Source organism: Eschscholzia californica, unplaced genomic scaffold (genome assembly GCF_041429995.1).
Source record: "Eschscholzia californica isolate CP2 unplaced genomic scaffold, dmEscCali1.0.p SCAF_5, whole genome shotgun sequence".
NCBI lineage: Eukaryota > Viridiplantae > Streptophyta > Magnoliopsida > Ranunculales > Papaveraceae > Eschscholzia > Eschscholzia californica.
This window is the reverse complement of record NW_028238472.1, coordinates 41215799-41287685: the sequence shown is the minus strand read 5'-3', so window position 1 is coordinate 41287685 and position 71887 is coordinate 41215799. Positions and strand designations below refer to the sequence as shown.

At 35.4% G+C, this 71887-nt stretch overlaps 5 protein-coding genes across 7 annotated transcripts; 4 read left to right on the top strand and 1 right to left on the bottom strand.

The window, feature by feature from the left end:
• Positions 1–14727: 14727 nt before the first annotated feature.
• On the top strand, positions 14728–17493 carry LOC147539270 (uncharacterized). 2 transcript variants are annotated; one of them, XM_086644896.1, is made up of 5 exons: positions 14728–15228; positions 15738–16148; positions 16801–16896; positions 17056–17123; positions 17212–17493. In XM_086644896.1, the coding sequence occupies exons 1-5, from the start codon at positions 14920–14922 to the stop codon at positions 17315–17317; spliced, it is 990 nt and encodes a 329-aa protein (XP_086501022.1). In that variant the 5' UTR covers positions 14728–14919; the 3' UTR covers positions 17318–17493. The 2 variants fall into 2 exon arrangements, with proteins under 2 accessions (XP_086501022.1, XP_086501021.1); XM_086644895.1 differs by having other exon boundaries at positions 16783–16896.
• Positions 17494–20658: 3165 nt separating this feature from the next.
• On the top strand, positions 20659–29755 carry LOC147539269 (guanine nucleotide-binding protein alpha-1 subunit). Of its 2 annotated transcripts, none has more exons than XM_086642622.1 (14): positions 20659–20993; positions 22774–22923; positions 23038–23110; positions 23532–23569; positions 23680–23769; positions 23890–23967; positions 24171–24278; positions 24435–24536; positions 25210–25265; positions 27808–27942; positions 28433–28526; positions 28612–28671; positions 28757–28836; positions 29258–29755. In XM_086642622.1, the coding sequence occupies exons 2-14, from the start codon at positions 22837–22839 to the stop codon at positions 29433–29435; spliced, it is 1179 nt and encodes a 392-aa protein (XP_086498748.1). In that variant the 5' UTR covers positions 20659–20993; positions 22774–22836; the 3' UTR covers positions 29436–29755. The 2 variants fall into 2 exon arrangements, with proteins under 2 accessions (XP_086498748.1, XP_086498749.1); XM_086642623.1 differs by having other exon boundaries at positions 20663–20993; positions 22777–22923.
• Positions 29756–33144: 3389 nt separating this feature from the next.
• LOC147539268 (uncharacterized) lies at positions 33145–34383 on the top strand. Its single transcript, XM_086643095.1, has one exon. The coding sequence runs from the start codon at positions 33145–33147 to the stop codon at positions 34381–34383; it is 1239 nt and encodes a 412-aa protein (XP_086499221.1).
• A 3361-nt stretch (positions 34384–37744) lies between these two features.
• LOC147539267 (protein OXIDATIVE STRESS 3 LIKE 1-like) lies at positions 37745–39938 on the top strand. Its single transcript, XM_086642386.1, has 2 exons — positions 37745–38411; positions 39263–39938. Exons 1-2 carry the CDS (start codon positions 38023–38025, stop codon positions 39771–39773), a joined length of 900 nt encoding a protein of 299 aa, XP_086498512.1. The 5' UTR covers positions 37745–38022; the 3' UTR covers positions 39774–39938.
• Positions 39939–40694: 756 nt separating this feature from the next.
• LOC147539266 (myosin-15-like) lies at positions 40695–64279 on the bottom strand. Its single transcript, XM_086642385.1, has 39 exons — positions 63973–64279; positions 63691–63822; positions 63418–63561; positions 56784–56929; positions 56543–56699; positions 56232–56290; positions 54695–54851; positions 54280–54429; positions 54033–54169; positions 53567–53713; positions 53372–53473; positions 52797–52854; positions 52611–52712; positions 52349–52386; positions 52133–52259; positions 51651–51824; positions 51136–51267; positions 50567–50676; positions 50114–50174; positions 49761–49938; positions 49413–49618; positions 49064–49183; positions 48360–48458; positions 45796–46017; positions 45131–45270; positions 44793–44901; positions 44502–44552; positions 44336–44425; positions 43941–44111; positions 43664–43816; positions 42638–42811; positions 42397–42534; positions 42219–42289; positions 42043–42142; positions 41893–41949; positions 41745–41801; positions 41577–41657; positions 41396–41478; positions 40695–41291 (listed from the first exon to the last, which is right to left on the bottom strand). The coding sequence occupies exons 1-39, from the start codon at positions 63976–63978 to the stop codon at positions 41168–41170; spliced, it is 4563 nt and encodes a 1520-aa protein (XP_086498511.1). The 5' UTR covers positions 63979–64279; the 3' UTR covers positions 40695–41167.
• Positions 64280–71887: the final 7608 nt, after the last annotated feature.

Below are 71887 nucleotides of genomic sequence, written 5' to 3'. Positions count from 1 at the left end.
AAAATATTTTTCTCGATGTCATGCTTATGCCTTCTTTTTATTTCATTTTCTTATACATACATACATACATACATATATATACATACATACATACATATATATATATATATATATATATATGTGTGTGTGTGTGTGTGTGTGTGTGTGTGTGTTATTTTATGACTACTTTTATAAAATGAGTTTGTACGCCCTCTTTCTTTAACTTCTTTATATATAATTCGAATGTGTATAAGACTACTTACTTATATTGATTTCAATCAAAGTAACTCAGAAGACGATAGTGGTTGAATTGGATTCGAATGTAACGATAATGTACGGAAATTACTCCTTTTCACATCACATTAAAAAATTTGGATGATTTTCTTTCTAACTTAAAGTGCCCCCACAAAGAAAACTTCCTGAGTCCGCCACTGGTGTAATAGTAGGTAGGGTATGAAATAGTAGTGATAATTATCAATAAGGTCATTTTTTTTTTCATTCCCAAATAACTTACCCACTAAAACTCGTTATTATCTCTCTCAAGAAACTATACTTAACATAATAACTAATAATAAAATAAATATGTCATATATCACATATCACATACGAATACGAATAAGGAACTCATGTATTTGTGAGCAAATTATATAAAGTAATTGTGTGAAGAATCTAAATGAAAAGACAAATGATTTAGCTTAAAAAGAACAGAAGTACTATGCACAGGAACGGAACCAAGACTAAAGGCCAAAAACTTTTTGGGTTGAAAAAATTATCATAATAACTAAAAAGGTCTAGGTTTTTTCCTATTAGGTAGAAGTTACCAAAATTTTTTGTGTAATAGTAGGTAAATTTGAAATGATATTGGTAATTATCAATAAGGTCATTTTCTTTTTTTCTCATTCCCAAAATAACTTACCCACTAAAACTCATTATTATCTCTCTGAAGAAACTATACTTAACATAATAACTAATAATAAAATAAATATGTCACATATCACATACGAATACGCATAACGAACTCATGTATTTGTGAGCAAATTATATAAAGTAATTGTGTGAAGATAAATCTAAATAGAAAGACAAATGATTTAGCTTAAAAAGAACAAAAGTACTATGTACAGGAACGGAACCAAGACTAAAGGCCAAAAACTTTTTGGGTTGAAAAAATTATCATAATAACTAAAAAGGTCTAGGTCTTTCTCTATTAGGTAGAAGTAGGGGTGGGATTTTGGTCCGGAAACTCGGAATCCGCCCACGACCGCCCGAGTCTGAAGCGTCCGTGACCGTCCGTTGCCCGAATCGGTCCGTACCCGCCTGACCGAAAGAGCTTAAGTGGACGGACGCGGGCATAGGTCCTTACCCGGTGGTCCGACCAAATCCACCCGCTTATATTGTCCGCCCGACCGAATCCGTCCATACCCGTTCGTTTATCCTACCCGTTATACCCGCCCACCTATATGATTGATTTTAAGCCTTTAGATTTGTAGGGTTAGCTACAACCGTTAGATTTCAAGAGTAAAAATATATAACCCTAGAAATCACTTTTCTTAATCTTATCTTCACCTCTCTACTTCTCTAGTCTCACTCTCTTCCAAAATCTCAATATCTCATCAGCAACCCTTGAACCCACAATTCACCGTAGAACCCACAATGCACCGATCGTAATCCATGTGAAAAAGAGTAGAACCGATCGTAATCCATGAGAAATTTCAATGATTATCTTTTAATTTTGTATTCATGTATTTTTTGGAATTGTAAAGTAGGAGTTTAAAAAGTTATATTTAGTTACTAAATAGTTTTAGTTTCGAATAATTTTTTATTTATTTGTTCATTAGTAACCGGTGCTCGAACGACCGATACCCGGTTTGTCCGACTATCAAAACGGTCACGGACGGGCACTTTGTTAGAGAAAAATCCGAAATGCCGCCCGTTTTGTCCGGATGTCCGAATGGACACTTAAGACTTATGCTCGTTCAGCCCGGACCGGTTGACTTAGTGTCCGTTTCCCGCCCGTCCGAACCGATTCCCACCCCTAGGTAGAAGTTACCAAAACTTTTTCTGTAATAGTAAGTAAAATTTGAAATAATATTAATAGTTATCAATAAGGTTTTATTCATTCCCAGATAACTTACCCACTAAAAGTCTAAAACTCATTATTATCTCTCTCAAGAAACTATACTTAACACAATAACTAATAATAAAATAAATATGTCACATATCACATATCACTTACGAATACGAATAAGGAACTCATGTATTTGTGAGCAAATTATATAAAGTAATTGTGTGAAGATAAATCTAAATAGAAAGACAAATGATTTAGCTTAAAAAGAACAGAAGTACTATGCACAGGAACGAAACCAAGACTAAAGGCCAAAAACTTTTTGGGTTGAAAAATTTATCATAATAACTAAAAAGGTCTAGGTCCTTCTCTATTAGGTAGAAGTTACCAAAACTTTCTGTGTAATAGTAGGTAAAATTTGGAATATTATTGATAATTATCAATAAGGTCGTTTACTTTTTTTCTCATTCCCAAAATAACTTACCCACTAAAACTCATTATTATCTCTCTCAAAAAACTATACTTAATAACTGATTCTCAACAAAAAAAAAACATAACAACTAATAATAAAATAATATGTCATACATAGGACATACGAATACGAATAGCCAACAGTTTGGGAAAATCAAAATAGTTTCCGGGGTGTGAAGACTTTGTCAAAAACTGTCCAACTTTAGTTGACCAGTATATTTTCTAATTGTTAGGGGGGAACAAATTTGTTCACCATTTCTTTTCTATTCTAGCAAGGGTCGCCGGAACCCGGCCACCACCATCATCACCAAAATCCGGCCACCACCATCATCATTTACATCTTTCTCTCTTTCTCCCTCTCTATCTTTATTTATCTCACGTATTCTCTCTCTCTCACTATATCTTGTTCTCTCACTCATTGTATCTCGGTTTCTCCAATCACCAAACCCTAATACTCGATCTCACCCTCCCTGAACTCTCTCTCTCACAGTTTCAAAATTCGTGGTCGGTCGGCCCACGAAGTCTCGAGGGTCTGTCGACCACGAACCAGTTCGTGTGTTGATTGTCCACGAAAAATTTGTGGTCGGTCGACCACGAAACGTTTCGTGGTCGACTGACCCACCAAATGTTTTGTGGTCGACTGACCCACGAAATTCTCGAGGAGGGTTAGGTGAAACCCTCATCGAGGTCTTGTTTCGGCAAAGAAAAAACTTTCCTTCGTCGGAACTATGTATGAGAGAGAGATTGTAAGAAAGAGGGAGAGTCTGTGAGATTGAGAGAGACAAACTATAAGAGAGAGAGTGAGTAGAGGAGGAAGAAACAAAAAGAGAAAATGGTGGTGGTGGTTGTGGTGGCCGAAGTTGAAGATAAATCTGAATTACTATGCACAAGACGAAACCGAGACTAAAGGCTAATGGGGGCCAATGTAATACAAACTCAGTTGTGTTATTATTATATTTTATTCTGAAAGAGTTGTTTTATATAATTTGACAATTAATTTAATTTTTATATTTATACTCCTCCTATAAGAAACAATCTTTATATATGTTATATACATGTATATATATTTGTTTTTTTTTTTAAATAAGAGTAGTACCACCATTAAAATTATGATTTTGTTTAACTTCATTTTACTTTCTTCACTTAAGAACGTCTTCTAAATAAAGGTTTTTAAGACTAAATTTTTGTTAAATGAGTCACAAATTTGTTTTTATTATCGATATATACAATTTAAAATTTATGCCGTAATCTCAAAGGATTGAACTCGGGTCACTCCCGTCATTGCTACACATTCTCACCGTAAAGGCTATTACACTTCACTGGTATGTTTATACGTATTGTTTGACTAATACTGCGATCTTACTAAATTAAGATTATGGCACATGCAATTACGACTAGGTAAAGGGGGCCATGGCCCCCTCTGACCTAGCTGTATTTTCGTCTCTGACTATGCACATACATATACTTACTTAATCAAAGGACGCAGAGTAAGAGGTCAATGAATTTTTGAAAAAATAATTGGTACAAAATCATCTTGTCCTTCACATTCTAAAGTAACAACGAAAATATGTTATTATACAAAACGGACTTGGCTTTAAACTATTATGTAGCATTCATAGTTGTGGCTTTAGACTATCCACGGTTAGGTGGGCCTCATGACGAAGGTTAATGGGCCACACAGTCAAATCGCCTAGGTCTAAGTTAGGTGCATTATTTATTTTCAAGTTTAGGTCGAAGTTGCAATCAAGCAAACTAAAGGTTAGTAATTATTTCCTTCCTAGTTTTTGTTTATCTAGAAGTGTCTAAAACTCTATAAAAGGAGTCAAGTCTGTCCTTGTGAGATACATCTTCGAATATTGAAAGTTATCTTGATTGCAACTTCATTTCTAGTTAATTTAGCTTAAATTAGTTTAGTTTATCGTAAGTCTAACACTGGATTCCATTACTTTATCGTTTCTGCAACAATCTACATTACAGACTATTATGTAGATATAGTACTCGTTACGACTTTTTTTGAAAATTTTCACTATATCTGAAATTTTTGAGGTTTCAGTCCCAAATCTTTTGATATCCGAAACTGAGCAAAAAGGAAATCACTAACACGAATCAACTGAAATGACCCACACTTTTGTAAACATCTACGAGCATATCAAAGAAAAAAGTAAGACTAAACCTAAATCAATTACGATTCAAAAATGGCCCGTGTCTCTCTCTCTCTCTCCAAAAAATTGTTCTATCTACTCTCTCTAGTTTCTCTTTCTAACTCTCTCTTCTAAAAGGAAACCGTTTCAGATCTTGAAGATTTCTCCGGCGAAGGTAGGACCTTCGCCGGAACCTTTTTATAGTTTCTTTATAGCCTCTCTCTCTCTCCTCTCTCTCTTTTACAGTAAAATCATTCGTTCATCAACTACTTCACCAACTTCATCTCCTTCATTTTCATGTTCATCTACTACTACCACACAATCTGGATTCGATCTGGATCAGACACACAATTCTATATAATCAGATTGATCTTTATTTCCTACTGATCTAAGAATTTCTGATTCTTTTGGGTAATCATTTTGAAAACCTAAGATTTGATACTTTTCAGTGAGAGATCAGTAATTTTCCTTGCCTTATACGAGATCTGGTTAAGTGATATTGAACAGGATTATCAGTATAATCTCTGATTATGTTTCCGGGGTAGTAGCAATTGTTTTTTTGGGCGATTTTCGGCAATTACTAGCAGTTCGTATTCGGTTTCTGCAGTCTATTTCTTCTATTCAAGTGATTTTAGTGAGATTAAGTTTCTTTTCATCTACAACACAAGGAGATAGGAATAGTCGAATAGAAGACGGATTCGTGCAAAGAAAGGGAGTTGAAAACATCTTGTTTTGTTTTTATTAGTATTACTGTAATAATTTTGTCGACCTTTAGGGTCTTTTAATCCGTGATCTTTAGGATCCTTTCATCTTTCTTCTTTCTTTTTCGTCACAGTCTAGTCAATTTCTCTCACCTCATGAGGTACTTTACATTCGAAGTTCTGAGAATTTACTTATGTAACTCTCATGTCGCCGAACCGAGAGGAATAATCAATTTATCCATGTAAATCAGTGATTTAATTACTTTATGAATGAAATATGGTTTCAAAAAAAAAAAATTTACGATTCAAAAATGATTAAAAATAACCAAACAAAAAATTTGAGAAAATTGATTGGAAACTCATATTTAGATTATAACCTATTATTGTTTTCTATATATATTTAAATTACTAGCTAAGAGGATATAATGATTCATATCAATCCAAAATCGAGAATCAACCAAAATGTGCCACACTTTTGTAAAGGCCGCTGTTTTGGGGAAAGCATTAAAGTTTCCAGGGAAGACGGTGGAAAACAAAAAAAAGTTAAACCAAACACTCCTTTAATGTCGCCGGAAAAAAGTCGCCGGCCGGATGTTGCCGGCGACTTCATCATCTTCTCTCCCTTCTCTTTCTCTTTCTCTTTCTTCTCTCTCTTCTCCCTCTCTTTCTTCTCAATGTCTCCGGCGAAGGGGAGGAGCCCCTTCGCCGGAGCTCGTCTGGTTGAAGAACAAACCAGATCTCGTCTGGTTTGTTTCTTCAAACCAGACGGATCTGGTTTGAAGAAACAAACCAGATCTCGTCTGGTTTGTTCTTCAAACCAGACGGGATCTGGTTTGAAGAACAAACCAGACGAGATCTGGTTTGTTCTTCAAACCAGACTCCCGGCGAAGGGGCTCCTCCCCTTCGCCGGAGATGGAGAAAAAAAAAAAAAAAAAAAGTTCGCCGGAAATGGTGTAGTCGTCGGAGATGGTGGAGTTGCCGGAGAAAGGAAGAAGAAGATGAAAAGGGTTTGGTTGTTTGGGGGAAATAAAAAAATATAATTTTTTTTTGTTTCCACCCAAAACTTCACACCCCGGAAACTATTTAGCTTTTCCCAAAGCGCTGGCCTTTTGTAAAATTATACTTATATATTTCAGGTTATCAAAGAAAAAAATTGGATACCTAAATCAATTGGCGATTTATAAGGAAATACGATACAAAAAATATTATCAATCCAGGATCGAGAATCAACTGAAATGTCAAACACTTATATTAAATATATGAACATATTTTCGTAATCTATCAGAGAAAAAACTAGAAAAAAAACTGGAGCATACCTAAATCAATTGGATTCAAAAAATTGCAAACAATAACTAAACAAAATATGGGAGGAAATTCATTGGGAACCATTTGGAAACTCATATTTAAATTACAGGGCAAAGAGGATTTAGATATAAAACTTTCAAAGAACAAATAACCTTAGCTCTAAACATCATAACCATACCTGCCGTAATCTTGATTCCATGAACCTTGGAATCAAATCAAAGATAGAGAGATCGGGAAATCAAAGTTAAATTATGAACAAATAGGATTGATAAATCAGAATCGTACACTTCCCTGAAATTATCGAAATGTTCTCATTTTCAACCTAACCAAAATGAAATCGTATAGGTTTTTTATTCACTATTACTACCGAAATGACCGATATATTTCTAATGTATTGCTTTTGTACTTACTCATTTTCTCCAAATTTTGGGCAAAATGTATCGTTTTTAGAAATATGTTTGTTTTTTTTGTCATTAGTGGAAACAAGTCAAGATTTCATTTCAGTTGCCTTGAAAATTGAAATATTTCGATTATTTCAGCGGAAATTTAATACCGTGTTTTCGAGTATGAGAGAGAGAGAGATTGAGAGAGATGGGGGAGAGAATGAATTTTAGTCACGATAAAAGAAACACGCCTACCGTGTCAAACTCCTCAACATCCAATATGAATTATGAAGCAAAGAAAAAACCTCCGTCCGCAACGGTCGCAAACTATGCTCATAAGAGAGCAAGTAAATAGCCACAGTTTTCTTACCCCCCAAACTTTTAGAAATAAATGAAGACAAATTAAAACTAAAACTTTCCATTAATAACATAATATCCTGCATCCTTATTATTCATCTAAACTCCAAATTTATTAATAAGAACATCAAAGAAACTATAGAGAGAAACTAAGAACATATCTCTTTATCTCCACAAGAACTCTTGAACAGAACCTTGCCAAGAAAGAACAAGACATAAAAGTACTAAAATACCAGCAAGTCCCCAAGAAGAACCACCAATTCTTAAAACAAAAGAAGAATCCAAAGATGATAAAACAGGGGAACCCCTTTTTACTCCACCTTCTTGTATTGATGATGAAGAAGAAGATGTTGAAACTGTTTTAATGGCAACAATAAGTCCTACTAAAACCATTGGTAAAACAAAACCAGAACTCCATCTTGTTTCATAACTACGAGTCTCCGACTTTCGAGTAACGTATAATGGTGAAAGAACTAATGAAGAAACTAATGCTAAAACCATTGCTATTGATCTGTTAAAAGAATTTTCCACGAAATAAGTTTGGGTACTTGATTCCATGATCATGATGAATGAAAACTAAATCAGGAGGAGACTGATTTAGCATTCAAATTTATGTTTAACAGAAGGTGGTGGTGTACTTGAAGTTATGATGAAGAAGAAGAGTGGTGAAGAAAGGAATTTTATAGAAGAGTTGAGGGAAGGAAATGAAGAAGGTGTGAAATAGAGAAAAGGGTGGATAATAAAAGTGAAAAGTATAGCCGTCCAAAAAGCTAAAGGAAGGAAGACAGTTAAGGACTTGGAAAGATGAAAAAAGAGATGAGAAAAAAAGTCATGGAGTTACTCTAAGGTGGTGTTTGTTTTTTACCACCCCTTTAGCCTTTAGAGAAACAATAATAACTTTCGAATACAAAATTTTGAATGGAAAATTTTGAATATAATTTTTTGTTTTTATGAAGCACTGAGATCGATATTTGGGATTGTAGTTACCATACGGCAGTATTTTATATGATCCTACTCTTTTATAATAAGTATTCCGTATAATGTATAGATATAAGTAAACTAAATTGAAGTATAATTACCACGGTCTCTAAGATTAATTTGTCACGATGGTAAGGACAAGCTATACAATTTTCATGTAGATGTATTTGAAAGCAGATTAATATTATGGGCTTGTTCTGTTTCTTTGATAGACGAATTGAACATCTAATTAAAAAAACAGAGAAAAATAACAAAGGATAGGATTATAGGAAAAGGTAGAATTAATGCGTGGGGGAAGTAAGGTATCTTTCTTCCTGTCTGGATTAAGCAAAAGAAAGATTAAACAGGATGTGACAAAGTTGTAAACATTATTTTATGCTATTATTATAGGTCCAAAACTCCACCTTTTCAGTCTGAATGCTGATATAAGAAAGATAAAATATAGTTTCAAACTCTTGGTTAAGATGAGCTAATTCCTATTTAGCTCCTACTTTGTGATCAGCTTCCTTCTTGACTTCTTATTTCTTGTAAATTCAAATTTAGTCTCATTTTAATAAATAAATTCTTTAACTATCCTTCCTATAAATTTATATGTTTAAAATAAAATATTAAGAAACATCCCCCCACCTCATCCCTCTCTCTCCACCTCATCCCCTCTCTCTCCAGGGGCGGCCTAGGCCCAAAACAGTCAAAGCGGCTGCTTTGGGCCCCACCTATTTCATGGCCTCTTTTATAAATTCTTATAGGGCAGTAGAGTTTAGAAAAATAAAAAGTTAAGACATTGACAAGATTTGTGTCGTGGCATAGTGGTTTAGAACCTGGTTTATGAAGTGAAGGTCAAGAGTTCGATCCCTCTTTCAAGCAACAATTTGTATTTTATCTTCATTATTTTTTTTGCTTATACACAAGGGGTCCCTATTCTTGCTTTGTCTTTGGGCCTCAAATACGCTTGGGCCGGCCCTGTCTCTCTCTGCCTTCTCCGACAAAGGAAAACCCTTTCACCGGAGTTTTTAGAGAGAGAGAGAAACTTTTTATTTTTTTTAATCTTTCAAGGTCGTCGTCTGAAAAAAATTCGGTCGACGACCTGGTCGGAGAAGACAGAGAGAGAGGGGTGAGGTGGGGAGAGAGAGAGGTGAAGTGGAGGGATATTTTTTATTATTTTTATTTTAAACATATAAATTTACAGGAATGGTAGTTAAGGAATTTATCTTAAAAAAGTGAGCCAAATTTGAATTTATAAGAAATAGGGGTCAAGAAGGAAGTTGGTTACAAAGTAAGAGGGCAAATAGGAATTAACTCAATATTTTATTATGAAAATGAAAAGTTGATAAGGGGCCCTAAAAGCTACCATAAAGAATCCTTAATTACCAGACCATCTAATCTAACTACAATTACATATATTCATGATGCAAATTAAGTTTGCAAGATTTTTAAATTCAGTTTTTTGTTTACATTCTGCAATCTGAGTTAGTAAGATTTGCAGCAGAAAAATGAAAAAGAAAGCGTTATTTTCTGCGTTTCATTTATTTATAAAAATATTGAAAGTTAATCTTACCAAAAACATAATGGAAAATCATTTTTAGGTGTAATTTTTTTATCGAAATCCGACACTTTGAAAACCGGATCATGTATAGAAATCGGTTTGTTTGGCTCCTTTGATGTTTCCCCAAATTTTTTAACTTTCCTCTTCAATGGTAGTTTGCTACAAAAAAAAAGATACCTCTTGTACTTTTTTTTGTTAAGATGGATACCTCTTGTACTTTTTTTTTTGTTGACAGCAAATACATTAACTTAAGAGTCTATTACAATATCCAAATTAAAAAAAACAAACATAACAGGAAACAAAGTAATAAAACAAAAATACAGAATTGAGGAATTGCGTAAAATAGCTTCGAGTAGTGAAGCTTCCTTCATTCTGTAGCTTATACGCCTGACAGCTCTTCAAGAGGATGATGTGAAAGTTGGTCTTGAGATTCCTTCCAATAGATTGAAAGATGAAACTAGTACCTGCTTTCCTGTAACATTGAAGATGGATTAAACAGACACCCGAAGTTCCAGAACGAAACAAGGGTGTCTGTAAGGTGGAACCAAAAGATGGTTCCGAGTTATTCCGTCAGTATTCTCCATATACAGAGACCATATCCGTTCGAGTTCCACAAAGTAGAATCTAATCAGACACCTGATAAATGGGATCACTGTCATAGCCCGAGTATAAATACTCAGCTAATCCGACAAAAGATCGCAAATGAGTCGCGAAAAGGGGAAGTGAGCATGTTAAGGACCTTGGATACGTAGTTAAATCTATTCGAAAATCAAGCACGAAAGAATTCGACAATGATTGAGCTGAAGAGTAAGAAACAAAAAGTGGGCTACTAAGATGGACATAACTATGATAATCGAAATGTCTTCCTGGATCGAAAGGTAAGTTAATACTAATGTTAAATCTCTTATATGACAGATGATATGAGCTCATGAGCTATAAGGTTAAGCGATGGATCCAAATAAACATGAATTGATCCCATATGTTAAAACCTTTCTTGGTGATGAAATGTGAGATGATAGAAGACGGTCTAAGGTTAAAGTAAGTGAAACCTCTTGTACTTAAAAATATAACAAGACAACACGTAAGTGAAATTTTTTATGGTACCAGCCGGTATCAAAGCTTGCTAGGGTCCATGCGTGGAGGTAATTCCGCTAAAAAGATGTTGCTTGGAGACGTGAGTTATTCGAAAATCTAGGATTTGGGTGGAAGAAAATAAAAGTGGGTGAACATAACCTCATGTTTAGGTTATATAGTACCGTCAAACGAGGTGCATTTAAGCATACCTGGTCAACTTGATCTATCCTAGACAAAGAAAGAGAGTGTTGGGAGGCCCAATAACAATTCTCACATACCCCTTTAAAACTTCCCTAGCTTCCAAGGCCTTTAGGGTGTATTTATGTGTTTAAGACACATCCATTGTTCACAGAATCACAGTTGGTAGCTCAAGTGGTTCTGAGGTGTTGACATAAACTCCAGAAAGTTCTCGAGGTTCGAGGTTCGAATCCCAAAAGAAGTGGAATCTTTAGTTATTTGAATTGGGATTATTAAAGTATAAATAATGTAGTTGGGCTATAGGCCGGTCTTGTTTGAGTTTGAGTGGGTGGTTATCGAGCTTATCACATCTATGATGTATCAATGCCAATTGTAACGACTAACATAGATCGTAGTCGACTTCCAAAAAGAAAATAGACACATCCATTGCCGTTATGAACATATTTCACCTTTATAACGCATCCAAACCAACTGATATATGTATAATGTATGTATAATCTGTTCGTTGAAAAAAAATAACGGAATCTTGGGGGAGAGAATACGAGTCGCTCTCATATATTATTCTTTTATAAAAGTGCATACAAATTTGAATTATTATCTACCATACTAATAGATCATTTAATTTTGAGCTTTATAAAAAGTACAAAACTCTATCATTATAGGTAAGATGTCAGTGAAATTTATACATAAGGTTGAAAATAATTTTCCTAATTGATTCTTAAAACTTAGTCCATTTCCAGTAAACTTTCTAGAAAAGTTAAATGGAAAATCACATAGAAACATGAACTCCAATGACAATATATTCAGCTAATTTGGACAACCTTATATCCATCGTAAAAAGTTTGAACACTTAACTTTATTTTAATGATCTATGCTTGTTCGAAACACCCACAATACAACACATATAATAATTTGGGTACCTGCACTATCCGCCTTGTCCGCAATAGGATGGATTTGGAGATTCCGTGTAACAAAAGGATGACAATGGTTTAGATGTTTAAGTCCAACCGATTTTGGATATGAATGAGATTTGATAGTGAAACCATCCTACTCCCCTAATTAATAGTAACATATATCGCCAACAACCGGTAGGCCAGTTGGTTAGTGCATTTATCTGCAATGCTGAAGTTTTGAATTCGATCTACTGGAAGTGTAAACAGAAATATTGAATTTGGGTTATTATTGTCGGACTTTATGCTTCTTTCATCTCTTAGTTTAACATAGGCAGTCATCGAGCTTGTAACGACTAACGTAAAACGTAGTCGATTTCTAAAAAAAAGTAACATATATCAAGTAAATAATTTATAAATAACTAATATATAATAAAAACAAAATAAAAAATAATCACACAAAATTACCATTAATCTCTTAAATAATAAATTACACATCTATTATATAAAACAGAAGGGAAAAGAATGACTGCGACAAACATCCTTTTTAAAGAAAGGATATTGTCTAGAAGCCCTTTCAAAATTTAAATATAGTCCTTCCTAAAAATAAAATAACCTATTTAAAAAAAATAACCGTGTCTTTCTTAGAAATAAGATAACTAATTTAAGAAAAAAAACAGAAGAAAATAAACAATATAGCAATAATAAATATGGAAAGTCGTCAAATTTGATTGATAAAATGTCTCGTGCCCTAGGGCATATGCCCTAGTAATCTCTAAATAAATACTTAAGTTCTTGATATATATAGTAATCAATAATTTCATTTTATTTTTAATATATATATATATATATTTATATACATATAAGTTGATAAATATGGTAGATTTGAAAATAAAATCACACCCAATTATTAATTGAAGGAGAACCACCCCGTCCTATGTATGAAAAATTTGATCAAAACTCCACAAATTTTTTGTTTTACTAACAAAAGATCACTCAATTTTTTTCTAGTCTCCAATTCCCCAAGTCGTAATTTGCAACAGCTTACAAAAGGTTTGCAATAACTTGCAATAGGTTTTCAATAACTTGAAAGAAGGTTGCAACAACCTGCAAGATGGTTGCAACAAATATTGAGTTTTTAACTAACAAAACAAAAATATTTAGATTTTTAACCAAACAAAAAATAAATGTTGGATTTTTAACCAAACAAAATATAAACTTGTATTTAAATAAAAAAAATTGAAATTGAGTCTTCGATCCAATTTCCTATCCATTTATTGTTGTATTGAGATAGGATTGGGGCGGGATGATGTGAGTTACCACTTGAAATAAAGTTTTGTATCGGAATAATAAAAGCTAGTGGTGTTAGAGTCCCTTGTGACAACATAAAGCGTAACATTATCGATATTGTTTTCGTCTATGACATAGCCTTATGTCCAACGTGTGCGAAGTTTTGTCAGTTGTGAAGGCTCCACAGAGCCAATTCGAAAAACTTACACACTTATTTAACATGAGTTTGCACATATAGTCATGGCTTTAGATGCTCTCCCAAACGAATCATGATCATCACATCTCCCTACCCTGTTACGAGTTAGGACCCAAACAAACTTGAACAACTATCGATGTTGTCTAAGGCTTTTGATGCTCAAGACAAGGCCAGTAGTTACGAGATTTAAATTTTGGCGAAGGATTTGCGAGCCCACTCAAAAGACTTCAATACACTCTAAGCTCAAGTGTTTGTGGGTGCAAGACAACGCTCACTTCCATTTGTTGATTTGGTATATTAGCCCCTCTCTCTATCCGTTTGTAGTCCTTATCGTCCCTTTTTCTTGTTGGAAGCTACTCCCGTCTTTTAATAGAATCTCTCTTGGAAATGAACCTTAAAGGGCTTTTCTGGGCGGCAATGAGAACCTACGCATAGAACTTGTCAGGTGAAAAAGAAAGGAATTCTTTCCGTTTGGAGGTTTTGCAGTTCGTTTTACGCGATCTAAATCTTCTGCATTACCACCTAAAGATAGGGGAACTCACCGAAATGGTTCTGTCACATGCGAAAAACATCCACCTATAGCCTAAGTTTGAGATGCTCTCGCAAACAATGTGCCACTATCACCCTCAGGGGAGATGCTAGAGAGCCCAAATTTTTTGGGCATTTTAATGCCCAGCTGATGTGGAATCACTAAAAAACAAGGTTTTTTCAAAGTTTGACTACGGTGGGGACCGCTTTTATTTCTAAATGAGGAAATATGTCACCCTCTAAGTACCAATTTCTAAGTCACTCTATCATTTCCCCACCCTCAGCTCATTTAGGCCAACTCTCCTTTAAATCCGAAGCTTGCAATGAAAGTTTATCTTAAACCTATCTACTTCTCGAACTCTAATACAAAGACAATGTGAATACCACCTGCAATGCTTGGGCTAGAATTAATGGCCACTCTCCCTTCACTAAAGTCGAAGGAGTTAAGGTTAAGAATTTCCGCACTATCTCAAAACCAAACACTCTTATACCATTGATGACCTAACTCTCCTTGAAACCGATGTTCAAGGAGAAGGATTAGCGAAGACGATATTTACTTCACAAAATTCTAATGCTTTGGCCATGTGGAATAATACTAATAAGTGATATGACAAAATTATTTCCCTTCCACTGCACCCTAACATAGCATATCTTTGCTCAAAAGGAACAAACGAAACACCTCCTTTCTTCCGCCATAATAGAATCCTTCTGTTCTATATACACAACAAACACCAAATTTAACTATAAGAATCCCTCAATAACCATTCTGTTTCAATTCCATTTCTCACTACTTTCTCTCTCTCTCTCTCTATAACCTAGTAAAATGTCTTCTATGATCTACCTTCTAACAAAACTCAACTTATTCTTTTACATTTCAATAGTTGCATCAATCTTTCAAAAACCCATTTCTTTTCTACCAAATCCCAATCGATTTCTAAGTTTAGTTACCCTTCATGATTTTATATTGTCTCTTTACTTTTACTACTGTGGGCTTTCACCATATAAACTTGATCTTGATGATGATCAAACCACCATTTTTTCATGGGTTCCTAAAACAAGAAGTTTTGGAAAACCTTCTCTTGTTTTAGTTCATGGATTTGGTGGGAATTCAAAGTGGCAATTCTTTTTGCAGGTATGTTTTTATGGTTTTCTTCTCATGTTTTTTTCTTTCATTTTTGATCAACAAGTTTAGGGAATTGGTAGATCAAATAAAAATATTATGGTTTCTATATGTTTTCAATTGGCAAATGGTTACTCTAATTTGTGTTTTATTTGCATGAAATTGAATTACATAATTTTGATTTGAGTAGCCTTTTCGGCTAGTTTTTTTTTTTGAATTGTTTAGCGTCTGCCTCGAACCCTTGACCTCTAGGTGGAAGATTATACCTCTTACACTCCAACCAAGAATTGTTGGCCTTCCTTTTCGGCTAGTTAAGTGGAGTATATCACTTTAATCGGATATCTCTAACATAAAAATAATTTAGATTGTGAAGTTTATGCTACTGCTAAACGACAAAAATTTAAAAGTAATTTTGTAAACTAACAAAAAAAAAGAATCAATCAAAAACAAAGAAGCAAAAGACAGAAGAAAGTAATTTAGAAAAGATAAAATCTGATTTTGTACTAATTACCAAATTACAGGTGAAGTCATTGAGTAAAAGTTTCAATTTGTACATACCGGATTTGGTGTATTTTGGAAAATCATATTCAAATGCATCCGATAATACAGACATTTTTCAAGCAAAATGTATAGGAGAAGGGATGAAAAAATTGGGTGTAAACAAGTTTTCAGTATTTGGTATCAGTTATGGTGGATATGTAGCATATCATATGGCTGATATTTATAGAGATGAAATAGAGAAATTGGTGATTATGAGTTGTGGAATTTGTGCAACAAAAGAGCAAATTAAACAAGAGTTGAACAAGCATGGAAGAGATATTGCTGAAATTTTAGTACCAGAAAGACCAGAAGATGTGTTGACTTTGGTCAAGCTAGCTATATACAAGCCACCTTTGTGGGTCCCACTCTTCTTTATAGAAGATTTCATTAGTGTGAGTTCATTAACAATTACAACTCTAATTCCATTTTCTTTTCTTTTTTTAATTCCATTCTTTTTTTTACTCTAATTGCATTTTTGTTCTAAGGAATGAAATAGGATTTCTATACCAATCCTATAATGTGGATTTTGAGTAATCTCAATTGTTTATCATATTATTTCCTTTGATCAACAATGTGTTTGGAAGAAACTATTTTTGTCTGCAGATTATTTGATTCACGTTTCTAAAGTACAGAAATTGAAACTCCACCTATCTAATAAATTTAGATATGTCCGAAAGCGATTACATTATTCTTCAAAATGTGATTCATGATTCATTCTCATGTGTCTTCGAATCCTATTCTTATTAATTGCACTCTAATTCTGCACTCCAAACATGACCTTAGATTATCTCATTTATATGCCATTACAAACATTTGTAGTACTTGATAAGTTTGAGCTTCAAATCATCCAAAAATTTAACATGCTAAAGTCACCATGTAAGCTTGGAGATTAATGGCGGATTTTTTAAGAGTATGGGGTTACTCTCATCTCTAGAGAGATTTAACCGTCTTTACATTGGATTAGTGCCAAATACCATGATCTCGGAAAAATTAGTATAAAAATTGTTTGATTTGTACCACGGAAAGTCTTTCCTTTTCTTGCAGGTTATGTACAAGAATTACAGAAAAGAGCGACGGGAGATGATATACCACTTAATGAACAATAAAGAAGATTCTGACCCTCTTCCCATTCTACATCAGGTAATACTTTTTACTAATCAGATTTGATCCTCATAGAGATTCTTGATTTCTGCTAAAACCATGTAAATAAATTTTTTTTTAAAAGCGTAAATCATCAATATCTCACCTTTCTTTATCCCTCTCTATGTTTTTCTCATGGAGAAATCTTTCTAATTGTAGGAAACTCTCATACTTTGGGGTGATAAAGACAATGTATTTCCATTGGTTCTTGCTCATCAATTGGCAAGGTGTGGTTAGGCAAATAAATCAATTTAATTTAATTTAATTTGATTGGATTAAGCAAGTAATTTAATTTGTTAATTACTCCAACTGCAGGCATTTAGGAGATAAATGTAAGGTGGAAATTATCAGAGATGCTGGCCATGCAGCTAATTTGGAATCACCTAACTTAGTTAATAGTTTGATAAAGTCATTCATTTAATTCTTAAGAAAGAATAACTTACTTTATAAGCAAGAGCTAAATTTAGTGATTGTGTATATAGTTCAAAAATTGCTAGAAAAGAAGATTACTAGATTTCAGGTAATTATGAACAATACATCTTAATCATTTGATGATTAATGACTAAGTAATGGTTAATTATCTACTTATTTTGTACATGATTAAGTAACTTATTTTGAGTAGAGCACTGTTTAAAGATAGTCAAAGTGCAAGAAGCTAGAAATTCTAGCTCATCTGCCTATTATCTCCAACTTAGCCACTCCTAGGTGTTTTTTTTTGTCCGAATATGAATCGGCTAAACTCAATTGGTTCAATCTGAATTGATTGAATTATATTACAAATTGGATGCTTGTTATTTTAAATCAGAATTGTAAAATCTGAATTAATACTTTTTATATTTATGCCCCTATTTAATATTTTAGACAAACAAAACCCTAATTTGTCACTCCTCCCTCGGGTGAAATAAAAAAAAATCAAAATCTAAACCTAATTACTATCTTTCTACTCAGTCCCCCTCTCTCTAAGCGATATACGCCGATGGAATCCAGCAATGGAGGTATATATATCTCTCTCTCAGTCCTTCTTACTCCAGATCAGCGAGTGAAGCCCTATATCTCTAACTGATCTTCAGACCCTCTCTCTCTCTCTCTCAATCTCTCTCTCTCTAACTGATCTTCAATAAAGTTAAGGATATGGCGAGGGTTTTAACACGATGCCCCTCGCCATATTTGGTGGTTTGTGCTTCAGTGATAGTATCTTGTGGTGGCGGTAGATTTCTGGTTGTGGTGACGGTCAATTTCTGTTGGTGGTTTGTTCCTGTGGGGGTCGTCTGGTGGGTGGTGGTTTGTTACAATTTAGATGGTTGCCTAGGTGGTGGTGGTGGTGGTGGCTTGTTTTTGCGGTGCTGCTGGTTTGTTCTGGTGGTTGTCTGGGTGGTGGTGGTAAAATGTTTCACTTTTTTCTTTGCTTTAATGTTTTGTAACTTCATGTTTACCAAATTAACTTGAGGTGAGATTAAATGATGGTGTATATATTATGTGATTATGTATGCACGTTTGAATAAATTGTCATAAAACTGATTACTCATTTATTTTGATTATATATCATTCCAATCATATTTTATGTTTTTTCATACCCCCGTATTGTTAATACATGAAACAAGTGATCGATACTAATCGTAGTGTACTTTCATGTGCCTTGTCATGCACCTCGTATAATTAGGCGATACTTTCGATGACTCGGCGTTAATCGTTCAAATATATAGTTCATGTGACTAAATATGATCCCCAGATGTACATAGTGCTCAAGAACATCAACTTTATGAATCGAGCTTAGGTTTAGGATTGTCGATCGAACCATACGTAGTCGTAGGATAGTCACTACGGATTTTGGACCCTCAACACCTCTCCTACCCGACTCTATCACTCGATCCTACTCTCGACTCAATCTCCCGCCCTTACTAAGTTTATTTTATTTCATTGTTTCTTAATTTCTCATTTCTCTCTAATCAATCAACAATCCCCCCCCCCCCCACACATCCCACTTTATGCTTTTGTTATTTGCTTAGGGTTTCGTCTGGGTTTGTCTTGTGATACTTAGGCGTTCATACATTAATGCAATTTGATACCTATATTACCGTCATATCACTGTGGATCAACCTCGATCTTGCCAAGTTTTATTAGTTGATACCTCAGTTTGGGTTCAAGCAGGTATATCAAATGGTAATCATATATAATTTCAGGTAATTGTATATAATATTTGATAACTTATTCATGTTGCATACGAAGTTTCCTTGGTATAAGACTATGTTAACTAAGTCATACTAACTTTTGAAGCTTTAAAACCCAACAAATATCTTATATAAAAATAGTTAGTGGTGTTCAACAAGTCATACAGAGTCTTTATATTATCACATGTTGTGTGTATATATTTATTATTGTGAGGGTAAGAAATCGCGGGTCAAGAAGTCAGCTGGACCGGGTTGTTTACCTGAAGTCGAACCTCCACCTGTTAATAATTTGCGGGCACCGACGATGTCTTTGGGCTTAACCTGTGACAAAAGAGACAAAACACACGTGACCGTAAGGTCTTAGAGGACACCAGGATGGTGCCGGCCCAAGGGGCTCCAACGGTCAAGTCAATAAACTTGGCAAAGAGTAAATAAGAACTGTAAATTAGAGTTTAAGCTATAGAGTTAAATATATTGCTTGAGCGAGTCGGTCGTTGGGAGAAAATGTGATACATCCAAGTGTATGCCTGCCTTAATTTTCTGGTCGTCGAGTGAAGTAATGCGCTTGCACCCCTTAGTCATGTGGAGAGAGAAATGGTCAGTCGCCTTCCTTGAGTAGGTAATCGTTAGGAGATAGAAGGATCACTCGTCTTCCTTGAGTAGGCGATCGTCAGGAGAGAGAATGATCACTCATCTTTCTTGAGCAGGTGATCGTGAGGAGAGTGAATGATCACCCGTCTTCCTTGAGTAGGTGGTTGTTAGGAGAGAGAATGATCACCCGTCTTCCTTGAGCAGGTGTTAGTTGACTGCCACTGGTTTAGATAATCGATGTCAGAGAGAAAATAGGTGCTTAGCTGATTGCAAGTGAATTTGGATATCTTAAGAATCTAGTACCAATAGTAGAGGTGTCTATGGGTTCCCACTTACTCATTGTTTCTATTGGATTCAGATCCACATTCATATTCAATAAGAATTTAGCATCCGACAGATATTACTTGATAGTAACATATAAGATTTCCAACAACCATTGGCTCAAGTGGTAAGAGGTAAGTCTTCCAACTTAAAGATCAAGGGTTCGAGGCACATGCTTACCAATTCAAAAAAAAAAACATATAAGATTTCAAAATCCATTAGGTGATATTTGATAGGTACCCTATGCACACAACTAGCCGACTCCTGTAAGTGGCCTACTGATTCTTTTAGGTAACTTCAAAGAACATTCGAATAAGTAACTCAAGAAGTGTTTTTTTTAGAAGTTACATTGTTTTGTTTCAACCACAAACTTTACAAATCAATGTCAATAAAACAGTTTTCCGTCTTAAGATGGTAAAAGTCGTACATTAACTTAGAATCAACCAAACATTCATAAGCCGGAAACACAGGGGTGTTTTGGTCATATTCTGCGTGTATAGTTCACTTTAATTCATTTTCCATCCAAAGAGAGGGTTTTGGCTCTTTCCATCCAAAGAGGGATCTATATCAATGGTTGGCAGAAAATGAGGGTGGGTTCTTATATATCCATTAACATGGGGGGTTTAATATCAAATTGTCGCCCCAAAAAAGGACAAAGACAGAAAGACTCTACTATTACTTTGACTGAACGAAAAAGCATTCAGCTTTCGGCGCTCTCTCTCTCTCTCTCTCTCTCTCTCTCTCTCTCTCTCTCTCTCTCTCTCTCTCTCTCTCTCTCTCTCCAGATTTAGCAGCTGTGATACCCTCTTTCTCTCTCTAAAACTTTCTCTGCTGTTCCTAACTCTTCAATCGTTCCGGCCAAAATCCAGCAACCTTCTCCCTATTCATTTCATTCTTCTTCTTCCTTCTTCTTCTTCTTCTTGTTGATGATCGTTTATGTGGTTTTCTTCGTGGAGGTTGCTTTAATCTGACCTCTGGTTTTCGACTTGCAGATAACTGAGATTACTCCATTAACAAGTATGATACTCAACCTCTCACTTGTATTTTGCATTTTGTAGATACTTCGTTGTTTAGATTTTTCTGATTTTTGCTTAGTATTGTTGAATCATGGATGTTAGTATTTGATCTGAGATGTTTTAGATCACTAGGTTTTTTTTTGGGGGGTACTATTTCGGTGGATTTGGATTAATTAAGTTCTCTTGATTACTGTTTAGTAGTACTAATTGGTCTATTGATGAGAATTTGAAGTTCAATAGGAATTGTGTTTATTCTCATTGTACATAAAATGCTGTGGATTTTGGTTACTTGATCCCTTTTTGGATGAAACTGTAAAATTTGTTGACTTGAACTATTTGATTTGTGTGAAGGATTTGAATCAATATATGAAGAATAATGTAAGGGTCTTGTGATTCTAAAACCACTGAAAAATGGATAGATTTCATTCTATTGACTAGTACTGCCTCCCAATTTGAATCCAAAATCTGAGAATGAAGCCTGGATTGGCTGCATTTGTATTCTGTTCCCAATGATACAACATCCTCTTGATTACATCTTCTCTAGTCGTCTGTTTCTCTTAGAAGATTTTATCGTTCCTTAAGTTTCAAAGGTTGCAACTGGGATAAATCTCCATGTCTCGATCCCTCCTTTTGGTAATGGAAATGCCTCCCACTGTTCTATGCAGTGTTTTTTACTTCCTTTGGCGAGTTGGTCTGCAATCTGCACCAGGTGATTCCTATGGAATTGGCAAAAAATCCCAAATCTCGGTTGGAATTTGACAAGTGTTGAGACAATGTATTGTTGTTTCCTCACATTTCACATCTATAAATCCTGGTGTCACCTTTCCCCATAAGCTCATCAATGGCTGGCCACATGGTGGAAGCTCACTATGGTTAGAACCAGTTTCTCCAGATTACATAGTACAGGGTAATCTGGTCTCTGTTGGACGCCTGGGGTGGATAATGTTCCACATGGAATGCATTGTTTTGGGCAGACGTATCAACCAGGATTATGTATAGGATGGCTGAAAACTGAATCATTATAATGAATCACTTACAAGCAACTTAAAGTATCCGATATGCACCAGCATTGAATCATGTACTATTCCAAAAACTTGGCCCTCGGGTATACCCCTGGCTAGCCGACGACCAACTTTTTGTTCGCCCTCTCTAAGTTCTTGGATGATTTATAATATTTGCTACTTTTTTGTTTTCCATTCTGGGACTTGGGTGTTACCATAATTGCTAAGGTAAGAGTTACTAGTGATGGTCGTTTAATTAGTAACTTACTATTTTGTTTTGTTTGATAATCTTTTGATTGGTAATTGGTTAGCTATTTCCCAAGGACTTCACTTTTGGTGGATGTAAGCATGGTAAAATGAAATCATCAAAGAAGTTAAGGTAGAGTTTTATATGTGGTACGAGGGATGTGGTGATTGTATAAAATTTCAGGTTGATATGGTCTAGATAAGTCATACCAGTCAAACTACACATAAATATGTCACCATTTGATTGACATGTATCTCACGTTCAAAGCAACCATTTTAGGTGAAGAGTTTGACAGAACAAAAATGTCAGAATCATTGCTTCGAAACATATATTGCACATTGGACTTACGGAAATGATTATATTTCTTTTAGTAGGTATATCGTGTACCCAATTTCATTCTCAAAAATTAAATAGGACTCGTGGCCTTATTCTTTCCCGCTGGCCAAGTTGTTGTCTTCAATGTACTATGCTGTTAAACGGGTATTAGGATTTAGAAGACGTGACTAACTACCTCATCTGGCTACTTTCTGCAGCAGAACTATAAAATATTTGGAGAACCTCTGGAATCATAAAGTATCTTGTTTGGTGCAACTTCTATGCTATCAACTGTATTTCAAGAAATGGGCTCACTCTGCAGCAGACACAATCATCGAAATGAAGGCGACTCGGAAGAAAATGTGCAGGTCGTACTTTGACTTCGAGGAATAATGCTCACATGAGTATTCCGTAAATTTTGACTCTACATTGTATACCCTACATGCAATATTGAACTCCGTCATTGTGGTTTGTGTTTTCAGGCTGCAGAGATTGAGAAGCGGATAGCTCAAGAAACAAAAGCTGAGAAGCACATCCAAAAACTTCTGCTACTTGGTATGTACAATAGACATTATTTTATTATTGGAATACATGGTACTCTTAATGTTAGTTCATATTAGTACTTTGCATTGGGTTCAACGTCCTTCAAACTTCGTAATGTTGCAAAAAATTACTTTTCTGTGTACTAAAATTTTCTCTGTGAATGATGAAAAGCTGAAGGCATAAGCTATTTTCATAAAACCATTTTCGTTAAGCCAAAAAGAAAATTGATACTGCCACTTGCTTTTTAATTTTTTAAGGATTTTATGTGTGCTATCTCCCCTGAAAATAAGTTTTAGATATCTGTATGACTTTATTTAGTTAACTTTGTGAGCTTCATTTTAGAACACCACCCTTTTTATTTTATGTATATGCATTTAATAAGTGTGTCGGTTCTTATAATTTATAACTTGGGTGGTTTATGTTTGTTATTAAGGGGCTGGAGAGTCAGGGAAGTCTACAATTTTCAAGCAGGTTAGTTATTATACTAATTAAATCATTCTCTGTGTCGAAAAGTGGAAATTTTCTTTCTCTTTCCCTGTCTTGAACTCTTTCCTTGTGTTATTTTCATGGTTGCTTTGCAGATAAAGCTTTTGTTTCAAACTGGTTTTGATGATGCCGAACTAAAGAGCTATACCTCAGTTATCTATGCCAATGTGTACCAGACAATTAAAGTACGGAATTCCCGATAGGGTGTGTTAGATTTTGTGATGGATACTTGCATAATTTGTTTGAAAGAATTACAGTTCTTGCTAGTCAATCCTTCTTCTTGAGGTTAATTGTGCTGTCTACAGGTATTACATGATGGAGCAAAGGAATTTTCTGAGACTGAAGAAGATTCATCTAAATATCTTTTATCTCCGGAAAATCGGGTATGTTTTTTTTTGGTTTTCTGGGACATGCAGCGGTCTGGAGTTCCATACAACCAGTTTTAGCATTTTTGTATTGTGTAATTTTTTTTAAAAACCATTTTCCAGATAAGGGGTTATCAAACTTCTCTTATTTATTTAACTCAATCCTGTGTTTGAGGACTTCAAAATCTTAGTGAAGTAATGGATCCATTATTTAATGTCAGGATATTGGAGAGAAGCTATCTGCAATTGGAAGTAGGTTGGATCATCCACGTCTGACTGCAGAGCTCGCACATGAAATAGAAACTTTATGGAAGGATTCTGCAGTTCAGGTAACTTGCTCTCCAAATGGGTGACCTGTGAAGCTAATGTTCTATTCCTTTATATTTATCTGATTTTCTCGGACAACTGAGATTGCCAAATTTTTCTAATTCAAGGAATCTAGATTCCGCAGCCTTCTCTTATTTAATATAAATATGAATATGCAGGAAACTTATACTCGCGGAAATGAACTGCAACTTCCAGACTGTGCACACTATTTCATGGAGAATTTACAAAGATTGTCTGATGTTAATTATGTCCCAACCAAGGTTTGATGTCCTAAACCTCTTATGTCTTTTACCGAGCAATCTCATTCTCCATTTCCTTGTAAATTTAGTCAATTGAACAAGCAGCTTTAGAACATCATTTCATTTAACTCATCCCCTTACAAAAGACATGGACATTTCTGAAGCAATTAATGTGACGTAAGTTATAATCTTGCATCACGGGACGAATCTCAACATCTAAGAGATCTCTAATGTGCGCCACTGTTGATCAATTTACTACGTTTGTCGAGTTTGTAGTCTCTTGGTATCTGTGGCTACAGATACTAGCTTGCCAGTAAGATATGAGTGACCGTAAAATATGGAAGATGTTCAGAACCTATTGATGTATGATATTTTTTCCGTTCTGACAGCTTGGATCTTCCTCAAACACAAGAATGTATTTAGGGTTCCTCTTTACCTTTTAAGGAGAGTACCAGAGTAAGATCAGCTGCTGGTTTTCCTGCCAATGTTAGAGACTTGTTTAATGGATATTTGTTATTTTGGCCACATTTTCTTTTTATCTATGCTGCTAAATGTATCAAGTCCATGACGTCATGGTTATATCTGCTGAAGGAATTAAGCATTTTTATCATGTTAAATCGTGGTGGAAGTTTGTCCTTGCACTTATCGTAGAGATAAAACAGAGTGGTTCTTAATAAACCCTCTCTTATTGCAGGAGGATGTACTTCATGCAAGAGTTCGTACATCTGGCGTCGTGGAAATCCAATTCAGGTGATCTTTCAATCTGTTGCTATTTCATATTTCATAAAAATAAAGACGCCTCATGTTTCACCCTAAGAGGATCAGCTTATGAAGAACATCTCAATCCCAAAACTTCTCTATTACACAATGGGCCTCCAAACTACAAGAGTGTAACGACTTCGTTGGTCGTTTTAGTCCTCAAAGTAGTTCGACAAAGAAAGTGTGTTAAGATAAAATGTTCCAATTAGTGGAATTGAATGGTTTCCCCTAACATTAATGGATTACATGCAGACTATACTTCAAGTCTTTAACTGGGTGCCTTGGATTAATGCAGTTAATTTTGGTGAAAGAAGTCTCTTCTTTGTATCAGCCTAAATCATTTTAGGGCTTTTCAATTAGGAAAGCTGTAAGTTTCCTGTGTGTACTGTGGGAGGAGTTTGCCTTTTTCTTTTCCCATGTTTCCTTACTAACTTATTTGGACAAACTTGTCTGGTGCTATATTTTCTGGCTCCAACGAAGAGATGTATTATAAATTGCGTGAGCAGTGAAAGCACCAAATATGGTTCTGATGATTAGAGCAAATAATTGTTACTCAAAACTTGTATGCAAAAAAATCATCTTCAACATACTGGTTGGGGATGATTATATAATGTAGTATCCTCTTTCCCCCTTGCTGGGGGATCCTCTTTCCCCCTTGCTGTTCCTACTTGTAGCAGAAGTGCTTAGCCAGTGTCTCCAAGAGGCTGGGAGGAGGGGATGGATCAAAGGATTTAGTGCAGCAGCTGGTGGGGATATGATCAATCACCTTCAGTTTGCAGATGATACCCTGTTCTTCATTGAGGAGGATGCAAACCAATTGAGGACATTGAGGGACATACTCATTTGGTATGAATTAGCCTCAGGGCTCAAGGTGAATATGCAGAAGTCTTTTATCTATAGCGCCTCTAAGGTAGGAGAAGATAATATGCATCAGGAAATGATCAAACAGTTTGGTTGCCAAGTGGGCTCTCTTCCAACCACTTACCTAGGTTTACCTTTGGGAGAGAGGTACAAGTCTAAGAAACTTTGGGACCCTGTCTTGGAAAGGGTTAATAAGAGGCTTGCAGCTTGGAAGGGGCACCTGCTATCAAAAGGGGGCAAAATTACTTTGCTTAAGTCAGTTCTTCAGGCCCTACCCACCTATTACCTGTCCCTCTTCTCTATACCCAAAGGTGTCTTGAAGGCTATTGATAGGAAAATGTGCTCTTTCTTATGGAACTCAACAGTGGGTGGCAAAAGATTGCATTGGATGAATTGGAATCAGATTAGAACGAGTAAAAGGAAGGGAGGTATGGGGGTGAAGAATCTGGAGTACATGAATCAAGCCCTTCTCACTAAGTGGCTATGGAGGATGGACCAGGAAAGGAATCAACTACGGCAGAAGGTTATTTCTAGCAAGTATGGAAATAGCAGCAACCTTTGGGTCAAAAAGTGTCAACAAACAACTTTCGGTTGTGGAGTTTGGAAGGGAATCATAGCCAATTTGAAAGACTATCACAACATTACTAAATGGGTCCTGGGAGATGGCCTCAAAATAAATTTTTGGACGGATGGGTGGATTGGCTCGAGCAGTTTAAAAGATAGTTTCCCGGACATCTTCAGGCTGGCTTCAAGACCAAGAGCTACTGTGGCAGAGATGTTTGACCTATCTAGCAATACTTGGGACATAGTAATAAGGAGAAACCTTAATGACTGGGAGATGCAGCAATACTTCCAGTTGTTGCAAGTTCTTCAAGAAGTGAAGCCCTCGGATAATCCGGATACTCGAGTTTGGTCAGTTGCGGGGGATGAACCCTTATCCGTCGCAAACTGCTATAAAAGGTTGGACAAAGATGTCCTTCTCCTTGATCCTTGTATATCCAAATCAGCTTGGATTAAGACCTTGCCCCCGAGGGTAGGCTTCTTTGTATGGGCAGTTCTGGTCTGGAAAGTCCCCACAGTGGATGCACTTAAAAGAAGGGGATTCCAAATCCCAAATAGGTGCATCCTATGTAAGGAAGAGGAAGAATCGGCTGATCACCTATTCCTCCATTGCAGGGTGGCAGCTAGTATTTGGAGGTACTTTGTTAAGGGCCTGGGAATACAGTGGTGCCCCCCTAACTCCATCAGCAGCATGGTAACTCAATGGGATGGCTTGTTAAAGAAAAAACATCGAAGGGAGGTCTGGAAACTAGTCCCGGCTGCGATCATATGGAGCTTATGGCATGATAGGAATAACAAGATCTTCAAGGACAAGAATCCCAATTCGGATGTGGATATTGAGGATATTAAGGGTGTTATTTACTATTGGATTAGGAGAATTGATAAATTCAAAAATGTATCCTACTTAGATGTAGTAGTCAATTGGGAGGCGTGGATGTCGTGAAACATCAACTACACCGCCCCCCCCACCTTGTAAATAGTTTTCTTTATATATTCAATCTAAATTTTCAAAAAAAAATATAATGTAGTATCCTAGTTTAGCATCATTAAATGTTTTTCTCCACTTTTTGGATATGTCTACAACTTACTGGATGAGCATTATTTTCTACAGCCCTGTTGGAGAGAACAAAAAAAGTGGTGAAGTTTATAGACTATTTGATGTTGGAGGTCAGAGAAATGAGAGAAGAAAGTGGATTCATTTATTTGAAGGGGTTAATGCTGTGATCTTTTGTGCTGCAATTAGCGAGTAAGTACCTGTTTTGGATTGTCGATCCAAGCAATTACTAGAAAACGTCCGAAAAGTATCTGCCCATTTTTCAGTAATGGTCCTTTGCCGTTATTGTTTTCCCATTGATTTGGTTCTTTCAGTTTTTGCCACATAACTGTTACAATGCTTGTTTTTGTGCCCATAAAATAAGGGTTATATCTGTAGAAGCAAATAATAAAATTAGCATGATATGTTTGTCCTTTTGCCCGTATACTAAGTTTTGACCGTCTGTCTCATTTACCATGCTTTTTAACTGCAATCCATTTCACACCATACCATTATAACAGCCGTTTTATGTTTTATGTCTATCACCATGAAAAACAAAATCATGTTACTATTCTGCTTTACTGTTATCCAAACATTAACCTAGTATCGTGTACAACATTTATTATTTTTCTATTATTTCCGTCTTAAGGGGAAGCTCAACATGTTAAACCTAATAAGATTTTAAATGATAATAATGATCCAGGTACGACCAAATGCTCTTTGAAGATGAAAACAAGAACCGGATGATGGAAACAAAGGAGCTCTTTGAATGGGTTCTGAAGCAGCCATGTTTTGAGGTCTTAATCTATGATTCCCCTGCTTAATATGAACCTTGTTTTCTTTTATAATTCTGACTTACTAAATGCCCTCTCTGTTATTTAGAAAACATCGTTCATGCTATTTCTCAACAAGTTCGATGTATTTGAGAAGAAAGTCCTACAAGTGAGATTTCTCATCTAGTACTCGACATTCTCTTCATAGAACTAAATCTATCACTTGATTGATCCTTAATATTGTATGTTTCTAGGTACCATTAAATGTGTGCGATTGGTTCAAGGATTACCAGCCTGTGTCGACAGGAAAACAAGAGATTGAGAATGCGTACGAGTAAGTATATAACACTTTTTTCAATCCGAGAAGTTTCCATATCTTGGTTATTATCTGAGAATCTGAGTTACAATGTCAATATTGCCCAAGCTTTTTTTAGTAATGCTCGTCATTACTGAAATGATGGCCTCTTTGGTACTTCAATATTTTCATTTTCTGTCACGTGCAAGTTATAATAATTAGAATAATCATTTTTTTTCTGGTATAACTGTTATATTAATAAAAGTAAAAAAGAAAAATATGCGACAGTCAATCACTTTCTTTTATCGTTGTATCCCAGAATGTCGCCATTTTTCCCACTTTTTCTTACGTCCAACTCCAGTGGAAAAGCCTTACATTTGCCCTTACAACAGTAACAACCAATGATCATTATTATTACATTTCAAGTATGTCTGAGTTGTATGATTCAACCTTGTTACAGGTTTGTAAAGAAGAAATTCGAAGAAATGTACTTCCAGAGTACTGGTCCTGATCGTGTCGACCGAGTATTCAAAGTCTACCGAACGACAGCTCTAGATCAAAAGCTCGTCAAAAAAACATTCAAATTGGTAGACGAGACTTTAAGGAGGAGAAACCTTCTCGAAGCAGGTCTATTATGACTGTAAGTAACTTAAAATGGTGGTAATTCATACTCTGAATGTGTTTATTACAAATTTCTCTTCAAATCGAAAAGAATAATCTCTTTATAGGCGAATTAAGCTCCTCCCCGGAAATCATTATTTTTCTTTTCGAGTGTTCATAAACATTTCGCAGCTTAAAATTCGTCCAGCTTTCTGGGGCGTGGTGTGATGATTCTTTGTTTTTTTAGCTTATTTCTCGATCATGGGGGTATCGTTATGAGTTTATGTACAGAAACTGCAGAGTTTTCTTTGGAAGCTCAACTTGAATTGTTGAATGTTAAAGTGAATAGTTTGTACAAGTGAATGCCCTCTTTCATTGTTTCTCTTGTATAAAAAGTTCCAACTTATTTTTAGGAGTTTGACAATAATCGCCATTAGCTGCTGTTATTTTTCAGTTAATGAAACTGAAGGGACTTGATATTTCAGGCTTCTATACAAAAGGTGGGTTTTTCGGTGTTCCAGCTTCTACATAGAAACTCCATCGCCTAGCTTATTAGAGGCTCTTGAGCTCGCTCTGGGCATAGAAATGCTATTTGGCCCGAAAATGGGAGCCAACCACCGCCGGAAAGCTGATGTGGCGGCTCCCCTTAGTCCGGCCATGTGGAGAGAAAAATGCCCGGACCAATGAGACCAGATGCGTCAGATTTCGGTCTGTGGTCGACCCCTATTCTCGATGACCTAAATACGCCTACTGGCCTGCCAGATAAAGTCATTACCTACATGTGCCCATGCTGGTGAGTTTTCCACCTCTAAACTTGAGGTGATGTCTTGTATATGATCAATGTCTGAGTGATGGAGACTCATCTAAGAAAAATTGAAGGGAAACAGACTCCCTTACGGAAGCAAAAAACACACCAAAACACAAAGAAGTTTGTAGGGTTGGTGTGGTGTATAATAATTATGACAAACAAATAGTGGTGTGTAAACGTGTCAAACTATAATTGATATAAATTGATGGTTGGATAAGAGTCAGGGTCAGCAACCATTTGATAGAGATAGATACAATGACTCTAGACATAGTCTAGACTCTAGAGAGTGAGTGAGAAAGAGAGAGAGAGAATGAGAGAGAGAGAGAGAGAGAGAGAGAGAGAGAGAGAGAGAGAGAGAGAGAGAATGATGATTGGTGGGTGTCTTGGTGGTGACTTTGTTGGAAGTTGCCACATATTTTGTTCTTATTATTGGAAAATATATAATTAATGTGACCATACTAAAAGAAAAGAAATAATTTCAAGTGCTATCTATAGTTGCATGTGTGTGTCTCTGCTGTAAAAACAAAATTATACCCTTAATTGCAAAAAAGTATTACAATCCTCTGTAAAGCTTTGTAATGGTATAAAAGAAGTTACATTGTAAGGTGAAATGTCAAAACCTACAAAATATATATGATACTATGCTTTAAAAAGCGGCGTCTAGGCGCCGCTTACACACTAATCGGCTAGCTGTCGATCGACTAGCACTCGGTCAGCTAGTCGATTTCAGCAGTCGAGTTAGCCGGCGCCCAGGAGCCGACTAAAGCCGACTACCCGGCTGGCTAGGCGCCGACTAACTCGGCTCGGGCAGCAGTTATTTTTTTTTTTTTCAAAACCCCAACTTAAAGTTAGGGTTTTAATGTTCTTTCCTTATGCAGCCGTCCCCCTCTCTCTCTACTACTTCTTGCCCTAATAGGCTATAGCAGCAACCATTGAAGATAAAAGAAGAAACGTTAGAGAGAGAATTAGAGGAGAAGAGTAAGAAGTTCAGCAACAGTCTCCGTCACTTTCGATTTCCTTCTCAATCCTTTCATCTCTTTTCTTCCTTATACACTGATTTGTTTCTCTCTCTATCTTTCTCTCATGTTTAGTGTTTACTACCTGTCTCATCTTTCTCTCTCTATGTCTGTCAAAAGTAGGTGAAAAGATACCACGTGATTATCTCTCCCTTCTTTCTCTCTCTTGGCTGCTGGCACTATATGAAAGAAGTTCTTCCTTCAATCTTTTCTTTTATCAATAATAAAAATAGTTTAGAACTTTAGACTAATGAGGAACCTATGTATTATTGTATCCGAGCTTAGATATGATATGATGTTCTTTTATTGTTCGCAAAAAAAAAAAATAGAAGAAAACTTTTACATTATAACTCCACGTCTTATATGGTTTCTATGGATATTACGAGTCATGTATAATTTACGTTTTAAACAAATTTTGTTTGTTTTCAACATATATACTCATTTTTTTTTACTAAAATCTGAAAATTCTTCTAAATGGACTTGTCGTCCGAGTGGACTGAATAAAGTTCAATTTTTCAGACTTCAAAACATGTTTAAAACGAAAGGCCGTCTTCTAGAATATTGTCAAATAACAAATTTCTCCTCCTTTAAAGTGAAAATTGAGTTGTTCTGATCGAGCTCTTGTATTCTTCTTCTTGTACTCGAAATCTTAGGGTTCGGTAAACCCTAAGTCGACTTCTTATGTAATCGGTCCCTCTGTATCTCCGTCGTCTTCTTCTTCAGTAACCGGTCTCTCTATCTCTGATACGAGATATAGCCCACTCTCTTGTCCTCTGCCATAAACAATTGAAACGAGGTATTTGCTATCTTACCTTTCCCAATTTTTTCTATTTTTGGACTGCGATGCCCGAAATCTTGTTGTTTTGTACTATTTTCCACAAGAGAAATTTAGTCGAAACTCTCTATAAATTTTTTGTTTTGGTGAAAAGTGACCGCTCAACATTTTCTAGTCATCACTTCTTTAGGTGTTTTTGTAATTTGCAATAGCTGCTTGCAAGAAGTTTGTCACAACTTGCAAGAGATGTGCAACAACTTAAAAGAGGGTTGCAATATCTTGGAATACGGTGACAAAAAATGTTAGGTTCTCCACTGAAAAAAATGCAAATATTTAGATTTTTAGCTAAACAAAACACAAATACTGGGTCTTTAACCAAACAAAATATAACTTGCTTTTTTAACATAAAAAAAATTAATTGATTATTTGGTCCAATTTGCTGTTTTCGTAAAACTTAGTTTCTTGTGATATTTAAGAATTACATAATAAATGAAACATAGAAATTAGGCCTTTTGGATTTTTGAGTTAAATTCATTTATGTTATGAGCTAAATAGAACTTCTAACAAGTAGAGGTGTTCCCCAGCATATTGTTGATACTTTTGTTCATCACCTGAATGCTCCTTTAATGCTTGATCAAGAAAAGTATCTAGGAGCACTCATTCTCAAGAAGGAAAACAGAATAGATAGCCACAATTGGTTAGTTGATAAGTTTAAACAGAGTCTATCAGGGTGGAAACAAAAGTTCATAACCCAAGCTGGCAGAACTACATTAATAAAATCAATTCTACCATCATACTGTACTTATGCTACTAGCTTTCAAATTATGCCTGTAGGCATCATTAATATGCTTGAGAAAATTGAGAGATGCTTTTGGTGGGGGCATCAATTGGATGAAAACAAGTTACATTTTGTCAACTGGGACATCATATGTAGCCCTAAACATAAAGGAGGGCTTGGTATTAGGTCGATTAAAGAGGCTAATCTTTCTCTCATTGCTAAACTGGTTTGGAAGTTCCTAACCAAACCAGAGGACATTTGGGTTCAATTATTAAAAGCTAAGTATCTTAAGGATACTAACTTTTGGAGTACCAATTGTAAACAAGGTAGTTCCCATATTTGGCATAGTTTTCATCAAATTAAGAACCTCATGGAAGGTAACTTACTGTGGCAGATAAGTAATGGACATAGGATTGATATTAGGTCTGACCCTTGGATCCCTTCAACTCCTAATCATATGCTTACTTTTATTAATAACTTGCCTAACAATTTCATTACAGTTTCTGACCTAATTGAGCAGGAAACAGGGAGGTGGAATTCAAATGTCATAACAGAGTATTTCAATCAAGAGGATGCCAACACAATTCTAGAAATTCCAATTCATGTCAATAATATTGCAGATAAACTAATTTGGTGTCCTCCTTCTAATGGTAAATTCACTAGTAAATCATTTTATACCCACATCAAGGAAAACCCAACAATAAGAGAGCAAGCATATCACTTTCCATGGAAACATTTTTGGAAGAAGAAGCAAATGATTCCAAAAATTCATAACTTTATTTGGAAATTAGTTCATGAAGGATTACCTCTATTATCCAACATAGGTAAGAGAGTCCCTCATATAGATCAGGAGTGTATGCTCTGTTCAACAGGAGAGATGGAATCAACTAATCACTTATTTGCAGAATGTGGTGTGTTCCACCGACTGATAAACTATGCAGGTCTAGAGGAGCTGCCATTTATAAAAGAAGACCCAATTAAAACTATGTCTCATATTCTAACTAATACAGATATTTCGGAAGAGAGTTGGTATAAAGTAACTTATCTCTACTGGGAATGGTGGAAAGAGCGAAACAAACTCCATTTTCAGAATCAAAACCCTAATCTGGAACGATGTTGGTGGAGCGTGAAAGAATCCCTCAGGTATATATCATTATCCCCTTCTGATTTGAATAATAACCCCTCATCGCAGGTTAACTGGATACCCCCTCAAGAAGGTAAGATTAAGATCAACTTTGATGGATCATTTAAAGAGACAGAGGCATCTTGTGCAGCAATAGCCAGAAACGATAAAGGAGAAATATTAGGTTTAAGGAAGAAGCAGATTGAACCGGAGTCTCCATTGCATAGCGAGATCGCCGCTCTGGAAGAGGCGATAACCCTAGCTGAAGAGTTGAGAAATGCACCTCTTATAATTGAGGGAGACGCTAGGGTTTTGTTGGAATGGATGAGAGTTGTTGATCCCGATATACCGTGGCGATTATCACACCGAATCAACGGTCTCTGTAAGAAGGCGCATGACGGACAGCTGGATCTTCTCTACTGCCCACGTGACTCTAATAGGGCAGCACATGAGCTGGCTCAGTCGGTCCTTCCTTCAAGAAACTAAGAAATTAATGATTTAGCCCCTGGATGTTAATCAGATTACTAGTTAGTCCCCTGGTTTGTATTGTATTTGGTTTCGGCCTAACTTTGTAACCTTATATTATTTATGTTATTGTCTTTCAAAAAAAAAAAAAACAAGTATTTGACTCGTGAAATGTGCCTCTGGAAGTTAGGGATTACCGTTTACTTGAAATCAGAATTGTCCAAATTTTTTGAATTTGTCTTAATATATAAGCTATGTGGATAGAATATCATTTCCATATCGAGACCTCGTGAACAAAGGTGGTTCTCTAAGTCTATTCATTCAATAGACTGACGTATGAAGACTTATCAAGTGTTAGAGCATCTCCAATGCAAAATTCAAAAAAAATTCGAATTGTGTGTCAAGTCTCAATCGATATTCTCTTTTTTAGATGACAACACTATTGAGATCACTGGTTCAAAAGACTTCTCCTATGCAATACTCCATAAACTAAAACAATGATGATAGGGGGACTCCCTGGACATACTCCCCCTTACAGGGACAAGGCCATTTTGGTCTCTGAAAAGACCAAAATGGCCTTGTCCTGTGAGGGGGAGTACAGTTGGGAGTATGTCAAAGGGAGTCTCCAATTCATGTTACAAACTAAAATTATGTAGATGTCATTTCCTAGATGAGTTGTTTTGCTGAAAAAAAAATGATGAGTTGTTTTGCTTTTAATATTGGACAATGAGATCTTCAAAAAAATCTCAAAGTATTGAGTTTATTGTTGAAACATTTTAGAAATAAATGTTGGCAGATCATCTTAAGACCGAAATTAAGTTTCACATTGAAGATAGTTTTTTTTTAAATCAATAAATCCCAAGTGTCAGTTGGAATTTTTCAATTTCAGTCTTGCATTGGAGATGCTCTTTTAACAGGTTTATGTTACTTGTCAACTTTGGGACAGTCATACTAAACCTCATGACAAAAGGAGCTTTCATCTTGACCTCATGCATAACTTTCCTCACATTGGGCCGACAGATTCATCAGACAGAAGGTTTCCATCTCTACCACTATTGGTACCATTTGGGACACTCATACTAGACCTTATGAACAAAGGAGTTTTTCCTTCAACTTGTTACTATCTACGTTGCTCGTCGTCAAGTAGATTTATTGACACTCTTTACATAGTGTTTCGAAAGTTGTGTTGCTTAACTAGATTCTGATGAGTAATACCGTTCATGGAGTTTAGATGTAGAGTTAATCGCTTGAGTATACTCTTGGGGCGATCCTAACTCTCTTGGTTCCGGAAAGAAATGAGGAAGTTGTCTGTTTACGATGTCTTTTCACCTTTTTATTCTCTTTTTGATTGCACGATAAATGTTGTTCTTTACTGTGCAATTGGTTGCATCTGTCTACGTTGAGACAACAAGCTCTCAATGTGAAGCTCGTCATTGTAGAAACGAAAGTGGACTTGGATTGCCTCTTGTTTGTCTTAAAGACCTTGGGTTATTGTAAGTTTTCGTCGTTGTATACACGAAAGAGGAGAAGCCGGGATAGTGATTTTTGTTTCTTAATAATCACCCAGTCATCATTTTCATGTGTGCCTCCTTTTGCCCTGGAGATTAAAGATTCAACACAACGGTGGACAATTTCATCTTTGTTTTTGGTTAAAATGGCGAATTGTTTCCCTAAATTTTGGATATAAGAACTTTCAAATTCAATTGTCATAGAATTTTGTGCATCCTATAAAAAACTCTCCTTGAGTGGTAAACGAAATTTTAGTTTTTAGTTAGATGTGATATTATTCATTTCTTATAAGCAGTGGTGAAGCCAGAAACTTTTTGTTGTGAGAGCACGTTTTATGATTGTAAATAAAAAAATTTGTATGCAAAATATTATTTTTAGAAGGTTGGGGTTAAAAGTGAAACAGAAAATTATATACGCACACACTAAATTACAAACCCACTCATTTATTACCAAGTCAGTGGAAAAATTAGGGATGTTTTAGTCGACACTACTTGTACAAAGAAGAGATATGAAGAGTAAGAAAGAACGTAATCTCTCAATTTCTATACTGCCTACAACAAAGGAGGTCTCTACCAGCGGTTCTTCTTCACATCTCTTTTTTTTTTCTCTCTATCTCCCTCTCTTTCTCACCTTCTCCCTTTAACACGTGGATCTGTATCTTTAATATGACAATTTCTCTCTCGATCCATCCCTCTCTATCTTACTCTAGTTTTATGTCTTGATCGCAAAGGGTTTCCCTCACGATTGTTCATCTTCTAATCTTTTTTTCATTGCACACATAATAAAGACTTGGTCTGGAGAGTTGAACTTTGACCAAATCAAATACAAGTGCTACTATAAGTTTGTAGAATAAGTTTGTAGAAAATGGTGGCACGTGTTTAACTTCTCAAATAAATTAAGAAGTTGATTGCGGAGAAATAACAAGTGTAAGATTATTGTTAAGGCTTATAGCCTTTGTTATATGGGCGAGACCTTATTATAAGAATGAGCTTGCTCCAAATTACAGTATAAGAGTTTAATTTAAAATTTAAGAAATTCATTTCGAAATTATTATTCAGATTGAAAAACAAACACCTTAATTGACAAAATTATTCAGTTCAGATTCAACCAATTGAGTTCAGTCAATTCAGATTAACTAATTCAGATTTGATCATGAAAAAAACACGACATACCTGTTTTATTGTTTTTTTTTTTTTTTTTTTTTTGTTGAAATATCTTTTGTAGGGGGTGGGTAGACAAACAGAATTAAACATAACCAGATTGAAATAGTCTACACCAAATAGAATGAAGTTTTAATTGGCCAAGCTTTGGTCGAGTATAAAATAGCCATGGACCCACAAATTCTTATCTCTATCTCTTAACTAAACCCAACAAATTTTATCCAATAGTAGAGAGAGAAAGGACAAAGATATTTTAATTTTCCTTGGTCATATGCACCTGCTAAATAGTGGGTCCCACAAATAACCTCTCTCTCTTTGGATAAGTCCAACTCACTCTTCAAACGCCACGTCAAATCCCAGTCTGTCACCTAAAAACTCACCAATCATAGACTCACACGTGTCATATCAAAGTCCTACTAATCAAATTAGGACACGTGGGTAAATCTCAACGGTTGTTATCAAATATTATTGCTTAAGCAAGTTGGAGGAATCTGTCTTGGTAATAATGTCTAAAGATAATTTATTTGTTTAAGAAAAAAACTAATCAACTTTAGATAGCATTTTAGTTAACTTACAACGAGTCAACTAAACCTAAAAAAACAGTTTTCATCTAATCCAACGGCTGATATTAATTGTCCATATTAAATATAATGAATCTAGTTGTATATTATCATAAGAACAAAAAAACCATTTTCTTATAACTCCTGGTGGTTGAAGATAAGGTTTTCTTTTTCTTCATCATTTTTATATACAAACAGAGCTTTCTCTTTCTCTCTCTACTCTCTCTCTCTCTCTCCTTTCCATTTTCTCTGCAATCAGAGTGAGAGATCTTGATCATGGAAAAAGTATAATAGATACCCATTAGATCTTTCATGGGTATTTAACCTTTTTTTAGATATATATATACTATAGTTTTTTTAAGACTAATTTTGGTTGGTTTTATCAATTAAATGTTCAAATTTTATGAGTTTAGGGGAATTTTTTTTTGATTATGTCGATTACCCTGAATAGGAATAGTAATAGGATTGAAGGATCTGGATTTGTTCATGGTATGAATCGGATTTCAATATTTGAGTCACCAGACTTAGGAACATCGATGACTGGAAATTTAGTTGGAGAAGAAGATAAGGGTTTTTCTGTGAGTAAATTAGGGTTGAAAGGGATGAAGAAGAAGGTAGAAGAGAGAGAAAAAGATGATGATGATGATGGTGAAGAAGAAGAAGAAGTTTTGGGTTCTTCAAGTAGTTCTTCATCTATTGGAAGGAATAGTGATTTATCAAATGGTGGGTCTTTGGATGAAGATGGTTCTGATGAAGTTCAGAGTTCTTATAAAGGATCATTTGATAATATGGATTCATTAGAAGAGGTTTTACCAATCAAGTAAGTTTTTTTAGTTTGATTTCATGATTTGGGTAGGCAAGATTTGTTCTTATTAATGGAGGGTTATGATTTGATGAGTGAAATTTAAGATATGGTTAGACTAGATCTTCTTTAGATTCAATTTACATAAGTTTTTTTCTCTTCATGTATATGATTATTAGTCCTTTTGAGTAGGTTTAGATTGGGTTTATTAGGAAACAAATCAAGTAAATCTCAGATTAAGATTGTGTTTAATAGGTGAAAACCCAAACCGTTTTTCCTATTAATTGGGAAGAGTAGTGATTAAGTTTAAGTGAGATCTATCCTATCACTACTTAGATCAAGAGCACAAGAATGAAACCCAATTTAACTTAATTGACTAGCAATTTCTTTCATTTGAGAACAATTTTTTCCTAAATCAATGAGTTTTGTGTATTAATCTGTAAAAAGTTTTTTTTTTTTTTCGAAAGTCAAAACCATTCCTTGATTAGTTCATTTCAAACCCAAGTTGATTGATGCCGAAGTTTGGTGACGTTGAATCATTTCTTTTGATCACAAGACACTATCTGTGAAATGAACTTTGTATATCCTGCCTGCACGGTTAGCGCCTCATTGTTGCCCTTGTTTTCAACCCTGGAATCTGTCAATGTCGGATTATCCGAAGCACGCTAAATCCAGCGGGATTCAACTTTCAACAAAATGGGGTTCTTTTTTTTCGAAATGGCACAGGGGATCTAGGGTACCTAGACGACCATAAACATCAATAATCAAGAGTCGATCTTGCAGTTTATCAGTCTATTATACTTCAATACGATTTTGTTCTTTATTTTCCTCTCTGTTTGCTGATTACTGACTATTCTTGGGCTCTGCAGAAGAGGAATCTCAAGGTTTTACTGTGGGAAATCGAAATCTTATACTAGTCTAGCGGATGCTTCATCTTCTTCTTCTGTGACAGATATCGTTAAGCCAGAAAATGTGTATAGCAAGAAACGGAGGAATTTGCTCGCTTGCAGTATCATTTTGGACAAGAATAGGAGCTCTTACCCATTTAGAAATAATGGTGGAGGAGGAATATCTAAGAGAATGACATCGAGTCGAAGTACATTAGCTTTTGCAGTTGCAATGAACAATTCTGAAACTGAAAGCGGAAACAACAGCGACTATTCAAATTCTCCACCAACTCAGACTCGGCCACCTCTTCATCCACAGTTGAAAAACTCGCTCGCGAATCATAACGGAGCATCATTATCATCACCGCCTCAAAAGAATCTCTCTTCATGGAGGTCTTTCTCCTTGGCAGATTTACAGTTTGCAGCAACTAATAACATGACTACTTCTAACTTGTCTATCAGTGTTGAAGACCAGCATGAGAAGCTCCATTAACCTCTCTCTCTTTCTCTCTCTCTCTTTACCTAATATAATGGTCTGCTACTTTGAACAATGTCTAGTTTAGGTTTTTGTTTGTAAATGGTCTGTGATATGTTTAACAAACTCGGTGGTTATATTTGGTATATGAGGCCAATATCAATACAAGTATGTTTTGCTCCATACTCTGGAATGATAAAACCTCAATTTTTTTCTGTCACAAGGCCAACTAAATCACTGAAGATTTTAGCCAATAGGTTCATACCCAATATCATTTCTCCCCCCCAAGCAGCTTCTCTCCCAGGCTGACAGACATCTGATAAATCGTACTTGTGCAGGAGCTAATTCACTCCTATAATACTCTGTTTCAGATTATTAATAAGCTTGGTTTTTCCTGCTCACTCGTCTTCCATGGTAAACTCTTGCCTTCCTTGACTTTCGCAGCTATTCTGGCTAATGGCGGTCCACAACTAATTTTTCTTTTATTGTAGTCGGTGTATCCGTCAAGAGGACCCTCTATGTTCCTTCATCTTGACAATGGAGGCCCTTAGTTGCCTGCTCACCTCCTCACTCTCAATCACTTAAGACGACTGCCTCGTCTGAAATTCATAATCTAAAACATATTATAATAGTCCTTTATGATTCTACGGTCCAAATGATGGACTAGGCCAAAAGGAGTACTATTTTTTTTTGTATGCACTTCTTTGATCTCTGAATCATTTCTATAGAACTGGCGGAAGTGAAAAAAATGTCTTGAAGAGTCATTCTACCCATTAACCTAGCATTCTCTTGCCCTGTATAGTAGGGCGATTTTATAAATGGGTCGGGCCAAAAGTTTGTCATACTTTGGTATGTACCCCTATCTCTGGGGCGCTTTTCAACGTAATCTAATAATCATTAACATTACATGGTCCATTGAGATCAATTGACTTCCAAAACTGATCAAACAACAAATGCCTGTCATGAGATTAATATTCATATTTTGGGGGTAAATTCTTTACAGTAATAACATGTTTCAGTAATAAAGGGAAAGGGTTTTAGTGAAAGAAATAAGCAATGAGAGTTGATCTCAAGTGAAAGCCATTAATAAAACAAGGGCATTCAATAATAAGATCACAGACAGAATCCTACTTAACTGCAACTTCAAATCTACAGTCTAACCCCTAGTCCGAACAACAAAAGAGACTGTTAGATTATGTTGCCTACTCCTAAATGTATTGCAGAATAGCTTCTGACATTGTCCTCTATTCGTTTACCACCGGCAATTTCTACTATACCTACCTTAAAGTTCTGAGGGGAACTCTGTACTTGACCTTGAATCCAATTTGTACAATCTTCAATCACCAAGCGGCTGTGATTTCCAACTATTTGGGGATTCTAGAGAGAGATGGTTCTGAATTCAAGCGGCCCATTCACTCTGGAGGTGGGAGTTGTAACCGGGCACAAGCATATCCATTAAGAGATTCAGGTAGTTCAACATCTGACGGATCTACCGCAGGTATTGCTTTCGATATATCTTCGGTAGAGAAAGGAACACTGCAATTGAAAAATATATATGAATTAACAAGAAGTTTGAATCATATATTATGTATATAAACTTTGAACGACCACAAGGTTGGATAATTTTATAAAAGTCATACTTCAGATCGTCATCCAACAAGAATGAATTAGAGATCATGTTCTGGGTCTCCTTGTTGACAATATCCCGCATTTCTGTAACAACCTGTTGAATTTCGGATCATTATCAATGACTAGATACAAAAACAAGTGAGACAAATTCGAACAAAATGTTCCGAAAGAAAACTATTTGAGATAACTTGCCTCAGTTGATACACTAAGTGTACCATACTTGTCATCCCAGTACATTGTACATATTCTGTAAATTTGTTTTACAGTCAATGCCTGCCCAAGAAAAAAAAAGTTGAATTCAGAAGAGGTCTAAAGATCAAAATCAACAAATAAAAATCCAAAGGGTCTAAAGATTCATACCGGACATAGATCTAGCTTGATGTTTTCTAGAGATTTTTTACTCTTTTGATGTATCACCTTAAAAATGAACACAACCACCAAAGTAGATGAGAAGATATACTGAAAGCTCTAACTCATAAGTATCAAACAAAATGCCATTGTTCTTTACCAGAAATCCGACAGCTTGTCTGATAATATTTAACTCGTGCCAAGATGTTCCTGCAAACTGGAGTTCATTGAAATGTTCAGGTACCGGAACTTGGAAACTGGAACTGGATGGTAGTTATTATCAACTAAAGAAAGGAAAATCATTGTATACCTCTTCTGTTATGTTCACTAGCCATCGTTCCAATTCAGCTAGACCAGATTTTACGTATTCCCCATTTGAAAAGCAGCAGCATTCACGGCGCAGCAAAAGACTGAAGGAATAAAAACCAAATTTAATACCCAAATAATGAACATAATCAGCAGCTTCAAGTGATAATAGTGACTGACCTATTAAATAGTGATACATTGATGAACGAGAAAACCTGGGTAATGAGCTTCCGGATAAAAAATGAAGGAACCTGAATTAAAATTTTTATTGTCAGATGAGTGATATATCAAATTGCAATATTTAAAAAAATTTGCAGCACATTACGAAGAAAAAAGGAAAAGATAATTTAGAACTCACATGATTTCCACGTAAACGACTCATAAGTGAATCCAAGAATTTGATAATACTTTCCCAGTGATTATTGAGTGACTGCTGGGAAGCACCATCTGGTGATCTAGATGACTTGTTAGTGGTTGCCCGGACAGCTTTCGGTGCCTTTTGAACGATACATATTGAAGTCAGACAAAACCCAAAAAATCTAAAGATTGTATCTGAAGATATATAAAGTATAAAACCTAGTTATGAGAATCATATTCACCTGAATGCATAGATTGAGAAGTGGTGCTATTTCTTTTTTCAAATTATCTCGAATGTGACCAAAAATTTTCTCCACGGCAGCAGTTAATTGCTGCTTAAACAGTAAAGCTGGATATCGAGCGTCTATAGACATATTCTCATCCAGTACAGCATGTCTGAAAGGAGATCTTAGACCCTGATGAAACAATTTTCATTATTCAATTAGTAATAAATCATGACGTGAAATTGTGGTAAAAATTGTGAAACTGAAAGAGGGACAAAAGTTAGATTGAAGTTAAAATATGTAATTATCACGAGCGCTCATCAGGTCGGTCACCAACTAATTTTGGTGAAACCAAATGAACCGACCAAAATCGACCTGCCAACTATAACAGATAGGATCAAGCCGTGAACCAACTCAGTTTGTTCCAGCTAAGCTTGATCTTGTTTAGCTCCACTCCACCGAGTTACTGACTGAAACTTTTTTTTAGAAACAAAATGTGTACTTAAATGTATAATATATATATATATATATATCATCTTTATTGAGATAAATAAAGAGAGTCGCCCCGAACTAAAGTAAAATTGGGTTTAGAATCCACAACTTATAAACTAGCAAATATGCTATTTGAGTAGTAACATTACATTGTATCCATCGGTGGTTAGTATGCACATTGCAATTAAAGCAGGAATAATCCTCTTCATCCTAGATTATTCTATCCTTTGGCACCCAAACACGAGACTGATTTTTTTCTTCTGGTCCTAGAGTTCAAGGAGAAAGAACATTAATCCTGTCTCGAGCACTGAACTCCATAAGTCCTTATCATAAGGGTGTTTTTCTCTTTGTTTTGACATTCTTTTGACCATCCATAAAAGCTCTTGGTTGCAATACCTACTTTAAATTTTCTTACTCTTAAATCGCTCTTTACTTCAGCATCGTTTTAAAATTTTATTTCAATTCCCCCGTGTTCTACACCACAACTAAAATATAGATCCAGAAAAAGAACAAACTAGCGAATGAATTGGGTCATTTCCATGGTGTACTTACTTGGCTTATCCTCCCAGCTAATCCAGAATGCACTGCAGATCTTTGAGAAGGCTTTGAGATAAAGCCATTAGAGCGCAAGTTCCTTTGAAGTAAACACAGAAGAGTTGAGGCATTTGATAACCAATAAGGCCACGTATGGTTGTCATTCCCTACCTGAAGCGTTTATAAGGAAACCCATTAAAGAAACACGCAGGAGAATAACTTTGAAAAAAAATACAATGAAATTAAAAAAAGGAAGAAGAAGAATGACAGAAAGATATGAAATTAGTGAGAACACCTTAGTAACATTATTTATGCCTTCAATTATCTGATCAAAAATCACAGTTCTCTCTGCCTCAAATGTCCGCCATCTAACCAGAGAATTATATATGACGCAAGCAGCTACTGGTTTACCATCTTTAAACCCTAAATCTTCATTAATGCATCTCATGAGGAATTCATGGTTTTCCTGCATAACAATTGATACTTTAAGTTCAGGTGGAAAAATGAACTAAAGAAAATGACAGATTCGGTTTATTTAGTACACATCGCCTTATCTGTTAACAAGATCGATAGATTTTTGAAACTTACAAGATTGATTTATTTAACAATCACTGACGTAATGAAGGGAACTAGTTAGAATGAATTTGAAAATTAAGAACTAAATTTTTCGTATAATCAAACATAAGAAACCTGATGCTTCTCGGTAGTCCTCCTTGATCTACGTGTATCTGATGAGCTCAGAGGCAATGGTACAATAATTTTTGTAGGTGTTGGTGAGTCCTACATATGAGAATAAAATTAGTAATTTTGTAGTGGCATAATCGTTAATAAAGAATCTGGCATTCAGAAGTCTCACATATGAAGGCTTCTCATCATCATTTTGAAGCAACGGCACACCAGGGTACTTCTGATTCACCAAAACACCAATTGTTTACTCATTAGATAAGAAGCATCGAAATTGCGAAAGAAAAAGATGGAACAACTAATAGACAGTGAGAGATAAGAAAGAAAGCAATCACTTTTAAGACATAGAGGAAAAACAGAAATTGATATTAGATTTTCATTACAATGTAAATAATATAACACACCACCACGAACTTGTATTAGGTAAAAACCGAATTAAAGATTGATAGGCTTTCCGTATTACCCCAGGAAATGACTTGGCACGTCCAGGATAGCTGCTCTTAGGTGTGGTTAACGCCTTTTGTCTTAGAACATGATTCTCATCTTCTAAACTTAAGAGTTTCTCTTCCAGGCTGCTTTTAGGAGCATAAAATGCAAGAAGTTAAAGAGCAAAAAGGAAAAGCAAGATAAGCAATATCACACAAAATCATTTAAAGGAAATTGCACATGTTACCAACTAAAACTTGCAGGCTGAAAAAAAACTTGCAGGCCATGAAAAGATCATGTAAAATTCAAATTATTGTTCAGCTATTGGGCTCATGGATAACGTAAAGTCTCCACATAAAATTAATGAAACAACACCTTTGAAATTTCTGTTGGAGCTGTGAATGCTTTTCTTCCACGTCATGCAACTTCTCCATTACATCCTTGCAGTCATTTCGAGTCTTAACAAGCTCAAGCTCCATTGCAGAGTTCTCCTTCTTCAAGGATTCCAGAGAACCCTACAAAGATACCAATAAGCAAGTCAGGAACATTGGAGAACTCTGCCTAGTTTATAGGAATAAGATACTATAGTATTATCTTTTATGCGTAAAAAGAATCAACTATATTGTTATTTATGGTCCTAAAACAATTCCACGTAAGGACGTGGAAGATGTGCATATGAAATCTCATATTTTACTCACTAAAGTGACTGCGAGTTTCTGAGAACAGTATTCAAGTGTCAAGGAGTAACCAACATGACAAAAAAATGCCAAGTAATAACCATGTTACATAGGTTTTGATGCTTGAAATATTAGCAGCTGAAGCGTCTGATACTCATAGCACCGAATCCAGTCTAACAATAACGCAAAATTCGTCAAAAGTGCTTCTCATTAATTAGATAAGCATATGAGATTGCAGATTGTAGTTTCTAGACCAGTATATGTTGAAATAGTAACATCAAGAGACCCGAGAAAGTAACCTAATACCTACTTATATTCATTTTCTAGTTAAGATCAAACAAAATAAACACACGAGACTCACACCTTTAAAATTAAATTCTCCTTGCTCAACTCTCCCATTCCAGAAAGCCTGCTCTCCAGTTCTGATTTCTCTTTTGATGACAATTCTAACTGGGATTTAAGCAAGGCATTGTTGTTGCATTCATTAAATATAGCTGATTCGGCTGCATCCAACTTTGAGTTCAATGACTCCACGACATTCTGAAGCTTTGTAATTTTTGCTGCCTTGGCCCATTCATTAGTAACCTGCAATTAAAAATGTTCTGATAACTGGTCGCGAGATGTGGATATAAAGTACACACCAAAATAACAACCACATGATACTGAGGGTGAAAGAATCTTGTTAGTAGTAGCTGTGGAAACAAGATAAAATTGAGCAAAATTGGGAGCTTGTCCAAATATCCAGCTAGGGATACTCACGGATATAAGGACTGAAGACATATATAACCACTTAATAGAACTAGCAAAGGGATTGCGATTAAACGTGTCGGAATTGACAATTTTATTCCTCAGTTGAAACTCGAAGGTTAAGTTAACTAAAAACAAAGAGCACCAATCTCTAAACTAACAATAACTTAAGTAATAAGTATCTCTTGGCCTGTAAATTAACAATAACTACAAGCATAAGTATCCCTAAACATATGGAATCTAGTACCAATAGGTACAGTATGGAACATGTGGAAGGATAGAAATAATAAAATCTTCAAGGATATGAACTTAACAAGCAATATAGATATAGAAGATGTGAAAGGAATTATATTCCTATGGTAGGAACTTACAAGATTATAAATCTTTATCCTGTAGTGGTATAGTGATTAATTGGGAGGCATGAATAATGTAACATGACGTACATACTTGAGTTTCCATGCAACACAACAAATGTTAGAATGGGTAGCAACATTACGAGGTTTTAAACCTAGTAAATTTGAGTTTCCATGCAACACAACAAATGTTAGAATGGTATGTGAATTGATAGATGATGAACATCGGTGGAGAGAGAACTTAATCCGATCCTTGTTTGATGATATTTCGGCAAGAGAGATACTCAAAATCCAATTAGGAAGACCTCACATGCAGGATGAAATTATATGGATCCATTCAGAGAAAGGGAAATTTACATCGAAATCACTATACCGGTCTTTAGAAAACACTCGTCCGTCAGAATCGGCTACTAATGAGGATCTTGAATCTGTCAAGTGGAGCAGATTTTGGAAGAAATTGCATCTACTGCCGAGGGTTCACTACTTTATTTGGCGATTGCTTCAAAATGCACTCCCCACGAAGGTTAAGGCACTGCGATTTACTCAAGGTGTTTCAAAGTTATGCCCATTATGTGAAGAAGAGGAAGAAGACACAGAACATCTATTTAGAAAGTGTCAATTTACAAAACAGGTATGGTTCAAATCCTCTCTTGGTATGCGTTTTGATAACGACACTTCGATCAAGAAAATTTTAGCAGACTGGGTACAGAATCACATTGATGTAGAGGGTACGAAGCTAGGAATATATATTATGTGGTTTATCTGGAAAGCAAGGAATAAGAAGGTTTTCGAAAACAAGGCTCGGAGTATTGATCAGATTATTCTTGAAGCGAAATCACTGTATGACGCTTTTGAGAAACAAGAAATTATCTGAGACGGTGCAGACATTAATCTACAAATCTCCTGGAAACCTCCGAATGGTGAGACAATGAAAATAAATGTAGATGGGTCATATAAAAATGGATCGGGATCAATTGCTGCAGTCTAAAGAAATTATATGGGAGTATATCAGGCCGCGGACTCAAGAACTATTGATTCGAATGGACCTCTTGAAGTTGAGGCAGAAGCAATTCTCCTTGGGGTTCGATTGGCGGTTACTACTTGTACAGATAGTTTGATTATTGAGAGTGATTCAATCACAGTGATACAAGCTTGTACATCAGATTTAGACCAAGTACCGTGGAAGATCAGAAATGTGATATCACATGTACAAGAAGAAGCAACAAATATTCAGAATATCAGATTCCAACATTGTCCAAGACAAGCCAATCAAGTGGCTCATAGTCTTGCAGATTTTGCTTTCGATAATAGATTAAATAAGAGGTGGATAGGGAATTTCCCTGATCCTAGTAATGTAACTGATTTTGAGTTAGTTAAACTCAATCTTGTAACCTCTGAAATTAATTAATAAATTATGCAAAAGCCTATTCATCAAAAAAAAAAGACGTACATACTTCTTTTTCTTCAATATATTAATCCAAAGTTTCAAAAAGTAAAAAATACGTATCCCTAGACATGGAGTTGAAGTGAATTAGGTCAGGCTACAAGTCTACAACTGTACCACTAGAGGAACGGCATGTTAATGGATTATAATTTTTTCTTTTCCAACAAGACCAACTGAACTTCTTAAGTTCCTCACACTTATGAAAACTGTAAGGAAAACCTCTCAGCTAAAATGCACCAACTGCTTGAAAGGCAACGAGGTGTATGGACGTAGATACTACGAGGAACACAACAGCAACTAATATATTAACTATAGACATCAGCAAATATACCATTCTTCCATAATTGGGCATTGATAAAATCATAGCAAAAGAGAAATCATACCCGCAGCCTTTTCTCTAGTTCCAACCGCCATGTGAGATCTTCCAACTGTGTCTCAAGTTTGTTCTTAGCCAAGCGTAATGCACCAGATTCATTTGCTTCCTATGAAAATAAGTAGATTAAATGGAAAATAAGTAGATTAAATGAATCATGGTAGGCCCAAAACTAATTAAAAAGAAAAGGGGAGCAGAAATAAGTTATAAAGGATACATATATATTAACTTCCTTAAAAAGTAAATGACATTCCATGTTCACACACAATGTAGAGATCATACTTGATTACTTTTCGCTTCTACGAACTTCTTAACAGTTTCCAAACTTAAATGAGAGAATACTTTAGTATACAGATCTGTGCTGATTACACAAACTAAAGCTAATAGTGGTGATATATTGATACATTTAATTGCATTCACATGCAGAATTTCACCAAGTCCCTAATGTTTATAACAAGTAACTGAGTAAGTCCCTCAGTGTTATCACAACTTCCTCAAAACACTATGAGACATCAATACAGAATCAGGGACAGGTCTTTTTTTTTTGTTAAAAGAATCAGGGACAGGTCTTAATACGCAAAAACATCAAGCTCTCAAAAACATCCATTAAGAACTATGATTTATTTTACCACCTTACTATCATAACTGAAATATTAGTTGGGAGATAAACACCACACATCAGATTACAGAAATATGTAGGAATAGCATGGGAACCTGCTTAAGCCTTCGAAGCTCTCTTTTTGCAAGTTTACGCCTCCAAAGACATTGTATGGCTATGACAGATCTTCGGTTATGATTGAAGGCTGTGCGTGCCTTGTACATCCTCCAGCAGGCCTATGTGATTTCAACATATAACACAAGTTACACAACCAGCAAAAGCTAGTGGTTTAGTAACACCAAGTAGCAACACAGAAGAAATCATGAAGAGCAGGAAGCCAGTAAAAAAGAACTCCCTCGATGAACCTCTAGATAGCAAGGGAGAGTGAGTTCAAGAAGTGGACAGGGAGTAATAACATAATTTATCGAACTATGTTTCAACACATAATTAAATATGTGAATTTACCTGAATCTGCGTAGCAGCTCTATGTTCCTTTATATGCAGAAACCTTTTCCGAGTTGATAAAGCCCTAATACTGGTTTGTACTAGGACAACAGATGAATATAAGAGCACATATGCGCGACGAAGTAACCATCTGCGCACATTTTTTTGAATTAAAAGAGCTGCTGCTGCTTCTCGTTTTGCTGCAAAAATTTTCCGAGCAAGGCAACCTGGGGAACATGAAGACAGTAGTATACTATTGAAAGTTCTAAAACAGTCAGGCTGATAAAAGGTGAAAGTTCGCACTACCAATACAAAAAGAAAATCAATTGAAAGGACTGGGCAATTTCGACAAGTTTGAAGAATAGACACCTCTGCAAAATGACTGAAGATTAATGGCAGCTGCCCTTATGGAGGCAAAGTTTCTGCATGCAATAAATGTCCGAAATTGGCCCTGGATGAGCTTAGCCGCACGATCCAGAACCTCCGCTCGTAGAGAATCTAAAACAGCAATCTGCCCAGCTCTTAGGAAAGCTTTTCTCTTGCCCAACTGTGAAGAAAATAAGTCCATCATATGAAGACTTCAGACAAATACAAACTACACTTACTGGCACAGAAACCGTGACTTGAAGCAAAATAGCTCTTGAAACAGACCCTTGTATTAAAGATTATGCATGACATCTACTGGCATTTCAGACTAACTGAACAAGCCGAAGGTGCAATACCTGGAAATTTTCAAGTTTTAACTTCAGAAGAATCTTCTCAGTCAAAGCCTTTTCATCATAACTACAAGACAGAGCAAAGGGAATCGCGTTAAGAATACAAGTAGAACTTCACATTAAATTCACCCTATTAAGCATAACCATATCCAATTTCCATGAGAATGCAAACAACTACATGCAAAGACGACTTCGGGAACTGCTATTTTTATTTACTGCAATAACTGGACCCAAAAGAGGAGACGTTGACAGCTAATAATTTGATCGTCAGAGCAAGTAAATTATCATAAATGGCAACATACTTTAATTTTTAAAATGTTCTAGATGTAATGGATTATGGAAGGATCAATTATCAGCTCAACATGACAACCAAGGGTTTCTATACCATACAGAAGAATATAAAATCGACAAGCAGTATACATATAAAAGAAACTAAAACCGGAGTTATTGAACAACCACCTTTCACTCATAATTTCCGGGGCTAAAAGAGCAAAGCGGTCAACAAACTCAGAATATGACCTCCGGGTGGGATAACCTGCAAGACTTATCCGAACAGCTTCTAGCACACCCTGCCAAACAAGCAATTTTGCTTACAATTTAGAATAGAGTATGTACTTTATCACCTTAGGGGGTAGTTTTTATGAAGATAAGCATTTAGATTATTCGCCGACGAGCAAATTTCACTTTCATTTCATTTTAAAGTTTCTCCATGATCATATTCTCAATACTCTCAGAAACATCCAAATAAAACTCTTGTACTTCGGATGCAACTGAAGAAAAATTTGCAAATTAACCAATACCAGTTACCAAAGTAAGAAGGCATGCAAAGAGATGCGGGTCCAAATGAAAGATGCAAGGAAAAGGTCCACTCTGTAAAATAACTGAAGTGCTACTGCTTCTAAATTATTTACTATGGAAACTACTGTTATCCTTGGAAGTTGAGTGAACCAAATAAAGTAGCTCCAAAAGCAAACTAATGCCTCACCACTAATTTCCAAAAAAAAAACATAAAAGTTGACGACACTAACCCCACACCGTAACTGATGCAAGACACTCTGGTTCTCAAAAATTTGAGGTCGATTCAGAGAGTTTGGCTTCACACAACGAATGTAGTGAGGCTCTGTTGCGTTGAGGGTTTCCATAAGCGCTTGAAGTTGTTGCTGCAATAAAAAGAAAACCCTTGTCATGTATTACAAAAGCAAAAAGATATTCTACTAGTCGCAAACATTAAGAATGAAAAAGAAGCAGTACACTGTTTATATACATATACTGACATGCATACTATAATTAGCAGGTGCCATTACCCTGTTCTCATCGACTTTCCCACTCTTTCCACTTACAGAAAGAAGGAAAGTTTTGAAGCACATTAATACGCATTAAAGTCTCATCCTCTACAGTTTTCCAATTCCATTTGGATGATATACGCAGTTAATACAATTTTAACCTGACAATGTTGTCTCTTGCCTTACCTACTGAAGGTCAATTTCTTAAGACAGTCGGAACAGAAAATATGAGATCCATATGAAAGATGAAAGATGTATACCTTAAATCTAGAGGACACAGAGGAAAATTTGTATGATGATCTTGTGGACTCCTCTGATGATGGAGCAAAAAGGCTAGCAATAAAGGAGCATTTAGATGACGATAGAAGATTGCAGTGCTCCACAACAACGTAGTCCCTATTTTTATCCAGGAAGGAATCGGTTTGGTATGTAACCTACAAACAAGTGTAAAATGATAAATTGAAGAATTTAACCAGAAAACTACTATCAAAACCCATTAAATCTGAAGCCACGAAATTTTGCGGAATATTTATACACATAACTAAGATCTACGCGTCTAGAGGAAAAAAATATTACAATAACCTCTACACTCAACCCCTCGTCATGAACTCCACAATATTTGGTAAGATACTATGCTAACAATAACAACCACTTGTTTCAAAAGGTTGAACTTCTAAGAAGCATGTAACAAATAACAATTGAAACATTGCTTGCAGCAACTATATTGAGATATATCACATACCCTCCCGGCATAATGCGAGATTGTAAATTCTGTTTCTGAGAACTTTGTCCTTCCTAACCTAGGATGTGACTTTAAGTTCTGAAATAGCTTGGTCGAGAATGTTGCATGTGTTGACTTTGGAAACATGCTGCAATACAAAATTAAATCAAGTATCAAATTCAATTCAAAAGATGGTTACGAAATATTTTGAATGAAATATAATTGACTTCTCATTACCAAGCTTCATCCAAGAGAGCAATGATCCCAATTGGTTTCTGTAAATGCATTTGCAATTAGGATGAGTGAACAGTGGAACAAGAAAATATGGATAAATTGGAACGCATCAAAAGAGGAAGAATGTACTAGATATAGATGAAGTTAATACTTTTCAACTACATCTTCGTGCAATTATATACTTGTCAAGATTATAAGCCACACAAACTTAAAAAGAACACTAAATAATTGTGTTAACAATATAAGATACAGGAACCAGGAAAACCTTTTCGATAAGGTCCAACACGTCTTGGTTGTCAATGAACTCAATGTAACTCCAATTAATTTCTTCCTTGCTGTACTCTTCCTGCTCCATCTTAAATACATGCTGAAATGAACATGTAGGGAAAACCAGGTGAGATCATTTAACCAAAAAGAGCATAAACTCATCTAAGGGAACTTATTAACCCACCTCGTTGAAATGTTGCTGAAGTTTCTCGTTTGCGAAATTGATGCAGAACTGCTCAAAACTGAGGCAGGTAAGAGACAGGCAATTTATTAAATAGATATTTCCATATTAAAAGTTAAAAATACCTAAGCCACTAACCAACTTAAGAATCGATATAGTTTAAAACAGAAAAGAGATGAGATGACATCAATGGTCAATAAGGCCCCAGAAAGCTGGGAACATACCAAAGCCAAGACATTCAAACAAAGAACAACATTTATAGTTTTTACTATCACTTAACCAGTAATGAGGAAGAAAATACAATTCCAAGGCAAGGAGAACGGGACTATTAAATATATATGGAACTAGCAATTTCTTAGGAAACTAGTGTACATTCAAAATAAAAGAACGGAAGATTATATTCCACGTCCTATCACGTAAACAGTAATGAGGAAATAAATACAATTCCAAGGCAAGGAGATAAGGATTATTAAACATATAGGGAACTAGCAATTTCTTAGGAAACTAATGTACATTCAAATAAAAGAATGGAAGATAAGTGAAACCCATTATATTCCATGTCAGATGCTGTTACATACCTATTATTCTTAAAGCACTCAAAACCATATATGTCCAGAACTCCAATCTGCAACTTGGAATCCACATCCTGCCCAACAGACCTATTAATCTTTTCAACGAGCCTGAAATAAAAATTTAATAAACATTTTAAAAATAAAACCAGGTTATCAAACAAAAAAAAAAGTATCTTCAATAAGCATAGACAATAAGCGCACCAGTCAAATAGTTGAGAATATACTGTCTTCGCTAATGTATCGCGACTGGCAACAGCAGCATTAGAGTCGAGAGCTTTGACAATGTTTCCCTCGCGAGTCTGAATAGAACGTGTGCAGAGCGATGACAGCAAAAGGTCTGTGTCGCACCTGAGTAAGATAAAACAAGCAATCTAGACCAATCCATCAATGATTACTAGCCACTAGCATTCCACTTTTTTCTAATATCAATTGAAGTCAGACCACCGACTTGGCCTTTACAAATCTAATGGGCATATTTCCATTCCTATCATCCGAAACTCTTCTAGGAAGTGCTGAACTTGGGAAAAAAATTCTAACTTATAAATTGAAATAAGAAAATTATTTAGAAGTGACGGGGAAGCGGGTTTGTCCATGTAATGTGCTGGTCCCAGATCCAGACCAACTGACAAACCTACATGTCACCTAAAAATCAGGTCAAGCCACTTACATAAACAAACTAGCAGCCATCTGAAGATGAAAGCTAGATTTCTGATCCTTCACAGTTGAGGAGTCATGCTCTTTTCCAGGACAAAATTCAATGTTACCAAGATGTAGAATAGCTGCCAAGGTACGGAAAATGGCCTCCTGAAAGTAAGTAGAAAAATACGATCAATGCAAACACAGTTTCCTACAAAATACATCAAGGACATAAGAGTGTAAGACATAAGATCAACAGAAGTTCAAAATTTATGAACCTGCTCATCAACACTGATGCCAACAATATCCATAGCTCTCTTTGTCTTCATGTATTCCTGTGCGCTACTCACTCCTTCTAATTCATAGGTCTTACTTTGATTCAAGTAGTGAAAGTAGCTCGGGTCACTCAACTTGTACTTCTCCGCATCCTAAAAATGTGATATTTAGACAAAGCAACTAAAAGCTTCCCGGACTCTAAAACTGGCAGTCTTGCCTTCAAGCACATCACAATGACATGCCAATATACACTATACTACCAAATAAGCAACATATGATGATATGAAGAAAATGGTAATCCCTTGAAGAAAGTTAAACAACAATTTCTTTATATGATTTAAGCGACTATCTCTTGTAAGTTTAGAACTAGCACATGGACATACTGATTTGGTATAAAACTTGAATTTCTGCACATACCTGACCAGAGGCACATAATTGATAAAAACAGTGGTAATTCCTTTCAGGATCAGTTATTTGCACTACACGAGATCTTTCAAGAAGGTATGTTCTGATTGCAGCCCCGGATATCCTACCATTCGCATCAAACTGGATCTCCACAAATTTCCCAAACCGACTGCAGAAAGCAAAATATATCATGGGTACTTGAATATGGATGTCCTTGATAACTGTGATTTTCTTCATGATGTGAGTAGACAAATTTGGAATTTGCAGAAGGATGAACAGAAAAATAATATCAGTAAAGAAAGAAATCAATTGTTCTATGACACAAAACTCTAGGAGGTTGCACGAATCAGTTATAATAACCCATTTCAAGGGGAAGATTGTAACTTTACCTCGAAAAACATCCAAGATTGAATAACCTTACACATATATTTCCAACCGGAAGAAGCTGTGCAATCTGTATATGCTTTCACGTATTTACTTAACGTTTTGGACACTCAGATACTCTCAGTGAACACTAGATATCCTAGTGTAATATTAACAGTCATTTAGAGGGTAAAACGTGTGAGTTTTCACTTTTCTGTGTATATACTTGCACAAAATCGTGTTAAGCCGTAAAGTACCACTTTAAGATCTTAAGTTTAACTATCACACATTCTTATAAGGTGACAGTTGTTCATCCAAAATTGAAAAACTAGGAAGTAAGCAAAGGAATTAACAACTAAGAAGAAAAAAACCTTTATCCACGTAGAGCCAAAGAATAAAATTCACTCTGGCTAATATTAACCATAGCTTTCACACCAAGTCCAGACTCCAGAAAATCTAAGACTGGCCATGCATCGTCAAACATATGGAAGCAAGGTACACCTACTATTGGCTTCAAATTGAAATATGTAGCTCGGTTCCTGTGATGTGTATATTTCTTTTCCCTGGCATAGACCTTCACATGTGATCATGGAGTGATGACCAAAGGGCTGATTGTTGGGCGTGTAAACTTTTCAATTTTATATAGTTCTCAAATCAACCAAAAAATATCCATGCCGATCCATGTTATGACGTAAATTGAGTTCTTCTCCCTTTTTCATGTCACGTCTATTACATGTTACATGATATAACAAGCCAATCTAAATAAATACGTACAGAACACATAAATATGGAGGCTACGCCAAGATACACATATCCTATTCCGTGTGTGTTCAAATAGATACATATTTATTACATTCCATGTATATCAAACTCCTGAAGACAACTTTCAGCAAAATATGTAAATCAGTAAAAGATAGGGATAAAATAAAGAAACCAGCTACTAACTCTTTCTGTAAGTATATTACCAATGGAGAAACAGAAAAAAAACATCTGTATGAACTTTCGCCATGGTTTCTTACACCTCTGCAGTCTACCTCGACAAGATATATCACATACTTGATAGGAAAATTAAATACTTAGTTTTAATTTTATCTAATATAGGAAATAACAAAAGATGCTATTAATGTATGTACATATTCAACCTCCAAACTGAAAGTAATCAATAACCGGCAGTAAGAAACGTTACCTTGAGTTGTCATTCCTACTTGTCCTTGCATTTCCAAATGCTTCCAAAAGTGGATTCGACTGGAACCCCACCAAAAGCAGAAAGTGCAAGGGTCATTATTTAATAAACACTAATCCTATACATTGAAAGGGAGAATATGTAACAAAAACCAAAACAAGAAGATAAGGATAGTGCATAAACTTTAACCGGAGTGATAAATGAATCCAATATAAATACTTCAGTACTTAACAAGAAAAAACTCCTTGACAATAATAAATAATTTCACACAGATATAAACGTAAAGAACACCAATGAAAATAGTGAAGTCATACTTCAAGAACTTGCTGCTCAACTGATCGATCATCATCAGCAGCACGGCCACCTACATAAGTTAGGTATTGCATTATCAGCTTTGTTGTCTCTGTTTTCCCAGCCCCACTTTCTCCGCTTACTAAAATAGATTGGCTATGACACCCATTCATCATTGCTCTGATTCCAAAAAAGAAAGAACTCAGATAGACCAAATAGCATTGACAACAAGTTAACTCCTATACGAACTTTTAAACACCACACCTGTATGAGGCATCCGCTACAGCAAAAACATGAGGGCTTAGCTCGCCAAAAGGAGCTCCATTGTATTGCTCCATCATGTGCACATTATATAAATGAGGAAGCTTTTTAAACGGATTAACAGCAATCAAGATGCTTCCTGTGTAAGTCTGTTCGACACATATTGAAAAAACACAAAAAAAAAAGATAGCATATCAGATGTTTGTAATACCAAATAGCTGTGAGACTATTTTTCTATATTAAGCGTCTGATCAACTACTGCAAAAAAAATAAATAGTGATAATGTTGTAGCTGGAATAAATTGTTAGTCAAGAAGATCACACATGCAGTTTGTGCAGACATAACTTAAACCATGAAACTCACTTACTGACTCTGATTGCCAGATACCTTCCTCAGCCAATCAATTGGTGGGCCTTCTTGACCAACGTCATGTTAGGAAAAATAACCTAATTAACTTGTTCAGGAATATGAAGATAAACAATGTGAAAGTAAAAGTAGAGACACCAAGATTATTTAACGTGGCAAAAAACCCCTCCAAACTAGAAGGTAAAAAACCACGGGACCTAGTCCAGAAATCTTCCACTATAATGATAATAATGGATTACACAACTCTTCACCAAACCTATGGTGGATAAACTGAACAAAGAAACAAAGAAATAAAATCTCTTACTCCTTAGGATTTGAACAAATCCTAGATTCCTAAAGGTTGAAGAAGATAACCACAAACTAAATTGCTTCACAAGATTAATAATCTTCTTTTCTTCAAACCAATATTCTGCTCTTTCAATCTCTCTTGAAAGAACCACTTCAGAAATCTCTCTTTCTCTGACTTCTCTTTGTTCTGGAAGTTGTTGTGTATAATCTCTTCCCTTTCACTCCCTTTTATAATGATAAATAAGGAGGTTTACCAATAGAAATAGGAATTCCTTTTTAGGTTTGAAAAAATAGAAACTAGTTTCTATTTTTTCCCCAAACAAGGAATAAGGGAAATCCTATTCCAATTAGGAGTCCTTTTATTATAAGGAGGGACCCCAACAAACTCCCCCTCCCGACTTATGAAGAGGGACCTACCATCCCCAAACCTGCAACACTGCTACATAGCTCATGTTTGCCTTTGGGTAATGGTTTTGTCATCATATCTGAACCATTGTCGTCAGTATGGATTTTCTCGATCTTCAACACCTTGTCTTCAAGAACATCTTGGATCCACTGGTATCTCACATTTATATGCTTGGACTTGGAATGGAAACTAGAATTCTTACTGAGGTGGATGGCACTTTGACTGTCGCAATGAATAACATAATTATCTTGTTTCATACCAAGTTCTTCTAACAGTCTCTTCATCCATAACATCTCTTTGCAACATTCTGTAATGGCAATATATTCTGCCTCTGTAGTAGATAAAGCTACACACTTTTGTAATTTAGATTGCCATGACACTGCTCCCCCTGAAAGTGTAAATAAGTAGCCTGATGTGGACCTTTTAGAGTCTACATCTCCTGCCATGTCTGCATCTGTGTAACCGACTAATATTGGCTTATCATTACCAAAACATATACGAGCTTTAGATGTACCTCTAAGATACTTCAGAATCCACTTCACTGCTAACCAATGCTCTTTGCCTGGATTAGCAAGAAACCTGCTTACTACTCCAACTGCAAATGCAATGTCCGGTCTTGTACACACCATTGCATACATCAAGCTTCCTACAGCTGAAGCATAAGGAATTTTCTCCATTTCTTCTTTCTCACTTCTAGTTGATGGACACTGATCACGAGTCAACTTGAAGTGACTGGCTAATGGACAACTCACTGGTTTTGTCTTGTCCATATTGAACCTTTCTAGAACCTTCTCGATGTATCTTTCTTGTGATAGCCAAAGTTTTCCAGCTTTTCTATCACGAGAGATATGCATGCCAAGAATTTGTTTTGCTGGACCCAAGTCTTTCATATCGAAATACTTGTTTAGTTCCTTCTTTAACCTGCTAATTTTATTAGCATCCTGACCAACAATCAACATATCATCAACATAAAGCAGAAGTATAATCAAATCTCCATCAGGAAATTTATGAACGAAAACACAATGATCTGAAGCCGTCTTGTGATACCCTTGATCCTTCATGAATGATTCAAACTTTTTGTACCACTGTCTTGGTGCTTGTTTCAGCCCATATAAACTCTTCTCTAACTTACAAACCAAGTGTTCCTTACCTTTAACTTCAAACCCTGTTGGTTGTTCCATATACACATCTTCCTCCAAGTCACCATGAAGGAAAGCGGTCTTGACATCTAGTTGTTCAATTTCTAGGTTCATACTTGCAGCCAATCCCAATACTAACCGTATAGAGGACATCTTCACCACCGGAGAAAAAATCTCATCAAAATCAATACCCTTCTTCTGCCCAAATCCTTTCACCACTAGGCGTGCCTTATACCGTGGTTGTGAATTTCTTTCTTCGGTCTTGATTTTGAAAACCCACTTATTTTTAAGAATTTTCTTATTCTTAGGTTTTTCAACCAACTTAAAAGTGTTGTTCTTATGCAATGATTCAATCTCATCTTGCATAGCTTTCAACCACTCCTTCTTGTGTTCATCATCTATGGCTTCTTCATAACACTGTGGTTCTCCACTATCTGTAACCATCACATACTCGTGTGGAGGATACTTGGTAGATGGTGCTCTATCTCTAGTCGATCTTCTCAATTCAGCTGGTGGTTCATGTTGAACTTCCATTCCTTGCTCAACATCATCACCCATAGGAACATCTTCATGAGCTTCATCTTCATGATTTTGTTCTTCACCTGCATTATCATGCATAACCTTAGAAGAGATATGTGGATCTAGATCAATAAGATCATTACTATGATTCTCATGCTTCTCAACTTTCCCGAAGTCCTCAATAGTTTGATTTTCAAGAAAGACCACATCTCTACTTCTAATAATCTTCTTATCGACTGGATCCCATAACCTGTATCCGAATTTCTCATCTGCATATCCTAAAAAAATACATTGTTTGGCTTTATCATCAAGCTTTGCTCTTTGATCTCTAGGTATATGCACAAAAGCCCTGCAACCAAACACCCTTAAGTGTTCATAACTGACTTCTTTCCCAGCCCACACTCTCTCAGCTACATCTCCATCTAATGGTGCTGAAGGTGATAAATTGATCAGATAACATGCAGTACGCATTGCCTCACCCCAGAAGCTTTTAGGCAGCTTAGCTTCTGAGAGCATACATCTGATCCTCTCCACAATAGTGCGATTCATGCGTTCTGCTACACCATTTTGTTGTGGAGTTTTGGGAACTGTCTGTTCATGTCGAATACCATGGGTTTTGCAATACTCTTCAAACGACCCGATGTATTCTCCTCCATTGTCAGTGCGAATGCACTTCAATGATTTTCCTGTCTCCCGTTCTACCATGTTGTGGAAATTCTTGAAAACTGCAAGTACCTGATCTTTGGTCTTTATGGCATATGCCCAAACTTTCCTGGAAGCATCATCTATAAAAGTAACAAAATACAAAGCACCACCAAGTGTTTTGACCTTTAAAGGTCCACAAACGTCAGAATAAACAAGCTCCAAAACACTGGATTTTCTTTCAGATGCATTCCTTTGAAAAGAAACTCTATGTTGCTTTCCTACTAAACAATGAGAACAAGTGTTTAAATTTATACCTTTTACATTCGGTAAGTCTTGTCGTTTAGCAAGGATTTGAAGTCCTTTCTCGCTCATGTGCCCGAGTCTTCTATGCCAAAGATCAGTGGAAGAATCTTTTTCAACTGCATTCAATTCTCCTTTACACAGTTTTACTTGAGTCCTGTATAAAGTACAACACTTCTTCCCTCTTGCTATCACCATTGACCCTTTTGTGAGCTTCCACTTTCCATCACCAAAGTGACTGTGGTACCCTTCATCATCTAATACTCCGGTAGAGATTAGGTTATATCGAAGATCTGGTATATGTCTCACGTTCTTAAGAATCAATGTACTCCCTGTGCTCGTCTCGATTTTCACTTCTCCAATTCCTACGATTTTTGAGAAACCTAAGTTTCCCATCCTGACTTTGCCAAGGTCACCAGTTCTGTAAGAGTTAAAGAAATCCTTACATGGAATAGCATGATACGAAGCACCTGAGTCAACCAACCATGTTGTTTCTGGTTCTGACTCAGCCATACTTAAGCAAGTGTCTCCACAACCTGAGAGTAAGATAATGTCATCACCTGAGGCAACTGCTGCAACATTATCTTGTTTTTCATCATCCTTTTTATTTTCCTTCTTTGGTTTCCTGCAATCACTCTTGTAATGACCCATTTTTCCACAACCAAAACATCTAACTTCTTTCTTTGGTTTTGATCTCCCCCTTGACTTATCACGGTTATGAGGTTTTCTACTTTTACCTCTCCCCCGTCTTTCTGTAACAAGTGCCTCTGAATGAGACTCATCTGACGATGATTTCCTTCTAGTTTCTTCATTCAACAAACTACCTGTTACGTGATTCATACGCATTATGCCATCAGGAGCAGAATTGTTAAGAGACACCACCAATGTCTCCCAACTATCTGGTAAAGAATTTAGAAGAAGTAAGGCCTGCAACTCATCATCCAAAACTAACTTCATTGCAGAAAGCTGGTTTACTAGACTTTTCATCTCATTCAAGTGTTGAGCAATTGAGGTTCCTTCTTTATATTGTAATTTTCCTAGCTTTCTGAACAAGTAAGCCTTTTTGGCAGCTGTCTTCTGATCATACAATTCTTCTAATTTCCTCCATAGACTATAAGCGGAAGTCTCCGTCGATACATGATGAAAAACACTGGGTTCTACCCATTGTCGAATAAATCCAACAACCTTACGATCTAGTACCTTCCAGTCTTCTTCATCTATCTTCATCGGTTTTGTACCGTGATTTTCAATGGGTGCAGCTAGGTCTTTGCAGTATAACAAATCTTCCATTTTTGCTTTCCACATCAAGTAGTTTTCTCCATCTAAACTAATCATGCGATTAGTATTCACTTCCATATTTCTGAACAATAAATCCAACCTTAGCTCTGGTACCACTTGTTAGGAAAAATAACCTAATTAACTTGTTCAGGAATATGAAGATAAACGATGTGAAAGTAAAAGTAGAGACACCAAGATTATTTAACGTGGCAAAAAACCCCTCCAAACTAGAAGGTAAAAAACCACGGGACCTAGTCCAGAAATCTTCCACTATAATGATAATAATGGATTACACAACTCTTCACCAAACCTATGGTGGATAAACTGAACAAAGAAACAAAGAAATAAAATCTCTTACTCCTTAGGATTTGAACAAATCCTAGATTCCTAAAGGTTGAAGAAGATAACCACAAACTAAATTGCTTCACAAGATTAATAATCTTCTTTTCTTCAAACCAATATTCTGCTCTTTCAATCTCTCTTGAAAGAACCACTTCAGAAATCTCTCTTTCTCTGACTTCTCTTTGTTCTGGAAGTTGTTGTGTATAATCTCTTCCCTTTCACTCCCTTTTATAATGATAAATAAGGAGGTTTACCAATAGAAATAGGAATTCCTTTTTAGGTTTGAAAAAATAGAAACTAGTTTCTATTTTTTCCCCAAACAAGGAATAAGGGAAATCCTATTCCAATTAGGAGTCCTTTTATTATAAGGAGGGACCCCAACACGTCATACTGATTACGGCTCCAAAAGAGTCAAACTCTAATTAATCATGTAAGTAAACAGAATAGTAAATCTTTCACATGATATCCCTACTCTCTTAAATAAAAGGTTTCCTGAAAACGTAGCTATTTTTCTTGGGTTATATTTGGTTGTACTAAGGCTTTGCACTGTCTGGAATCCCACTGCCTACCTGAGGGTATTATAATCACATGACTAACGCCTACTTAGATATATGCATAGCATAACTTTCAACTACTATAAAACGAGAGTCTCCCTTGATAAGCTATAATGAGGTAACAATTCACAAGAGATCTTTAAGGTCAAATTACAGCAATTATAAAAGTGAAACAACTCGCATGAATAATCTAATATTTCTTAAACTGACGCGACGAAATAAGTGACTCGTCAACCACGTAAGCCTCAATATTGCCTCATCCAACGTATTACCACATCTTTTAAATTGTCACAGCCAGTTCAATAATGAAACACAAACTAAGAAACAAAAAAGTTACGCTTCTGTTCACTTAATCAAACTGGAAGAAACACGACATTGCCATCAAACAGAATTTACATAAATGTGATCCAAACTTTCTGATTTCTAGTTGGGTATTTATTAAAGTTAAACAATTTGCATAAACAAACTAAATATTTATCACAATGACACAAAGTAAAGTCGTAGATGAACTAGGTCTACTACGAAACAACCCACACTTTTGCCTCAACCAATTCAAACTATACTTTTAAGTTATCCCCTAACTTCAACAATTAAGCAGACATTCAAATACAAACTATAAAAGCAACTATATTTGCAGGAAAAGAAACTAATGTTTCTTAATAATATCAGTATGTCAGAAAGATAGTGATCAATAATGAAATACGACTTAATTTTGCCTCTACTGATTCAATTTCTCACAATCAGTTCACCAATTTTGCACAAATTAGAAACAAATAAGATTAATAATTCAGTTCACTTACATAAATATCGTTCAGTGCATATCTTCTACCAAGATTGTAAAGAACTCCAGGCTCATTTAAATAGGTTAACTTTGTCATATCATCAACTCCTCCATGATCGGCATCCGGATCCCTCGGAAACAACTTATCCGCAGATACCAAAACCTAAACCAAATGTAAAGTTAGAGAGAGAGAGAGAAAGAGAGATGAGGTATTTATAAACTTGCACTTTCAATTCCAAAACAAAATTGAAAAATTATGAATCAAAATCAACATCAAATGAAAGAGATTAACCTTCTTTCTCGAATTAGTAATAACGACTTGAACTTGTTTTCCATTAACCTCAAAAACTTCAGCAGGTACCCAAGCAAGATCCTTATCTTCAATCCAAACATTATACCCCTTTCGAAAATTCATTTTCAGTTCCTACAAAATGAAATAAACAAATAAAACCCTAAACCTCTGAAAAATGATAATAAATCCAAGTTCTCGATAAAACAGTAGAAGATGAAGAAGAAAACGATTTGAAACCCTAGAAAAAAGATAAAGATGAGAAGGTAGAAGAAGTTAAGTTACAGTCATCTTTAAGTCATTCAACTTCCCGCCTAACAATCAGTCAACAAGAAGTTCTTCAAAATAGAAGAAATCTTCTGTTAATTTTAGATCTTCAATTCGTAAATCTAACAGAAGGTCAATCAGAATTTGACGATTTTCAAATTTTTTTCTTCAGAGTTTCTCTCTCTAAAAAAAATACTGTATGAGAAGTTTTGTTTGCGGAAAGAGGTTTTCTAGTGAGAGAAAGAGAGAAAGCATTTGCGTGCTTCGACCCGCGGCAAACTACAATCCAACGCCAACACTCGTTCGAACTTCGAATCCACTAGACAAATTATAAGATTGCCCTGGATTTATGTAATAATAACAGAAGTACCCTTACGTTTGAAATTGAAGGGTATTTTGGTCATATAAGATAATAAATTTCTGAGGTCCTTGATTCAAGGCAGATGATATAGTACGAGTTTTCTTGGTTCAAGTGAAGTTTGATTTTGAATTTTCGTTTTTAATGCTATGATAATGGAATTGAAAGCTCTAAAGGCGCCCAACATAACTTATGTAGGTCTCATTTTTTTTTATCAGAACCATACTTTCATAAGTTCATTCATCAGTGAGAATCACAAAGTACATGGTAGAATTCTTATTCATCTCCTCTGAAAACTTCATGAGAGTTACATACATTCAAATGTAAAGTGCTTCATGAAGGGAAAATAATTGACTAGACACAGACACAAAGATCCTATAGATCGAGAATTAAAGACCCTAAAGGTCGACAAAAGATCCTATAGATCGAGAATTAAAGACCTTAAAGGTCGACAAAAAGAAAATTACAACATTAATATTAGACTAATAAAAGTGAAATCTTGATAGTTCTTTTCTCTTGACTTGTAATTTCATCTTCAATCTTCTTGAATTGTTCATCGTAGAATTCGGCGATATTGAATCTTCTTTTTTCACTGACATCTTTATCCATACTTCCATTCCTTAAACATATAAAATCACCAACAAATGGATTAAATCCTTCATCGAACTTAATTTTTGTAACTTTAGGAAATGAATATGAGATCCATGTAGAGAGAGAAGAACAAGGAGAGGAGGAAGAATCAATAAGAAGAACTGTGTGGAATAAGATTTGATTCCATAGAATCTCCCTCTAAAACCTACACTTCAAGATCTTATTATAGATATAATATAAACAACAAAGAGAAAAATCTGGAGGAGGGATCCCTCATGTAGGTCTCATTTTATTTTCTGTTTTGTGAGGCAAATGTGTGAATTGAACGTCTACAGTAATTATGTTGGGGGTCTTTAAAATTGGTCGGTGTTACTGGGAAATAAAGAAACTTTTCGGGGTGTGAAGTTTTGGGTGGAAAAAAAAATAGAACTTTTTGTTTCCCCCAAAAAACCAAATCTCTATACTTTGGGAAATGATAAAGTTACAAAAGATTTTGACAAAAAAAGGTTCCCAGCTGATGTGGCGGGTGTGATTTCAAACTTTGACCAAATCTAGGCCGTTAAGAGATGAAAATCACAACCGCCACATCAGCTGAGAACTTTTTTTTGTCAAAATCTTTTGTGATTCTAGCATCTGTCTTATACTTTTTAGCTTCTTCTGCCTTTCACATACCACCTCCATCTGCGGCGACTGCCACCATATCCGACGAAGGGGAGGAACCCCTTCGCCGGAGCTCTGGTTTCCAGACGAAATCAGATCTGGTTTCGTCTGGAATCAGATATCGTCTGTTTTGCAACCAAACGAGCTCCGACGAAGGAGCTCCTCCCCTTTTGTCGGAGACAAAGAGAAAAGAGAAGAGAGAGGAGAAAGGGAAGAAAGAGAAACAGAAGAGAGAGAGAGAGGTAGAAGAGAGAGAGAGATAGAAGATGATGAAGTCGTCGGTCGTCGCCGGCAACATCCGACCGACGAATTTCTGCCGGCGGCTTATGAGGTGCGTTTGGTTCAAGTTTTTTTGGTTTTCCACCGTCTTCCTCGGAAATTTTTCTGCTTTCCGCAAAACGGTAGCCTTAAAATTTATTGATGGAATTTGTCCCATTTTTTGTAAAAGCACTAGTTAGCTCGGTTTACATTTTGAATCGACCTATTAGATTGTTAGATTTGATTAAACGGAGGAGTAAATGAATTCTTAATGTGTGTAATTGAAGTGTAAAATACTATGTAAAAATTTAGCAGGCGACGAAATTTATTTCTTAAAGACGCCAGTCAATTCAGCAATGCATGATCCAAAAATATAACGACATACGTTGATCGTAGTCGACTTCCAAAACAATATGGATACCTTTGTGATGATGTGGCATGTAACTACCATCATGGCACGTCATTACTCACACCATAGTCAGACAACTTTTTTGGGTCATCTAGACTTTTTCTAGCAAAATTATTATGAACACATGAATCAAGAGCAAACGATATAAATCAGTAAGTAGAACCCTGTCATCAAAACATTATGGATAATGTTATAGACTTCCAAAGTACAGACAAAGTTAAAAGAGTGATTTACAAATCTTTAACCAAATAATGCCTACCGTCTGTACTTTAGGAGTCTGAGTAGCATTATCCAAACATTATTTGTATCCTCTCGCTTGATATTACTTAAACTTTACTAGGTAAATTGCTTTAAAGAATACGATAAGCCTTTATAAAATTGCATCAAGTAATTAATGTCCATTATGATGGAAGAATTTATCGAAGACGATGGGAAAATGCTTTCTAAACAAACGAGTACTATACACTTTTGATTTCCGACACTAATTGGATCTCATAAAAAATTTTCTAGAAAACCGTTATTGTCTACTAGGTGTATATTTCTAACTAGAAATCTTTCCACAAAAGATACATCTCTCAAAATATTTATAAAAATTCAACTATTAGAATCGAATTCAAATTAGTAGAAATGTGATTTTCAATTTTTTGAATAATTTGAGTTATAATATATCCAACAGAAAATTTATTCCCAGATTACAAGAGTTGAAATAAAACACATGGCGGAAAAATGTACTATGTCACAAGTCAATATACCATTTCAACAACAAATGGAGTATGAATATATCAATATGTCGTAATGGATCAGTACTAGAAGAAGTGTTTCAAAAAATCAGTGCTAAAACATAATTTATATCGATGTAATAAAGAATTAAACATAACTTTGGGATCATTTTTCCTTATTCACAAAGTTTAAGATAGTCCATATGTTCATTGCTGTCAATTCTGATCATATTCTTCTTACAACCGCACTGAATATGATTAAGTGATTAATCATATTAGTTGTGAAATGTTTGGTTTAACAAATGAAATAAAAATATGTTTATTAACATAGTTGTATTACCATTTTGATTTATTATTTGTATGTCAGCATATTAAAGGGTAGATAGAGAATTGAAGTAACATTTGAATTAAACCGCCAGGAGGAATCACTCTACAAAATTCAAATATGTTAAAAACATTATTTTATTTAGGTCAACATGCATATTTGATCTGTATGATACGTCTACAGGAACATGTTCACCAATATGACATATTTGCCTCTAATTCCACCAACTAGAAGAATCGTATGATTACAGAATATCGTCGTCGGACGGATTTTATTACGTAGAGGCATCCTCAAAAGTTTTGGAGGAACAAAGACTTGGTCAATTATATTTGATGCGGGGGCATCTTAATTTTGAGTTGTACTTTTCGTAGATTACGCCATGAAGAAACTTGTGGATCGTGTTATATGAATATCAATGCATGTAATTAATGGCTTGCTATGAATACCAATGTGTGTAACGGTCTTGTTTGTCTGACTGAAATTGAATCTCGTGATGAATCTAGTAGCTAGACGGTTACTCCTTATATTTGTGATTATATTCGTGAATATTTTTTGGATTTTAAATTAAATGTTCACGAAGTCAAATCAACTTGACCAAATTATGGGATTTTTTTTATGCCACGAGAGAATTGTTTTCTCTTAACCTAATTCAATATCACAATTATCAATTCTCAAATAACAATCTTCATTTTTGTAGTAATGCCCCCACAATATTTTACATGTTCCCCAAGATGTGGCCCTTGTATAACCTAATTGAATTTTGTTGTCTTGGTTATTTTTTAGAGGTAAAACTCAAATAAGAGATTTTTTGGATTTTAAATTAAATGTTCACGAAGTCGAATCAACTTGACCAAATTATGGGTTTTTTTTTATGCCACGAGAGAATGGTTTTCTCTTAGCCTAATTCAATATCACAATTATCAATTCTCAAATAACAGTCTTCATTTTTGTAGTAATGCCCTTACAATATTTTACATGCCCCCCAAGATGTGGCCCTTATATAACCTAATTTAATTTTGTTGTCTTGGTTATTTTTACCAAGAAATTTGTTCTTTTTAAAAATAGTGAATAAATTTACTTCAACAACCATTTACATAAAAAACCGAGAATGGGATAAAACCCATACCGGACTTCAAAATAAGCCTATCATATGTGCACAAATATTACTGGGCCGGAGGTCCTTGTCATAAAAATTTGATTTTACCCTTGACTGAAATTTGATTCTCACTTTCTCTCTAAAAAAAATTGTTTTTTTTTTTTGTTATTTCATCTCTCCTCTCTCTCTGAACTCCGGCGAAAGGGGTTCCCTTCGTCGGAGTTTAGAGAGAGAGATGAGAGATGAAATCCAATTTTTTTTTTTAGAGAGAGAGGAAGAAGAAGAGAGAGAAATTAGGAGAGAGAGAAATTAGGAGAGAGAGAGAGAGAGGAAGAAGAAGAGAAAAAAAAATTAAGTTTGAAGGTCGCCGGCCAGAAATTTGGTCGGCCGGCGACCCATGTCGGAGAAGACGATGATGTGGCGTGTTAGGTGACTTGGCAGAGAGAGAGGAAATGAGATGGAATAGTGAAAGAAACGAAAAGTTAAAAGATAACGGAAAAAGGGGGTCATATGGGAATATTTACTAAAGTAGGGGGCTAGGCAGGAAGCTGGTCACAAAATTGGGGGCCATTTGGAAAATAATCCTAAAAGTAAAGTGAATAATATTTTAAAATTTAAAATTGAAAAATATATTGTATCGTGCATGTTTGTATTGTATTATTCTCTATTCATAATGAAATATGAACCAGAAATAAACTCTTTCTTGAATGAGGAAATTCCAGTTTAGGCAGACAAATGTGCATTGGTAAGGTTGTTATGATTTTGTAGCCAAGTAAAGTTTATCATGATCATTGATCCTTCATCACCAAGAAGATAACTGAAAATACACTTTTTGACATTGTGAGGAATAGTTTACCCTTTTGACCATGTAATTTATTGTGTAAATAAAGTCAAATTAGTATCTAAAATGACTTTTACGAAGTACTAATTGGATGGTCTTTAATAGTTCTCCTACTTCTTTGTCAATGTTACGATGATTTATATGCTCATCCATATTATGTTGTATGATCATGATGTATCAATGTCTTGTAATTATGCATCGAAAATTGAAATCTTTGTCAAAACAAATATATTGCAATGCATTTTGCTTGTTACAAGCTATCCAGGAAAAGAAGACTTGCAAAGTTATACTTTAAGTTAGTTGACAATGGAATTTGTTAAAAATAAGTTAATTATATAATTACTTTATGTTTAAGTAATGATTAGATTACTTGCTTCAATGAATTATTTAATAAAGTTAAATAATATTAGACCTACCGATTAGGTCGAATGAAGTCTTTAGATAGATACGTTGAAATGGCGGGAGAAAATGGTAGAAGAGGTTTCAAAATAATAACAACAGTAAATGCGAATATAAAGAACATTGCAAATAGGTATTTGGTTCTAGTTCAACAAAAAAAAAAAAGGTATTTGGTTCAAGTCAGTGCAAAAGTAGTTTGGTTATCCCATATAATTATAAAGATTAAACAAAATAAATGTAGTTTATATAGGCTTTAGGACCCTTAAGATGGTCTTTAAGGATCTTTATATAGCCTAGGCCCTAGGGGCGGTAATTATAAGTCCCACAATGGGGAAATTAAAGAGAATCAGGCCCAATACTAAACAATAATGAGGAAAAAACTCAGTAGGTAAAAATACAATTTTACCCTCCAAAATGAAATTTTCCTCCCAAATCAACGTCAAAAAACAATTTTGAACATTTCTGAACAATTCTTGGTTTGCTCTCAACAATTTTGTAAATTTCTGAACAAATCTTAGTTTGTCTCAACAATTTGTAAATTTCTGAACAAATCCGTTTTTGCTTAGACATTGTTTTGCCAAAATATTTCGCATTTTTCTCTTTTGCATTTCACATAGGCAAACTGACACAAACATTTTGGTTACAACATTTTTCAATTTGTCTTGTGAAAAACTAAATGGTTTTCGCATTTTTGGTTTTGCTTTCGACATAAATATTAAGACTAAAGCATTTTTTATTTGTCCTTTACAAAAATTAAAATGTTACGCATATTATCCTTTGTATTTAACAAATCCCTTAACGAACAAATAATATTTTGACTAATACATTATATATGTTGTTAAGAACATAATTATATATGTCGCCAACATTTTATAATAAGTCGATACATTATTATAGATATTGTCAACATTTTATAACAACACAATGATATATGTTGTCAACATATAAGAGTAAAAATGGAATTATGAAAAAAATATGTTGTCTTGTTAACAACATATTTACATATGTTGTCAACATTTTGAAAAATGTAAAAAAGATGGGTTTTTCCGGCATTATTTTTTTTGAGTGGGTTTTTTTCCTATTAGGGTCTAGAATATTGGATTTTTCACTCATTAATGATGGAGTGTTGAGTGCGAGTGAAACTGACTTGGTCAAAGTTAATTGACCAAGTTAAGTGAAATGTGAGGGTGAACTGAAAACTGAGTGCATATAAAATTCTCCATTTTTTTCAACATAATGGTTGTAGCACGGGTAGTTGGGCTTAGAGAAATGTGTTTTTGAGAGTTGAATTTATTTTAAACTTCGGTGGATTTCGTAATGAAAATTTTAAAAGGCGCCTCCCAGTAGTGTTATTGTCGCCCCGTATTCTAGAAAATGGTTGAAAGCGTCTCTTTTCAAAATAGAAACTCCTTTTTTTTATTTGACCTAAAATAGGTGGATTCTAGCCGATTTGGTTCTTAAAATTGGCCCAAATTCCACGATTGATTCAAATCAGTTTTGTGGTTAAATCTTACCGCCACAACTGAATACAACTCAAATCAATGAACATAGGCCAAATTTTGTTACAAGTTTCAGCTCAAGTTAACTAATTTTCAATTTTAAACTATTAGAGTTGAATTAGGCGGACCTTGAACCGAATGGGAAATGATAGAGTGCCCAGCTAGAATGTGTTGAAATATATTTCTATAGTTTGGGATATCTCATATAATATTCCCATCTATATTGAGATATTAGGAACTAGCAAATATTAGAAACTAGTAAATATATTAGAAGCTACTAAATATATATTGTAAAATTAGAAACTACTAAACTAGTAGTATTCCAACTCTATAAATAGAGCCTTGTATTTCTTTTGTAAACCATCAAGGAATAAAACAACTTCTTTGATCAATTTCAACTTGGTATCAGAGCCAACAATCTTAAGTTTTTTTTCTTTTGAATTTCTATCAAGAAGATTTATCTTCATCCAGTTTTTTTATTATTCTGATATAATCTCTTCCTTATAATTAATATAATGGAAAAGATGGATCAGACAATTGGTACGATTTTTCAGGCAGAGGGATCCTTTAATTCAGGGATTATATTGAATGAAAAAAATTATGATATGTGGTCTCAAATCATGGAGATGCATATCGCTGAAAAAGAAAAACTTTCGTTTATTCGTGGTAATACATTACCACCTACTGAAGATGACATTAAATATGAAAAGTGGTACGCAGAAAATCAAAAAGTCAAGAGATGGTTGTTGATGTCTATGACTCCAGAAATTATGAAGAG

Excerpts from the sequence above, each read along its gene's own strand:
- LOC147539266 (XM_086642385.1), bottom strand. Across the intron at positions 56,291-56,542 it reads TTGAGCAGCAAGTTCTTGAA|TCGAATCCACTTTTGGAAGC; the intron begins GTATGACTTCAC and ends GTGGGGTTCCAG. Across the intron at positions 54,170-54,279 it reads GCATCAGTGTTGATGAGCAG|GAGGCCATTTTCCGTACCTT; the intron begins GTTCATAAATTT and ends ACTTACTTTCAG.
- LOC147539268 (XM_086643095.1), top strand. The coding sequence starts at position 33,145 with ATGGAAGGTAACTTACTGTGGCAGATAAGTAATGGACATAGGATTGAT.
- LOC147539267 (XM_086642386.1), top strand. The coding sequence starts at position 38,023 with ATGTCGATTACCCTGAATAGGAATAGTAATAGGATTGAAGGATCTGGA. Across the intron at positions 38,412-39,262 it reads GAAGAGGTTTTACCAATCAA|AAGAGGAATCTCAAGGTTTT; the intron begins GTAAGTTTTTTT and ends TGGGCTCTGCAG.
- LOC147539269 (XM_086642622.1), top strand. The coding sequence starts at position 22,837 with ATGCTATCAACTGTATTTCAAGAAATGGGCTCACTCTGCAGCAGACAC. Across the intron at positions 23,770-23,889 it reads ATGTGTACCAGACAATTAAA|GTATTACATGATGGAGCAAA; the intron begins GTACGGAATTCC and ends TGCTGTCTACAG. Across the intron at positions 28,837-29,257 it reads GAGATTGAGAATGCGTACGA|GTTTGTAAAGAAGAAATTCG; the intron begins GTAAGTATATAA and ends ACCTTGTTACAG.
- LOC147539270 (XM_086644895.1), top strand. The coding sequence starts at position 14,920 with ATGTCTTCTATGATCTACCTTCTAACAAAACTCAACTTATTCTTTTAC. Across the intron at positions 15,229-15,737 it reads AGTGGCAATTCTTTTTGCAG|GTGAAGTCATTGAGTAAAAG; the intron begins GTATGTTTTTAT and ends ACCAAATTACAG. Across the intron at positions 16,149-16,782 it reads TTATAGAAGATTTCATTAGT|TCTTTCCTTTTCTTGCAGGT; the intron begins GTGAGTTCATTA and ends TACCACGGAAAG.